General features: G+C 36.9%; 1 protein-coding gene across 4 annotated transcripts; it reads left to right on the forward strand.

Moving 5' to 3' along the window:
* Positions 1 to 23,236: 23,236 nt before the first annotated feature.
* On the forward strand, positions 23,237 to 45,137 carry LOC143673646 (cytochrome P450 1A1-like). Of its 4 annotated transcripts, XM_077148438.1 has the most exons (8): positions 23,237 to 23,380; positions 26,576 to 26,730; positions 26,982 to 27,819; positions 29,113 to 29,236; positions 32,353 to 32,442; positions 32,532 to 32,652; positions 40,793 to 40,879; positions 43,348 to 45,137. In XM_077148438.1, the coding sequence occupies exons 3-8, from the start codon at positions 26,989 to 26,991 to the stop codon at positions 43,646 to 43,648; spliced, it is 1,554 nt and encodes a 517-aa protein (XP_077004553.1). In that variant the 5' UTR covers positions 23,237 to 23,380; positions 26,576 to 26,730; positions 26,982 to 26,988; the 3' UTR covers positions 43,649 to 45,137. The 4 variants fall into 4 exon arrangements, with proteins under 4 accessions (XP_077004553.1, XP_077004551.1, XP_077004554.1 ...); XM_077148436.1 differs by lacking the exon at positions 26,576 to 26,730; XM_077148439.1 differs by lacking the exons at positions 23,237 to 23,380; positions 26,576 to 26,730 and adding an exon at positions 23,388 to 23,908.
* The last annotated feature ends 26,952 nt before the right edge of the window (positions 45,138 to 72,089 follow it).

Raw genomic sequence — 72,089 nt, forward strand, 5'->3', positions numbered from 1 at the left:
AGACCCTTCAGCATTACCCTAGTTGCAGAGGCTGAGGAACTGAGAGGCAGAAAGCTGGAACCTGGCATGGAGGTGTGGAACTAGGAAGTAAGCCAGGCCGCATTCCTTGGGCGTGCTACCCTAACCAATTCAGCCCTATGACTGGCGACTTACCCCACACCCCATGCACCTGAACCTTACCACCCACTCACATTCCCCGTGCTCCAGGCGCCCCCCACCCCACCAGCCCCCAGTGCACATACCTGTGCCACACCCAGACCCCAAATGTAGCACAACTCGCCTCTCCTGTACCCCTCCTGAGCACTACCTCCTCCTTCCTGATCCCTGCAGGCTGTTGCCAGCACATAAAGGCTGTGGGCACTAACCACCATACGTAGGTTCCCCCTGCCACCCTGTCCATAGTGTCGCACAGCCTCTCCCCCCTCCCTCATCCCCGAACTCTGTGCATCAGTTTACGGCACTCCTAGACCCACAAATGCTCACGGGCCCCCACTCACGTCATTCTGCTCTGAGAACCACACTTTACAGCAGTCCCAGAACCATGCATGTGTACAGCCCTCAGCCACACTTCCCAGCTCTGAGATAGTGCTGACCTATGCAGCCAGGTCACATCTGCCCCCAATCCACAAAGGCATAATTCCAACCTACTGCCACAGCTCTATGCATGCACACAAAGGGCCCCCTGCCTTAGACCAGCTCACACCAGGGTTATGCCCCCAGACCAGTGCATCCACATGGCTACATTCTCCCTGGCCGCTGGCACCCATGTTTACAAGCATCAGTATCACATCTCCAACCTGTACCTATACCTGCTCTGAAACAAATCACTGCACTGAGTGCCCCACCCTGAACCCTGCTCCCTGCTGTACAACCACAAAAGAAATCAATTCCCAAAGTAAATCAATCAAGATATTTACATGTCAGGAAGACATCAGACAATCACTAAGCATATCACAATGCAGACAGATATAGCCCTGCCTAATGACCAAATTAAAACACCAGAGAGACACAGACATTGGAACAACTAATCAAAGATGTTCACACAACTCTACTTGTGGGATAGCAAATGATATAAAGGAGATCAAGAAGACAGTAGGAAAGCATAAGGAGGAATTTGAAAGAATAAATAGAAAAATAGCAGATATCACAGAGATTAAAGACTCTGTTGACAAAATAAAGAACATTCTAGAGGCACACAACACCAGATTTGAAGAGATAGAAGAAAGAATAAGTAATATAGAGGACAGGATAACTGACTTCAAAGACTCTAAATAGCAAATGGTAAAAAAGATGGGAAAAATTGAATTGGATCTCAGGGAAATGATAGACAAAGCAAAGTGTACAAGCATAAGAATCATTGGTGTCCCAGAGGTAGAAGAGAGGAATAAAGGACTAGGAAGAGTAGTTGAGGATATAATGGGGAAAAACTTCCCAACCCTCATAAAGGACATAAATATACAAGTCAAAGAAGCCTGAAGAACTCCAAACAGAATAAATCCAAATAGGTCTTCCCCAAGGCACATACTAATCAGTCTGTCAAATGTGGAAGAGAAGCAGAAAATCTAGAAAGTGGCAAGAGAAAACAATCTGCTACATACAAGGGAAACCAAATAAGACTGAGTTCAGCCTAATCAACTAGCACCCTGGAGATGAGAAGGCAGTGGTATGATATATTCAACATCCTAAAAGAGAAAGACTTCCAGCCAAGAATTCTGTACCCAGCTAAACTGTCCTTCAAAACTGAGGGAGAGATTACAGTTTTCACAGACAAAGAAGTCCTGAAGAATTTGTCAACAAGAGGCTGGCCCTACAAGAAATACTAAAAGTAGTTCTGTCAGCTGAAAAAAAAAGACAGGAGAAGGAGGTCTGAAGGAGGGCACAGAATTGAAAAGTACCACTGAAGGTAATTTAAAAACTACAAAGAGGAAGAGGGAAAAGAATATATAGATCTGACAAATAAAATAAAAAAGATAAAATGGTGAATGTTAATGAACTAAATTTACCAATTAAAAGATGCAGACTGGCAGACTAGATTAAGAAACATAATCCAGCTATATGCTGCTTACAATAGACTCACCTTAGGCACAAGGATACAAGTAGATTGAAAATGAAAGGATGGAAAAAGATTTTCCATGCAAATTTTAACCAAAAGAAAGCAGGAGTAGCTATACTAATATCAGACAAAATAGACTCTAAATGTAAAGACATCATAAGAGACAAAAAAGGACACTATATACTAATTAAAGGGACTATTCACCTAGAAGATATAACAATCATAAATGTTTATGGTCCCAATCAAGGAGCTCCAAAGTACAAGAGACTGACAAAATTCAGTATCCTTTTCTGATAAAAACACTCCACAAGATAGGAATCAAAGGTAACTACCTCAATATGATAAAGGGAATATATAAGAAACCAATAGCCAGCATCGTACTCAATGGAGAGAGACTGAAAGCTTTCCCCCTAAGATCAGAAACAGGACAAAGATGCCCACTGTCACCACTGTTATTCAACACTGTGCTAGAAGTTCTAGCTAGAGCAATGAGGCAGGACAAAGAAATAAAGGCCTTTAAATCCAAAAATGAAGAAGTAAGACTGTGATTATTTGCAGATGATATGATACTATAGTTAGAAGATCCTGATAAATATACAGCAAAGTTACTTGTGCTAATAAACAAATTCAGCAAGGTGGCGGGACATAAAATTAATGTGCAAAAATCAGTAACATTTCTATACACAAGCAATGACCTAGCTGAGGAATCAGTTAAGGAAATAGCAACTAAAAGAATCAAGTACTTAGGAATGAGCTTAACTAGGGATGTGAGGGACTTGTACACAGAAAACTACATAACATTGCTAAAAGAAATCAAAGGAGATCTAAATAGTTGAAAAAACATTCCCTGCTCATGGAGAGGAAGGCTAAATGTAGTTAAGATATCAATTCTCCCCAAATTGATCTACAGATTCAATACAATACCAATCAAAATTTCAACAACCCACTTTGAAGATTTGGAAAAGTTAATCACCAAATTCATTGGGAAAGGAAAGAGCCCCTAAATAGCTAAAAGCATCCTAAAAAAGAAGAAGAAAGTGGGAGGATTAACTCTCCCTGACTTTAAAACCTATTATAAAGCCACAACAGTCAAAACAGCATGGTACTGGCACAAGGATAGAAGCATTGACTAATGGAATCGAATCAAGAGTGCAGAAATAGACCACCAAATCTATGGTCAACAGATTTTTGACAAGGCCCTCAAATCCTCTGAACTGGGACAAAATAGTTTTTCAGTAATTGAGCATGGAAGAACTGGACATCAATAGCCAAAAGAATGAAAGAGGACCCCTGTCTTACACCCTACACAAAAACTAACTCAAAGTGGATCAAACACTTAAATATGAGAACTAGCACCATAAAGATTCCAGAATAAAATGTAGGGAAACATCTTCAAGACCTGGTAATAGGAGGTAGTTTCCTAAACTTTACACCCAAAGCACAAGCAACAAAGAAAAAATAGATAAAAGGGAATCCCTCAAAATCAAATACATCTGCACCGCCAAAGATTTTGTCAAAAAGGTGAAGAGGCAGTTAATTCAATGGGAGAAAATATTTGGAAATCACATATCGAACAAAGGTTTGATTTCATGTATATTCAAAGAAATCATACAACTCAGCAAGAAAAGAACAAAAAACCCCATTATAAAATGGACTAAAGATATGAGTAGATACTTTTCTGAAGAGCAAATACAGATGGCTCGAAAGCACATGAACAGAGATACTCATTTTCATTGGCTATAAGGGGAATGTGATCAAGACTACAGTGAGATACCACTCACACTTATAAGAATGGCTGTTATTAAACAAACAGGAATCTATAAATGTTGGAGAGGATGTGGAGAAACTGGGACTCTAAAGCACTGCTGGTGGTAATGTATAATGGCGCAGCCTCTATGGAAGACTGTTCGGCAGTTCCTTAGGAAACTAAATAATGAGTTGCCCTGTGACCCAGCAATAGCACTACCTGGTATATACCCAGAAAAGCTGAAAGCAAAGACAAAACGGACATTTTCACACCGATGTTCATAGAAGAAGCATTATTCACAATCACCAAAAGATGGAAACAAACCAAATGTTCATCAGCAGACGAGTGGATCAATACGTTAGTTTTCACAAAAAAAAAAAAAAAAGAAGGGAAAGAAGTCGATTGAGATGATAAAGGAAAGATTTAAGCCCTCTAGCCTCCTTTATTCTGGAGTAGCTAGAAGGAAAAATCTGAGAGGATGGTATGGTAGCCCATGACAAACTCTGGGATCTGTCCTGTACTACTTGTTGAGGAGTGCTTTGAAAACTATTGCTTTTTTTATTTCTTTGCTTTGTATATATGTTATATTATGCAATAAAAAAATAAAAATAAATGACATGAGACCTGTTCGAAAGGTTGCCCTTGCCTGATTTACAGCTGTTTGAGCAACAACATGAATTGAAGCACCTTAAATCTATGAAAATCTAGGAATTTATAAGGATATTCTAGAAAGAGAAAACCAAATATAAACTCTTTTTTAATTTTTTACTATTTGAGATGATTACCAAACAGATCAATTGTCCTAAAAGGACAATTTAGAACTTTTTTAAGAGAAAAAAAAATTTATGAGAAAAAAATTCAGGATAACCCTTAGGGTTGTAGAAAAAAATCTATCTGACAGAAGTTTGCAAGTTATCAATGTAGAAATAATGATCAAATTTGAAGGATGTTCCTTTGCAGCTCTCAATGAAATTGTTAACTCAGGAGGGTAAATAATTGGTGTTAAAATCATTAAGGGTATAGTTGAGGAGAAATGGACTTACCATTGTGCCAGATTGTTTTTTAGCCCCAAATGGTTAACTTAGATGTATCAAGACTTTAGATCGAATTTCATGTTGATTAAAGTAGTAAGTTTTACAGAGCCTCAAGGAAGTAACCAAACAAATTCAGAATATGGGATATTTTACAGACACAGCTTCTGGTTTCTTCAATAGGCAATTGCCATGGAAAGAGGATAATATGTCTTTTTCTGGTGTGGGGGGGTGCATGGTCCGGGAATTAAACCTGGGTCTCCCGCATGGAAGGCAGGCTTCTAACCACTAAACTACCCATGTACCCCTGGAAAGAGGATAATATAGATTAAAAGAAATGCCAGGCCCTGCTAAGATCTGGGTTTGGATAACAAATCTGTAAAGCCCATCTTGGAGGAAAATTGAGAGAATTTGGTCACCAAGTATGTATTAGATAATACTACGGAATTGCTTTTAATTTTGTTAGATGTGAGAAACTTCTTTTGTGTGTAGGAAAAATTTATTTAAGGTGACTACTCAGGTACTTATATTTGGGATCTACGTTACCTAAACTACTTTAAAATATTTAAGCATATGAGAAAAAATAAGAATAAGAAGACATACCTAAACTTGTAGTGGGTCTTGAGCCACTTGATAGTACATTTATACTGTGTTACTTTAAAAAAAAAACTTTTTGTTAACACTACTCATTTGAGATAGAAAGTTGTGTCTTGCCAAGAAACACCAAACCTCAAACCTTGGCTTTATTCAGCTGGTGTGTAAAACTGCCACATTGTGTTCCTGTGTCCTTCAAATTACTCTTAAAGGAAATGTGAGTTTATGCCTATGTTTTTATGTTTTTTATGATGTCTTTTATGTCTAGTAGGATCTCAACTAACAAACAATACTCCACATTAAGCACTGCAGTAGGTTCTACCTCTAAAAGGACTGGTATATCTAGAAAAAGTTCTCTAATTTTTGTTTCTATTTTACAATTTTAATTTCAAGTTATGTATTTTGTTAGTCAATTAGCTTGTTAGGTTTGAAAGAAAGCATAATTTATCTTTATTCCAATAAATTTGGTTTATTTTGTTTGCTTCTTTTACCTGGGAAATCTTTATATCAATTAAAAAAAACATAGCCTTATTGGGTTGAACAACTTAATGAAATTTACACTGAATATTTCATGGTAAGAACAGCTGAGGACCCAGGATCCCTAATTTCCACTTTATTAGATTACCTTCTCTGGTAATCTGTATAGATACAAAGTTAAAGTTATTTTTCCCTCCTAAAATCAGAGAATCATTTGATTTCATAAGTAAAATAAAATGAAAACAATAATTTACACACTAATGCCTCTTATCTTATAGATAAGAGCTAATAGTAGACATCGAGAATCTGGTTCTAGAGAGTGAGTTACGCCCTGATGGAGCAAATTCTGGCTATTATAGAGAAGCATAAAATGACCACGGCCTTTTAGTCTGCTTCTCTCACATCTGCATAATTCATTCAGATCCTCAATATTCATTCATCCATTCCGCACATATTTATGGCTCGCCAAGGTTATTTAAGATGTTCTAGAATCTCGGTAAATAAGTGATGAGGTTTTCTTCTTTCAAACATTTTCTAGTCCAGTTGAATTTGCAGCCAAGAGGTAGGAGCAGAGGGTAGAGGTTGGGAGAAAAACAGATATCACTGGAGTATGGACCAAATCCTCCCAATATTCTAAAAATTGATCAATCTTCTGTTATTTGCTTCATTTTAACTGTTTTAGATTTTTAGATGTTTGCCTTAGCTTATTTCTCTTCTTCTGCAGTAGTTAGCAATTTATAACTACTAAGAGCTCTGGTCCATACAAAGCTTGAATGTACCATAATGATTTTCCATATGGGAAATCCTTTATCACTGTAATTCTTCTGAAACCTCAAAATGGCAATAAATTTTGTAATTTGGTCATTAGCTTTACTCTCTCAAGATATTAAATGTGATCCAATATCTAGTTTCCTTCTTTCAGAGTTATTGTTTTTATAACTTGCTCTTTTCATGGAATTTTCCTTGCTCTTCAATTCTCCCATGCTTCTCTTAGGTAATGATCCATTTCTTTATTTGATATGCTGTTTATTGGACGTTGCCTCAATACTGGTGCTATTCACTAATTCTTTGAGATGTGAAGTACCATGCATTTATCAGGTTTTAAAAATCTGAATCCTAAGTCCATATAACTAATAAAGAAAAGTCTTGAAATATTTGCTTCAGTTCTAGGATCTTTTAGCAAAAGAAAATTAAAAGATTCAGAGAAGAACAACTAAAATATTTAAAATATTTTTAAGATTTTCAGCTTGAAAAATAGATGATCGTAATTATTAATCCACACTGGGCAAAGATATAGCTTGAGAATGGATAAGATAGATGATCTATCACCACTGACTTTGTAAAGGGTCAACATAAACGAGTTTATAAGTTTTCAGATTTGGGCCATTGTAAAGTATTGTTTACAGAACTCTATAAAGGGAAAGACCCATCCATACTGCAATTGTGAGCATATTTATTTGGTTACTCTGGAACATTAACTAGAAACAAAACATGAATAGGGCTGGAATTGAATTAATTCCATTTAGAATATGAATGAATTCAGAAAGGTTCTTACAACATTCCTGTGGGAAAAAAAGGAAGAAAGAAAAGAAATATGCTGTGCTTTCTGAAAATTTGATTTCACTAAGTTTTTAATGTTCTGTTGAATAAGGCATGTTACATACAGGAAGCGGAGAGATATAAATGAATTTGGGGGGAGACTTGTGACTGCCCAGCCAAGGAACTATGGCAAAAGCGATACTTTATGTGACTTCCAAGGTTAGATCATTCTGGCTGTCTTTCTCTGGGTGCTTGCCTTTGAAACCCATTCCCCATGTTACGAGGAAGCCCAGATCATGTGGAGATGCCCCATGGAGGTGTTCCAGGTGACAGTCCTAGCTAATAATCTTAGATCCCAGCCATCGTCAACCTCCAGACGTGAATGAGCATGGAATAGTCTTCAGATGATTTCAGTCCCCAGCCTTCAAGTCTTTCAGATGTTGGCCCAGACATTGTGAGGGAGGGACAAGCCACCCCCACTGTGCCCTGCCTGACTTTCTGATAAACAGAACCCAAGAGAGATAATAAATGGTTGCTGTTATTTTAAGCCACTAAATTTTAGAGTAATTTTCTATGCAACCTGTAATACAGACTAGGATTGGGATATGAGTTGGTACATTACCTGGGTAAAAGAAATGTCCTAGTTATAATAGTGTCCCTGACAAGTGCCTTATCACAACTCCTCCAAATAGTCACCATTATTCTTGAGTTCTATAACTTATTTTCACTTAGCAAATATGCTCACCTTGAATTTCACTGAAAAAACAGAATAATCAGGGATGTCTACCCAGGTTACCTACCAACAAATGGATTTGCAACTAGAAACAATCAGCCTCACCAGGAAAAAAAAATTCCCTCTATCCATGATTAATGCTTCTACTGTGCTCAATGCTCCATGTCTCTGCATCTTCTCATGGAAACTTCTCTATCAATAATCAATCAATCTCATCTGTGACTGTGCATGAGGTAAAGGAAAAGTACCCTGGGCTGAGTTTTGGCTGTTCTTTCAAGGAATTATTTGTTGGGGAGACACAATATCTGCTTCTCATTTTCTCAAAACTAGTAAGGAATATTAATCTTGGGATGTATCACTTTTTATGAGGAAAGACTTGATCATGTGGTGTGTTGAAATAAAATAGCTAACAGAGAGGGAGAAAAGTTGAAGGTGAGGGAGAGGAAGAGAGAGAGAGATTGAGATTATTGATTTTTTTTAAAAAATCATTATTGCATAATATAACATATATAAAAAACGAAAGGAAGAAAAAAAGCAATAGTTTTCAAAGCATTCTTCAACAAGTAGTTACAGAACAGATCCCAGAGTTTCTCATGGGCTACCATTCCATCATCAGATGAGACTGATTGATTATTGATGGAAAAGTTTCCATGAAAAGATGCAAAGACATGGAGCATTGAGCATAATAGAAGCATTAAGCACGGACAGAGGGAATTTTTTTTTTTCCTGGTGAGGCTGATTGTTTCTAGTTGCAAATCTATTTGTTGGTAGGTAACCTGGGTAGACATCCCTGATTACTTTATTTTCTCAGAGAAATTCAAGGTGAGCATATTTGCTGAGTGAAAGTAAGTTATAGAACTCAAGAATAATGGTGAATATTTGGTGGAGTTGTGATAAGGCACTTGTCAGGGACAGGTAAAAGCTGTGCTAAAGGCTAGGGACCCCCTATTCTTACATTCTAAGGTCTTATTATTTTTCTTTTTGAAGGTCTTATTTTATACCCCTTTATTTTTGAGTATTTTTCTCTCAGAGCCCACATTTTCAGTGCTCCATTTTTCAGGTAACCATGTACATGCTAATGTTTACACATCTATAGGTTATTCTATGTAATTAAATTATTAATAATAATGACATTATTAAAATTTCATTTTATCTTTATGTGTTTTGAAGTTATAAAACTGTGTCAAATTCAATAGCACGTCCATCTCTCAGCCACAAAATTCTATGTCAAATCAATAGCTTAATATTTTGTTTCTCCTCAGTTTTGAACTGATATCCAATCAGTGCCTTTGCATAAGCTCAGAAAGGTCAACATTCTTTTTCCCAAAAAGTTTTCAAAAACTTGACCTTCACTGATCTTAGAGTAATTAGGTCAATCAGAGGCTTTTGTTCTTATGTGCCAGTGCACACTTATGCAACTTTGGTATTGCTGAATCATCTAACGTTAATAAGCAACCTCAAAGTCTGTGTACAGAATACACACCCTTCCTTGTTATGGTTTTCAGGCTGCACCTTATATTTGGCCTCTTCTCATAAATCCTTTTCACATACCAGGCCCAGGGGAGATGGCCATAGTCAATAATTGATGTTGGTGGATTGGCTATTTTCCAAAATCCAGTTGTTTGTCTTCTGTGTTGACAACATATACACATTCTTGGCAAAACTACCTAAGAAATTTTTTGAAAGCTAGATGTTTGGAAGAGATCATCAAGAGCTGTTGTGCTTTCAAATTCCTATGTGTGATTATAATAGTGAGTTCAGGCCAACAAATACTAAGCATTTTTTAAACAGTAAGGAATTTTTTTTATTTATCTAACTTCATAACATAATGTGACTTTTCAATAAGGATGAAATTTAAAAATCATAAAAGGATTCCACTTTTGAAACTCTTACGGGTTGGCCAAGTAAAAGTAGGCAGAGGGCCTTCACAGAGAGCCTTCATAGGGTCCTGGAGGGACCCATTGAAACGAGGAAATGCAGGTTCTGAAAATCAGGAGCTCCCTGTACTCTGCTAAGCCCTTGGGGTGGCTGGAAGCTGGCCTGCCACTCACAGCTGGGTCATGGCATTCTCCTGTTGAGCATAAACAATTTCTCAGAATGACAACTTGAGTAAAAAAAAACAAGAGTGTACTATAATCAAGTCTTAATGCAGACATAAACAAGAACACTGTTCAAATCTCTCACACAGACACAAAATGAATATTTCCCAAACTTGGTTAATATGAGCAGCCACTGCCTTTTTTTCTTTTTAAAAGCCAATTTTAGCTTTAGCTGTGCTCTATTCTTCCCACCTCCTAGACAATAATCATTAAGATACCCCTTCAAAAAATTTTTCTCACTTTATGATAACAGAAACCAATCCAGAGCAAAACTCTGCTTCCTTGAATGTTTTCCAAAATTACCTAAAGCTAATCTTTTTTACAACCTTCTGCTAGATGCCCCATAATTTCCCATAGTATATGGTCTCCCTCATTGCAACATGTTAATAAAAGCAGCTGGATTATACTAGAAGTGTGTTTCTAGTGGGTTTCATCTGGAAGCATTTGACACATCCATGGCATGAACATTTGGGGGGAAAAGAAAGTGAGAAGTACACTCAACAGAAAAGACAGACATGTACAAAGGGCAGAAAGACAAGTTGGCAGTAACAAAGATTCCTCCAAGCACACAGAAACAGGGATGGTGATATGGAGAGAAAGAGAGAGAAAAATATGGCTAGGAGCTATTTATGAAGAGAGGACTTGAGGAAGAAAACACAGGTCACAGTGGTATGTTGGATACTGGAGGCGGTGAGAATGGTAGTAATTCATCCATGTAGTCATTCATTTCTTCAGTCAATCAACAAAAATCTACTGGGTGCCAACCATTGGGAAGCCACTGGTTCCTGGGGATGCAGTGATAAAAAGAGATATTACTCCTGCCCTCATGAATCCTAACAGTTTAGTCATAAAAGGTGGAGGGAATGAACATTACTTAGTAAACTACAGAGATAGGAATTACCACTGTGATTGGTGCTTTGGGGGAATGGTTCATGAGTGTATGAGAGATAACATTAGGGCAAAAAGGTCACAGATGGCCTTCATGTATAAGTGGCTTTGGGATAAGATCTGAAAAAGGAATAAAAGTTAGCCAGGAGAAGAGATGATGCAAGAGCATCCCAGGTGACGAGGACATTTGTGAGGGCTTTGTGATGGGATAAGAATATGATTTGTACAAAAGCATGAAGTGCGATTGGAAAGGCAGTGGCAGTGGGGGTGCGCTGTAGAAAAGAGTGCAAAGATAAAAGGTGATTGCAATGGCTCTGATAAGAAGGGTTGGCAAACAATCCAGACCATGAGGTGAATTCGGTTCATTGCCTGCATTTGTGTGTAGACTTTTATTGGAACACCGCCATCTATTCGTTTACATATTGTCAATGGAAGATATTTTCACTATAAATGCAATGCAGAGTAGTTGCAACAGAAGCTGTATGGCTTGGAAAATGTAAAATAGTTACTGTGTGGCCCTTTAGAGAAAAAGTTTGTTCATCTCTTTTACAGGCTATGCCGAAGAGTTTTGTCTTTATTGATAGAGTAACAGGACACCATCAATGGTGTGGAAGAAATGTCTCTGGCCATGGCATGGAGAACCCATGGAACAGGGCCAGGGAAGATGTGTGTAGATCAATCATGAGGCAATGGCAGTGGTTCAGGTGGAGATGAAGGTGTTTTTGTTAGAATACAGTGGTGGTGGTGGTGGTGGAGATGGATAGAAGTGGCTGGTCTGAGATATGTTCAGGGGGTAAATTGATGGGATTTATGATGATTTGAACATGTGAAATGAAGGAGAGTGGTCGCTTCTGATTTCTGGCTTGCAAACTTGGAAATAACGTCATTCACTGAGGTAGTGGACCCCTAAGAGAGGACTGGTATTTTGCTTGTCTGTTTTTCCCTAGGGTAGAAGGTTATGACTTCAGTTTGGGAATGTTGATTTTGAGATACTCAAGAGAAGCTATGCAATAGACACTTGCATGTATGGTTCTGGAGCTTATAGAAGAATTCTAACTACAGGCCCATCCTTCTCTATAGCTTACAAATAATTTAGAACCAAGCCAAGAAGTCAAATGAGGATCAAACTTTGGAATCAGGATTTTTACTAAAAATATTGGATTTGAGTTCATAGGAGGGCCTTTTTTCACCGGGATTCAATCTCAAGGACCCAAGATAGAGAAGTACGAAATGGAAGAGGCTCCTTCCGGTCTCTACAGGTGGGTACCATGTGGGAACAGAAGAGCTGGAGGAGGAGAGCATGTTCCACCTGAGGACAGACCACTCCATGAAGGAAAGGACAACAGATAGAAAGAAGGCAGGGCCAACTACGGATGAAAACTTAAGATGAGAACTTAAGCATCATTCATCTCACCCAATAGAGAAACTTGGCACAGGTGAATACCAGACTCTCAGTGAACGCACCAAACAGATAAGCTATTCCTTCACCCAGGGCAGAAAAAGCCAGGTAAACAGAGGGTCTAAACTTTTTGTTCTTATTAGACCCTTTTTTTTTTGTTCTAATATTGTTCTCTGTTGGGGAGTGGAGTGCAAATAGCACTTCCTTTGTGGCAATATGAGGAGGGTATGTATGGGCAGTAGGAGGAAATAGGGGAAGTAACTCTTCCCTTTAAATAAAGGATACCAAAATCATATGAAACACAAGGAATAGATATTTAGGTTCATAATTATTTTGCTACTTTCTAATTTTAGGAAAGGAGAAATGATGGAGCTGAATATGTAAATCACTATGTAATTACATCTCAATAAGCAAAGCTGACCAGAGATTTATTACAGTTATAATAAATGCCTGTGAGAAGAGAAGACATAAGTCTTCTTTCTAGTACGAAGTGTAGAGAGGGCTGCCCATGTCTTCAAGAGAAGTCAGAAAGGCCTGGCTATTTTCATTGGCTGTGTCTGGAGTACACGTGGTCCTGACTTCACATGGGCGGTTAGAATGATCAGGAAAGGGTTGTTCGAAAGTGCAAACCTTCTGAGCCTGAACTCAATGAGCAGCAATTAAGCCTGGATGCCTTTACCTTTTGAAGACATTCACTCTGGGGAAGAGCAGAACCAGCTGCCAGGATATAATGTTCTGTGCACTAGAAAGTACCTCATGGGGATTCCCTTAACTGCTCCCGCAAAACAAGTTCCAACTTGGGAAGCCATGCTTCCATATGGAGCTACGATTAGGACTGAATTTTGAAATTTCATTATTATGCTGATTAATCACTGACTGATTATATTTTCAGTGGGAAACTAGTAATTCTTTGTTTCTGGCAATTTCAATGGCCTCTCATAAAAGTGACATTTTCTTCCCATAATAAAGCTGTGTGCTGCGTTTTATCATTTCAACGTTTGCCTTTTAATTGTTCACAAATTCAAAAGTTACACATGTTTCTTGTAAATAACACAAGTATTATGAAAGCAGACACAGCATAAAGTAAAAACTTGCCTGTAATGCACTTTTCTTGCTCCTTTCTCCTTTTTTCAGAGAATAACAGTTAATGGTTTTGACTATATACTCAGAGAACTTATCTATCATCTATCTATTTCTTTTCATATATTTTATTGCTATTATGCTTGCTGTCGCTATTATTTAACTTCCTTTCTTCACTCTAATTAAGCCTCCAAATAAGCACAGAAGAGGTCCACTTGATTATTTCTAGAAACTTCAGTGGGGTTCTTACAACTATGTGCAGATGTAAGGTTTTTTGTAGGCATAAGAGCCCAAAGCAACATGTTTATAATAATCCTTAGCACAACATTGGTGGACTTGTGAAAGGACCATTTTAGCTCTGGTTTTCAACTATGGGCTAGTCTTTGAATTAAGACCACAAGAAGGACCAGAGAGCTCCACAAAAAAGAGCATTGGATGAGAATGAGCCCTTGAGGCAACTCAGCTCATCATTTGACCTTTCTTACTCTTTTTTTCTTTTTTTTTTTACATGGGTAGGCACGGGGAATCGAACCCGGGTCCTCGGGTATGGCAGGAAAGCACTCTTACCTGCTGAGCCACTGTGGCCCACCCACCATTTGACCTTTCTGTCTTTATCTGTAATGTGAAACATTTTGGTCCAGATTATTTATAATGTTCCTGCTAGCTCTAGTATTTTATATGTGTACAATATTGGAAGTTTCAATTTCAGTCAAGAGGTTTCTTATTTGGCAAGTATTAAATACCTGTCAGGGCTTGATAATAGAGTCAAACTGGGGGACTAAAATATATGCTACCTCCTATGCCTACCAGATATTCATTGAAAAATCATTTCTGGTTTCCCCTTGAATTGTTATTCCCAACAATACATATTTTCCAAAAAGAACTGGTGCCATTTTAGAAATTCACTTGTTTAAAAACAGGAATTAAACTGAGTAGAAACGAAACCACTCAGTGGCTAGGGTAATGGAATCAAGCAAATAAAATAATATTTTATTTTTAAGGTGAAGGCAGAATTTTCCTTTAGTTGTGGAAAAGGTATATAGAAATAGAAACCTAAATAGAAATTTAAAAAAAACGCAGGGGGGAGAAGACTGGGGTGGCCACTGTAAGATAAAAAATTTGTGTCATGCTGGTTCCTAGGAAAGAACTGCTGCTCCCCCTTGTGGCCAGTGTAGAAGGCTGACATAAAATAAGCAAAAAGCATTTAAGGGGGAAATAAAAGACTTATGTGGACAATTTAAGCGATTATTTAACCTCAGGTTTAGCTGTATTTACACCAAGAGGAAAGGGCGGATTATTTGCATATATGGCAGAGCCACAAAAGCTGAATGTGGTGAACTCATCGAGCCTCATTGAACAAACACATCATCACACATGATTGGAAGTTACCGAGAAGAATGCAAAGTAATATATGAAAGCTGTCCTCCAAAAATGTGCCATCAACTGGGAATATAAATAGAACCACAAAGAGACAGCTTATTATAAGGGAGTAGATTCTGTGTCATACTGGACGAACTAGCATAGAGAAATCAGGATGAATAAAGAATTTCCAAAGAAGATGGTCAGTGTGCTTCAGCCAGAGGTGGAATGCAAATAGGCTAAAAAATCAGGATAAGCATAAAGGACAAGCAGTTAATCAGTATTGTTAAAGTTATGTGTTCATAGACTAAAGGGAAGAAAGAGTGATCGGGGACAGATTAAACAACTCTGAGCCAAGTTCTTTGGACTTTATCCCACAGGTTTTATAAGCGAATAGTTATTGAATGTGTTTGAACAGAGGAGTGGCATAATGGCAAAATGTTTCAGGAAGTTTAATCTGGCAAACTGTAGGCAATAAATTTCCCTTAAGTGCATATAAATTTATACTTTAAGAGAGTTGCAATTATTAAACAAAAATGTGCCTCTCTAATCCATCATTTTCTATCTTCTTACTCTGCTTTTTTTAATATAATTTATTACCACCTGAAATTATATTGTTACATGTGCATACGCTTGTTTATTTGATTCCCTCTCTGCTTACAAGTTCAATGAGGGTAGGAATTCTGTGGCTTTTGCTCATGGCTAACTCCTAAGACAGTGGGGACATTTGTTAAATATTTGTTGATATTATAAATAAATGAAGCAAAGGGAACAATTACGTGTCTTTCAAGGTGGTATAGTTTGACCTTGGGTAGAGGCAGAAGAAGAAGAAAAGAGAGACATTAGGCATTTTGAAGAATGAATGAATTAGAGATGATATGCAGAGTGTGGCTGGCAAGGACAGTGTGGCTGGCTAGGGCTTTGAGCGTGTGCCTGTTGGAAACTATTATGTACCCCAGAAAAGCCGGGTCCTTTAATCCTCACTCAATATTGCTGGATGGAATCTTTTTGATTGTTTCCATGGAGATGTGACCCACCCAGTTGTGGGTGGTAACTTCTGATTAGATGGTTTCCATGGAAATGTGTCTCCACCCATTCAAGGTGGGGTTGCTTACTGGAGCCCCTTAAGAGGGAACCATTTTGGAAAATGCTTCAGAACCATGAGAAGCCACGGGAGCCCAAGCTGCCGGAGACCTTTGGTGATGAAGAAGGAAAACACCCCCCCCGGGGAGCTTCATGAAGCAATAAGTGAGGAGAGAAAGCTGGGAGACATCGTCATGTTTGCCATGTGCCTTTTCAGTTGAGAAAGAAGCTCTGAACTTCATCGGCCTTTCTTGAGTAAGGTAAACGCTTGTTGGTGCCATAATTCGGACATTTTCATGGCCTTAGAGCTATAAACTTGCAACTTAATAAATTCCCTTTTTAAAAAGCTGTTCTGTTTCTGGTATATTGCAATCTGGCAGCAAGCAAACTAAAATGGAGTGTATGTGCAAAGGAGGATGATGGCAGCACTAAAAAGAAAATTGGACAGCCAGTTGGAAAGTATGTTTCAACCAGATAACAAGTTAAGCTTTGGCATGAAGAATATGAGTTGTTGGACAGTTAGAGATATCTGAATAGAACCCAGGAGAAAAGACAGGGTTAGAGATTTAGCTTTATGATAGAGATTGATAGCCAAAGCCATGAGTTTAGATAACAGTTCTGTAGAAACTCTGGGTGCAGTGAAGAAGAGGACAGAGAACTGAACTTAATAGTTATTTGAACTGTCTTCGAAGGTGACCTTAATTGCCCTGGGCCATTTGTAATTTATACTTTCATCTCACACATATCTGTTGAGTCCTGACCAATAAGATATGATGATTCTGGGGAGTTCGCAAACTAGTAGGGGAATCAGATAAAAATATATAGCCATGCTAAATGACTCAGCCACCACCCAGTTCCAGCATCTGGGGACCTGATGTTGTCAGATTTTATAATCTTTTAAGACAAGCTGAGTTTTTTTATATGAAAATGTCTAATACTTATATACAAAACATTAAATAAAATGCATGGGCCAAATAAAAGACTTTGCTAGCTAGATTTAATCTGCAGCCATTTTGTAATCTCAATAAAGAAGAGATCCCTCTATTTCCTCATCCTTTAAATAGTACAAATTCAGGGGATGATGCTTTCAGTCTTGAGAGAATGAGATTAAAGAATTGGTAGGGAAGGATGTCTTAGGACAGTCATGGTAGTGTTGGGAGGCAGGGCCAGTCTTGTTAGTCCATGCTGTACACATTCATTTATGCATTGAACAAATACTTTTGGGTCCCATACTATAGACTAGGAACCCAGTATACGATGGTGGGCAAATTATACAGATAGAGATTTTGTTCGAGCAAATTTCATCAGATAGGAAAAAAAATTAGGATCAAAATAGAAGGAAGAAGAACCCTAACAGCAAATAAAATAACTACCTGGCATGCTGGCTGAAACTGCTTTAACACTCACGATAAACTGAAAAATACACGATTCCTAGGCAAAGAGTTTATCTGTGTGTATTGGCATTTTATTTTTTTCACTTGGAGACTGCCTCTGTTGGGGGCTGACTCAAGTCCCCCACAGAAGGCCTGTTCAGGTTCCACCCCTGGTCCCGTGGGTGTGAACCAATTTGTAAGTAGGACCAGTGAAGATTGACTGCAAGCCAACATGGCTGAAGTCTTCAAAAGCAATGGAAATTCGACACAGAAGAAAAAGGGGAGCAGACAGAGCAGGAAGTCAATAGAACCCAGAGAAGGAAGAAGATGCCAGCCTGTGCATTGCCACGTGACTGGAAAGTTAAGGCCCGAGCTCACAGGGAACCAGCCCCAGACTGACACTGTCGTCAGAGAGAAAGCATCACCATGTAGATGCTTCAGCTTTGGACTTCTCCTAGCCTAAAAGCCACGAGCCAATAAATTTCTGTAGTTAAGCCAATTTTTGTATGGTGTTTGTTTCAGCAGTCAGGAAACTAAAACAATTAGCCTCCTTATCCTTTTCTGTCTTCATGCTCGAATTCAGGTTGACTTTCCTCTAAGTCTGCTATCTACTTATTATTTCAGAGCTTCACCACTATTCTTGGATTTTCTTCATTTTGCTCTTATGTTATTTCTAATTTCTTTCTTGGTTTAAATTTGCTCTCATTCTCCTAAAAAAAAAAAATGGTGCATGGAGTGTTGTGGTTTTTTTTTTTGAGACTTTCTGTGGGAACAATAAAACATGTATTTTTTCTATTAGTCTTCCAATTGATTGATTTAGAATTCGTCGTTAGAAATCTTTGAACACATAGCTATCCTGTCCTCTATTATTTGGTGACAATGCTGTTAAGAAGTCTGATGGCATTCTGATTTCCAGTTATTTGTGTGTGACCTAATATTCCTCCTTTAAAGCTTTTAGGATTTTCTCTTTTTTCATGGTAGGCCATAATGACATGATAATATTTCTTGGTGTAAATTGTTTTCATAAAATGTGTTGGGTTAACTGAGTCATTTCAATCTGAAAACTCAATTTCTTTAGAGCTAGTACATTTTTTCGTAGTTTTACTTTACTCATTAGCCCCCTTCTATTTTATCTCCTTCTAGAATGCGTAATAAATAGATGCTTGGTCATTTGAGTGGATCAGCCCATTTGTTTAGCTATTCTCTATTTTCTATCTTTATCTTTTTAGAAAATGTTGTTGACTGTGGTCCAAATCTTTTATTAATATAGTTCTCAATTTCTGAATCATGATTTAGAAATTCTTTTATCTCTAAACCTGATTTCCTATTGTTGTTTCATAGATTCAATTAATAATTGTTAATGTTCGAGGATCTTAACCACAATTTAAAAATTTGCCCTTTTTAAATTATTTTTGTTTCCTCTGAATCTCGCTTCCCATTTTGTTTGTTAATTTACCTCTGTCCTTTAGGTTACAGGCTTTCCTATTGCTAATTATTCTAAATTATGCATCACAAAATAGCTCTGTGTGTGAGCAAGTTACCCCAAACAATGGGCTCGATTTAAGAGAATACAGAAGGGACCCCATGTTCCATTGGGGCACACTCAGTGGCATTGGTAGGTTTTGTTCTCTCAAGTTTTGGAATTGAGTCCCCAAAATAGCAGGAGGTTAAACAAGATATTGGAGTTTGTTTTTTATCTCACGTAATATAAAATATGTAGGAGGAAGCCTCCGGCAGATATTGCGACTCTCATTAGGGACTTGGGGTGCTCCTGTCTCTCTGCTCCCCTTCCATAGTTCCTTGCTCTCTTCTCCAACATGGAAGCCACTAGAGCTAATTTCCTGGAGGGAAGAAGGAGAAGGAGTAAAGAGAAAAGGAGGTCATATCCCAGCTGTGTTGGTTCCCTTTAAAAAGTTTCTCTGGAAATGCCACTCAGTATTTTTTTACTTACTTCCTCTTGTCACTCACAACCGCAATGGAAGCTGGGAAATGTAGTTTTCAGTACAGCAACTTATCTGCAGCCCTCTAGCTCAGCCTCTGAGAGGATTCTGCTAGGATGGCAGTCTGCTGGCTGCCCAAATTAGGGAGGCTATACAGATCTAACAATACCATACACAGAATTTCAAATAATGCTTCCAATTCCAACATCATCCCATTATTGGATGAATAGATACTTGGTGTGTCTGATTCTGAAAATCTTGTCCTGACTCTGCAGCACGCATGGGCATTGTTCATTTGATAGGAATTAGGAATCAACTTTTACCCTTACAGAAAATTGGGATTCAGCTTTCTCCCTTCTGTTTAATCAGTTACTACTGCAACTATAAAGAAGTTACACCTGCAGGTCCTTTAACAGCCCAATGTCGGTCCTCAGCAAACGTTTCCATGCATGTTAGTTGAAAAGCCATGCTAAACTTTGTGTGCGTCTGGGTCTCATGCTTACTGACTATATTCAGAAATATTAGAGATATCAAAGTATTTCTTTTTTCCTTAATACTATTATTTAGTTGTTGAAAAGCATCTAATTTAAGGTGAAAGGACTATATGTGCATATTTTTCCCTTTCAGGCTCAGAGATGTTCAGCCCAGCTGTGTGTGGAAAACTCACACTGTGCAGCCACAGGTGCAGCATCAACTGGGCATGATTTAGATGTGGGTAATAACTTTTCAACCCTAGCACTGTGCACACCAATTGCTCATTTATTGAGCTACTAAACCAATGGAAGCAGCCACTTACCTTTACACATTTTGTTGTATGAGAAATAAACCCCATTTATTTTAACCATTTAAATCTTGTTGCTGTTTCTGGCTGCTGAATGCAGTCTTAACTACTATAGAAAACTGGTGAAATAATCCAGGAGAGATGTGATGGAGGCTAGAACGAGATAATGGCAATTGGGGATGGAGAGGCCAAGACGGTGAGACTCAGTAGGCAGTCAAATCCACAGGACCAAGTAAACTAGCAGTGGGTTAAAAGGGAGATTGAAGATCCAGGAATCATTCTGAAATTCTGGTTTAGATTTTTCCAGGCTCACTTCCTACCGCCTTATATCTTACTTCATTTCTTAATCATGTCAAGTTCTTTTAAACCTCCCTAACTTTTCAAATGCTTCTTCTCTGCTTAGCATCTCCTCATTCCTCTCTTCCATTAGTAAACTCTTATTTTTGCTTTAAATTTTCTTTCAGATATCTCTTTCTCCATAAAGCATCCCCTCTCTTTTAGCCCTAAGGTGTTTTTTAACAATACTCTTCTATGGCTCCTATAAAATATACTTTTCTTACTTAACTTTCATTTTCCTTTGCTTTATTTGACTTTGCTCCCCAAGGTCTGGTCCAGTGTCAAACATGGCAGAGCCTCTTTTTCTTCTTTCAAATGAGTGACTGCATACATCAAATACTTATTCTGAGGTCCCTTTCAGGCCACTACACTAATTAAGATTTAATTTACAGAAGATGAAAATTATCCATCTTTTTATACAGTAAAGTCACAGATCCTAAATACAGATCTGCAAAACTATTGTGCAAAAAAAAAAAAAATTAACCACGACAATACCCAAAATAACAGGATTCTGACGTTTTAGTTTTCTCCCTTAATATTGGAAAATAACAACAGAAAATACCATTTTTAAATTATCATGTGTCCGATATTAAATTTTTAATGATACTAAGTCTTCTTTATTCTTTTAACAACGCTCTGAGGATGGTACTGTCAACAGTCCTTATTTTACTGATAAGAATGTCTGAGGTAGAGAGAGATTTAATAACTTGCTCACATTCAGAAAGCTCTGAAATACAGAATTTGGATTTGAATCAAGAACTTCTGGCTCCAGGCCTTTGCTAAATTGATTCCCATAAAGAAAAAGAGGCAATAGTCTAAATGACTTTACTTCAATTCTCCAACCATGGGTGAAAGTAGTGATGGTCAAATCCCACCCCAGGCCATGGAGTGCAGAGGTAGAACCCCTAGTGGTCAACTTAATTTAGAGAAGCAGCCCCATGCATCTTGCATGGTCATTTCTCATACTGTGAAGTCACAGGAGTAAGGATGGCTATTGGTAGCAGGGGAAGCTTTCACTGGAAGGTGGTACAAGCAGAGGCTAAGAGCACAGGCTCCAGAGTAAGGTTACTTGGGCTCAAATATTTTTTCTATCACTTGCACGCTGCTAGCTTGAGGACATTTTGTAAACTTTCTGTGCGTCATGCTCAGTGCATGTAAAATAGGAAAAAGAATAGCAGTTCCTTTAGAGGTTGCCTATGAGAAATAAATAATACATAAAGTACTTTTAATTGCCTATTCATTGTAGGTACATAATCAGCGTTAGTTATCACAATTGTTATTCTGGATGGATTTCCCACTTAACCAATGAAAGTACAAGGGTGAGTCTCATGATCCTCTTCCAACAAACATTTCAAATACCTATGGTCGGGTGGGCGATGGTGGCACAGTGGCAGCGTTCTCACCTGCGGTGCCGGAAACCAAGGTTCGATTCCCGGTGCCCGCCCATGTTTTAAAAAAAAAAAGCCCATGGTCAAGCAATTATAATCAATTAGATAGTTGCATGAATGATTTGATATGGCTACACAGGATTTATAAATAAATTTTTCTGTTAGTTGCTGGTTTTCTATTTCATGAAATAAATTATGTCAGAGAAGGAGAAACTTCATGGAAAAACATTAGAAGTAAAAAAAAAATGTTTAAAAAAGGATGGTTTTCTTTTTGTTTTGCTTTTTTCAGTTTCTAAGTGTGACGCTGACTAAGTGCCAATAGGAAAGCTTTTACCAGTGGGTCAGGAAGTTCCTATGGCTTGTAAGCCCTTGCCAGAATTTTTGGATGTGTGACTTCTGAAATTTGGATATTCTTAACCATGATATTTTGTGAATTTGATATGTAGCAGAGTACCTACAGGTTACTCTTGAGGGAGTATGAAGTCAGCCTTAGCTTTTGGGGCTTCCTTTCTTCCCTATGTGAGAAAATATCAGCTACCAATCGACATTCTTAGATACTCTCATTAAACTCTTCACCTTGAAACCTTGAATATTTACAGGGCCAAAAACCATACTACAGAGCTTAAGAAAAAGTTCATTATGTAATAAGTTGTAGACATCCTGATAGGAAGATGCTCAAGAAAGGCAGTCATTTAACCAAAATAACAGATGGGAAAACTGGTATTCATCCTGGTTGGGAAAAATTGCCATGGCACAGACAGGCATTTTCTCAAACTAAAGCTGTGAATACCATTCTCTAGTTCTGGAAATACGATGTGTGCTTTTAGTGCAGACTCTTAAGGAATTTACCAAACCCACCTGAGAAAGGGAACTTACATTCTATTCACTTTTTATTTGCATCCAATCTCCCACTCCGATGCTTGCTGAGAGGCCTATGTGTGCTATGCAAAAGGGAGCGCTTTGCTGAGAGGGAATTTTAATTTTAAACTCACAGCCACTTGTATGGACCTCGCCTCTGTCTTTTTCCCTTGCTGCTCCTTGCATCCTTGCTACACATCTTTCAATCCTATTGTCACCAGTAATCTTAAAATGGTTTAGACTTTCTCTTCCTCCTTCTCCTGTTTTCCTGGATCAATTTCGATCCTACTCTGTCTTACTTATTCCCTGCTTCAGATGTGGCCTCTCTCCCTCCACTCACGGAGAAATTTCCCAGTTGGAAAATTGTCAGCAGAGCCTTTTCCATCCCTCCCTCCCCCTTCCAAAGGCTCTGATCCGGCTCCAAACTCCTCCCCCTGATCCTGGGCCCAAGGTCCAAATCTCAGCCTCTCTTCCTGGAGAGAGAACATCCCTTCTGGCCCTCCCCGGAAGGAAGGTCTCGCTGCTGCTCTGGCCAAGATTATGCCTATTTTTTTTTACTAGAAACATTCTTCAGATTCCTCTGGCAGATTCCTTGGACTGACCACAAGATTTCCAGGCACAGGTGAGCCTTCCAAGCTTCACTGTAATTTGACAAAGTGGGTTTGTTAAAGATGTTTGCTAATCACCCTGCCAGGCTGTTTTCCCCTAAAATGGTCCTCAAACCAGAAGGTCCTGCCCATGCATTGAAGAGCTTTTAAAAATGCATCCACCCCTAGAGATTTTGATTTAGTTAGTCTGTGTGGTTCTGAGCATTGTTATGGACAATGGGGAAATGGGAAGGGGAACTAATATTCAGAATTGGTGCAAAAACCTACGACGTACTTATGCTCTCCTCATCTCATTCCTTCTCTAAGGAGGTTAGGGTTTACTTTGAAGCCTTGATTTGTATGTAGCAGCCCACCCTTGGGGAGTCTTACTGTCAGCCCTAGTTCAACCCCAAAGCAACAGGAACAGAATGTGCCTTCGAAGCTTTCCAAGAAAGTTGCTAGGAAAGTTGGCAATGCATCTGCACCTGGTAAACTGCCAAAGGGAATTCAATACAAGAAACTAGAAGAACTCAGGCTGCAGAAGAGTCCAGGCTGATCAGACAGTAAGTTTGTCGATGAACTGGGAACTGCTCTGGAGACACTTGCAAAATAATATTTTGGTCAATTAACCCTGTACATCAGACTCAGGCTTCTACCCCATTTTCTCTTCTGCCTCTGATTATAGAAGGCTAGAATTTACAGGACACGTTGAAGTCTTCTAGTCTAATGTTTACAGATGGGGCAACAGAGGTCAAGAGCGATTGTAACTTAAAGCCCCACAGCTAAGTGGGGGTAGAGTGAGCAGTGAAACCCAGTCACCTCTCCTGAGAGTCCAGTGTTCTTCCAGCCACATCTTCTTACCTACTCCCTACTCTGCTTTGGAAATGCAACCAATTATTCCAAGCAGTTTTGGTCTATGCCCAAGAGGAATGTAATTTTCTACAGAAGCAAGTGATGGAAGTAAATAATTGGAGATTTGCCGTTAAGCTAAAAAAGAATGGGAAATAAATGGGGAAAATGCTTGTTTCTCTGAGCCTCTCCTAATGGGGAAATACATTACTTTACAGAGATATGAGTTTTAAAAGATGGTGCAGATTGAGTGCTTGGCACTGTTCTGGCACATGGTAAGAATGCAGTAAGTGTCAGTGGTCACAGCTATTGATGGGAGATGTTTTACAAAATTAGCGTGCTGCACAGCCTCAGACACAATGGAGTCCTTATCTGCTTGTTTTTTGAAGAGAATTGCAGCTGTTGCTTTGATTAGGGTTTTTTTGTTGTTGTTGTCATTGTTGTTTGTTTGTTTGTTTCTGGTTTAAATGCATAGTCAGTGTTGTTTTTTTCATAAAGAGAAGTTGAGCTCTCAATTTTAACTCCAAAGTTCAAAAAAACTTAGGACACAGTGCCAACCAAATTGGTCAGCCACGATTTATGTATGAATTTGGAAAGGTAAAAAAAAAAAAGTCAGATAAGACAGGTGGCAAGGCCTTTAGTTGCTTACTGAGAGTGACAGCCCTTTTTGCTGCATAAGAGCTTTAAGATAACTGTTCCTTTCAGTTTTATAGGACCCGTGCACGTTTTATAGGACATAAGTGTAATTGTTTTTACCATTCTACCACTCTCTTCTGATCTATAAGACAAATTCATTGCTGATTGCCAGAATGCTTTTCAGTTTATCAAAATACGTTTTTATAATGTTTAGAAGAAATCAAGTCTTTGTCTTTTCAAAAATCAAAAAGAACTACACATTTACACTGGCCAGTGAGTATATTGCCTACAAATATTAGTTTCTCAGTATAGGTAATTTGGGAAATGTGAACAGTTTAGTTGTATTTTCTTTTGTGGAGGGAGTTATTAAGTATGCCCTCTATAATTACAGGGCATACATGTAAAAATAAATGCATAAAATGTAAAATGTAACAGCTAACAAAAATATTATGCATGTCTGTGAAGGCTTTTTTGGTTAGGACCCTCCATGGTTGCAAGTAACAGAAACCAATTCTGGCTAGTTTAAGCTGGAAACAGTTCAACCCAAGGACAAAAATGTACGTAGGTCCCCAGAAGGCATTGTCAACAGTGAATGCAAAATCGTAAGACCCTTCTCTGTTGTTTATTTCTGTTCCTTTTCACTTCATTTTTAAAAAACTTTTTAAAATTGTATAATATAACATATATACAAAGCAAAGAAAGAAAAAGCAATAGTTTTCAAAGCACTCTTCAACAAGTAATTATGGGACAGATCCAAGAATTTGTCATGGGCTACCATACCATCATCTCAGATTTTTCCTCCTAGCTCAAGATCATTGGAGGCTAGAAGGAATATATATATATTTTAATCATCATAATCAACTTTTTGTCTTTTTTTGTGAAAAATAACATATATACAAAAAAAGCAATAAATTTCAAAGCACAGCACAACGATTAGCTGTACAATGGATTTCAGAGTTTGGTATGGGTTACAATTGCCCGATTTTAGATTTACCTCTAGATGCTCTACGATATTGGAGACTAAAAGAAATATCAATATAATGATTCAGCAAACATACTCGTTTGTTAAACCCTACTTTCTCTATGTAACTTCACCATCACCTTTGATATTTCTCTCACTCTTTAGGGGTATTTGGGCTATGTGCATTCTAATTTTTTCAGGTTAGAAGGATTGTCAGTAATATGGGGTAGAGAGGTGGAACTAACTGATATTTTGGAGAGGCTGGGCCCTCTAGGTTTCAGGACTTATCTGGTCCAGGGACCCATGGAAAGTTAGCTCCATTTTTTTTTCCTTTTTTCGTTTGTTTTTAAGAACTGTTTCATGGTTTCTCTGATCCGTCTAGTAAATAAAAGGTGCCCAAATTGTATCTCTAGAACTTACATTGTATGGATCCAGCTGCCCCAAAAGAGGATGATTTTTCTCAGTCTTAAATCTATGTGCCAAAGGAAGATTTGTCCTGGGCCAGAGGTGCATCCTGCTGCCAAGGATGCAAGGGCATGTCATGGGGCAGAAAGATGGCATCATAAAGTCACCCTGATAGGCGAGTTGGGATGCCCAAGGATTCGAGGACTAGGAAGACATCCAATTAGAAATCTGCTAAAGTGAATTTGTGTTATTATTTTTGTTGATCTAGTTTCCTCATTAATCCATGAAATTTTGCTTTGTATTTTCAATTCCTGACACTGAGGGCTACAGTGACAGTAAATATCTATAGAAAGAATGAGTGACTAATCTTGTGAGGTAGGATGCTTAGATGAGAAAACTGGCGTGCACTGAGGTCAAGTGACGTGATGAAGATGCCCCAGCCAATGATGATGGGATCAGTCTTTATAGCCTCAGCCCCTGTTTGAAACCACCTGGCTGCTTTCAACATCAAGATTCCCTCCTCTTTTGTCTATGGTAAGTGATTTATATGGCAGTATTTGAGATGAGTGGTTACAACAGCGAAAAGAATAGAAGTGGGATAAAGATCCAATGTGCTCTACAAGGATTTGCCTGCTCCAAGCATTAGTTAAGAATGGCCTTAAACTAACCACAAAGAGTTGTGACTTTTCTTCTGAATGTTTGGAGGAAGAAAGACTATTTAGTCTATGCTTATGACACCAAAATCAAGGCTTTCTTCTTCTTCTTTTTTTTTTTTTCTGTTTCAGAGACTTTATGCTGAAAATGATATTCAACATAACAGTTTCTCCTGGGGAGGTGATGATTTCTCTCGTAATTTTGGTGATGGGTTTTGTTTTTGTAAGAATGTCAGGGAGCAAGAGTAAAAAACAAGTGTCTCCTCCTGGCCCGTGGTCCTTCCCCATCATAGGAAATCTTCTCCAGCTTGGAGACCATCCTTACCTTACATTCATAGAGATGAGGAAGAAATATGGAGATATCTTCCTTATCAAACTTGGAATGGCACCTGTCCTGGTAGTGAATGGAATGGAAATGGCAAAGCAAGTACTGCTCAAAGATGGAGAGCATTTTGCAGGCAGACCTGACATGCACTCATTTTCTTTCCTGGCAGAAGGAAAGAGTCTTACATTTTCAGTAAATTATGGAGAAAGTTGGAAGCTTCATAAGAAAATTGCCTCTAATGCTTTAAGAACATTTACCAAAGCAGAAGCAAAATCCTCCACCTGCTCTTGCCTGCTTGAGGAGCATGTCATTGGGGAAGTTTCTGAGCTGGTGAAAGTCATCACAGAATTGACTGCCAAGGATGGCAGCCTAGAGCCCAGAAATGCGATCACCTGTGCAGTGGCCAATGTTGTCTGTGCCCTTTGCTTTGGCAAGAGATACGACCACAGTGACAAGGAGTTTCTCAGAATAGTTAAGACAAATGATGACTTACTGAAGGCCTCCAGTGTAGCCAACCCTGCTGATTTCATACCATGTTTCCGCTACCTTCCACTGAAGATTATAAATGCTCCCCGGAAGTTTTATCAGGCCCTAAATCAATTTATTGGGCTACATGTACAAGATCATCTTATTACATATGATAAGGTAAGGATTTTAGGGTTTTGTAATGGTGAGAGGAACATTGAGTACCCAGAAGATTGCATTCTTTCTTTGTTCTTTTAACTATAGTTTTGGCATAGTGAACTTTACCCAAACTATTGGTAAACTTGAGATCCATTCAGTGCAACTATACCATAGTGATACACAGTTCTCAAGTAGGGACCTTTGGGATTATTCTGAATTCTTTGAAACCTCAGAAATTTCCCCAGTTCCAGGGAACATTCTTGGGTTATAAATCTATAGTTAACTGATAAATGATAACCAACATGTAGGTGAGTTCCATGAGGAAATTAACCAATTATTTTGTGTTTCCATTTTATAACAGTAAGTAATAAAAAGTTTGAAACTGCGGTCTTGGACATGAAAGCACTGATATATATATTTAGAAAGTATTTGGAGTAATTGTTGAGAATAGTATATAGGAAGCTTCCAATTTATGCACATCTCCTACTTGAGTTCCTTTACAATGTGGAAATGAAGGTTGAGATCATAAAACGTGCAGTCAGCTTCTTAAGACAGAAGTAGATGTTTCTTGTAAGACCACTGAAAGATTATTTTGTCCAATTTGATGATTCCCAGAAGAGCAAATTTCCCTCTTGAGTCATGCATGTACCAGAAAGGATCCTAGTAATTCTTTGGTCCCAGTCTGCTGAGTTAAGGGCATAAGGAAAGATAAATAAATAGAACAAGAAAAGGTGGATGGCTGAATTGGATAATCAAGCAAATGAAGAGATAGAAGAAGTTAAGTTCCCTCAAGAGAAAAAGAGGAGGCAGAATACAAACGGTTCAGGTACTGGCCAGGAACTCTAGATCAAGTACAGTGTAAGAATTTGTAAGAGTTCATAACTTTTTTCCCATTCCCCAGTCTACACAATCCTCTCTTTCTCTGTGGTGATTAGAGTAAAATGCCTATGATAAGTTTGGAAACCTCTGATTGTATTCATTGCCTAGTAATTTCTCTTTAATAAGTTAGCCTCTATTTTTGCTATTTTTTAAGTGAGTTACAGATCAAGTTACTTATTTCTATTGATTGAAAGACACTTTTAAGGAAAAAAAATGAGATTGGTAACTTGATTTTCTAGTCTATATTCTTTAAAGATTAAGCAATATCTTTGACAAGCAAAAATTGTTGTAGGGTTTTAAATGACATATTTATATTTTAAAGCTTATTGTGTTCATTTCAATTTACATGAGGATATGCCTGTTCCCTCATGGGATCCATATATGATCTTAAATATAGGTAGGGATGAATAATCACTTTAAGGTTTGTCTCCCCAGGACCATATCCGAGACATTACTGATGCTCTGATTAATACATGTCACAATAAATATGCTGCTACCAAAACAGCCACCTTAAATGACGATGAAATCATAAGCACCGTGAGTGATCTTTTTGGAGCTGGTATGTGACAGTGTTTGTCAATATATAAGGCAAATCAAAATCAATTGCAAGTTTTTCATTATGCACTACTTAGAGTTTAAAGTGATCCCCTCTTTCTCTGTTGGCCATTTTGTGTAGTTGAGCTCATTCTGTGAATAACTTGGAATTCTACCTTCTTCCTATGTCATTCAGGAAACTTTATTTTGATCTCAAGTGCAAAGACCTGAGTTAAGTACAGTTCCCAGTACATGGTGCATTAACAGTCCTTCTTCCATTCCCCCAACTTCTATTTTTTTTTGGTGAATTAGGGAAGTCCTAGGTATAGAGAAAAATCATGCATAGAATATAGAGTTCCCATATACAACCCTACTATTAACACCATGCTTTAGTGTGGTGCATTTGTTACAATTCAAGAAAGAATATATTGTACTATTGACTATAGTCCTTTGTTTATAGTAGGTTTTACTGTGTTGTACAGTCCCTTGTTTCTTATTTCTAACTTTTTATTCTAGTAACATATATACAGCCTAAAATTTCTTCTTTTAACCACATTCAAATACATAATTCAGTGCTGTTAATTGCATTCAAAATGTTGAATCCTCCATCACCATCATTCAATTACCTTGACTTTTCCATCAGCCCAGTTAGGAGCTCTGTACAATTTAAGCACTTACAATTTAATTTAAACACTTACTCCCCCTTCCCTACCTCTACCTAGGATCCTGGTAACTTAAACCTACATGCTAGTTTATGACTCGATGAAATTGTTTATTCTAATTATTTCATATCAGTGATAGCATACAATATTTGTCAGTTTGTGTTGGGCTTATTTCACTCAACATGATGTCTTCAAAGTTCATCAAAGACATGATTTAATTTCTCCTTAGAATCATAATCCGGATCTCCAAAGCCATTGATCATGAACTCAATAATGTTTAGATACATGCCAAGATAGATAATAGTAGGTTGCTTAAGATTGATTTAAAAAGTCAAATTTATGGTGATCAAAATATGAATTGTGATATTTTCCCAGATGTCCTAGGTACTGAATCAATTATCCTTGGCTCTACAATGCCCAGAATCAGTGTGTTTCATCCAATATTCATAACCTGTTCTTTTATCTTCTGCTAGAATATAGAGTCAAGTATTCTGCATAAAAGTCTAATTTTCCCACCATACTGAACCATGCTGACCATACTGACCATAGTGATCGTGGTCAGCAACTTCATTTGGACAACTTACTTTTAGGATAATTTCTTGCAGTATTAAGTCATGTTAGAAATTTTTTAAGTTGGGAATTATGAAAGCTACTGACTAACAATGAGAGACTGCCCTCCTCAAAAGATGTGAAAACACAGGCTTTAGAAGATCATTTTGAGATGTTCACTATATATGCAGCTATATCTGAGGCTACTTCTTGTGCATTTTGAGTTTCAAGTTGTTTAGAGAAAAAATAAATGGTTAAGATCCCATGTCATGGAGCCACAGATTTGAGTTCAGATATTAGCTTTGTCCTTATATGACCTCGGTCAAATTATTTTGCCATTTCCAGGCTGCAATGTTTCTCATATCTAAAGTGAGAATAATTAAAGCCTCTCTCTCAGGGAGTTTTGGGTATTAAAAAACATGGTGCAATTAAACAGTCAGTATTTGGACACATATCTCATCATTATCAGTGTTATCATCCTCACGAAAACCTGGTAAAATATATTGATTTGAGAGCTCATTTTTGCCACTAGATTTCATAAAATTTACTGAAAAATATTCTTCTAAAATACTTTTAATTTTTCTATTAGGTCATCATAGAGGTGAGTTTAAATAAAAACAGTCTACTGTGTGAATGAATGCAATGAACACTGAAAAGTGTAGGCACGACTGCTATTGTGTTGAACAAGCAGGAAGAGTTCTATAATGGGCAATTTTAAAATTTTATTCTTCCAAGAATTGATAACATTCTTGGTATATGTCTCAGGGTTCTCCAGAAAACACATACACTCATGCACTCACAGAAAAAGAGGGAGAGAGAGATTTATAAGGAATTGGCTCACATGCCCATGAGGGCTGTCAAATCCAAACTCTGTGGGGCACACCACAAGCTGGAAACTCTGAGAAAGTGATGGAGTCCAGAGTCGGAATTTCCTGTAAGAATTCCCCAGCTGGATGACTGGACATTACAATAAGAGCCAATGCTGCAGTTGAGGCAAAATAATAATAATAATAATAATCTTCTGACCTCTGAAATCCATATTTCTGGCTTTTGACTGGATGAAGAGTCTACCCATATTGATGAGGCCAATTTCCTTTGTTGATTGTAGATGCAATCCACTGATTCTAGATGTAAATCCCATCTACAAAATACAGGCACAGTAGCAAGCAGCCCAGTGCTTGACTAAACAATTGGACAGCATAACCTAATCAAAGTGACACATAAAATTAGCAATCACAATGTAGTTTTACAATAACTTTTGAGAAAAGCTAAAGTTTTGTATGGACATTTTTGTATGGGGTTCCTCCTTTATTTTTTTCAATGATGAAGAACACTTATCCAATATATAGATAATCTCAGTAACAAAGATACTCTTTTAAAGGGTGAATTTTAAACCACAAAAATTGCACTAAAATTTTTTATTTAAAAAAATTAAATCTTTTCAAACCTGTATTATGTGCTCACACAGACTCCTGGTCTTTGGAGTCAGCTAAGTTCACATTTAAGTCCTGTTCACCCTAAATTGAGTTACCTTGAACAAGGGTCCTAAAGTCCCTGAGACATAGTTTTCCCTTCAATGAAATGAGCATAATCAAATATATCTTGCAAGTCTGTATTATGCTTTAGAGGAAAGCATATAAAGCCTGGAAAAGGGTAAGGGTATAATAATTATTACATATGTTTTAGCCATCATTTTTATTATTATAACAATAGTGTTTATTAGGTAATGCAGATATTCCCTATGTTTTCCTTTGTCTGATAAATAAAACCTATATTTTGAAATCAACCTTAATGCAACTATTTCACTTTGCGTCTATTAATTTACGGCTGTATTAAGACTCCTTTCCCCTAAGTCTTAGTACTTAAATATTAAGTAATTTGAGAATATCAGTTATGCTAATATATTTTTTCTGTCTCATTTCTTTTGCAGGGTTTGAAACAGTAGCAACATGTCTATATTGGAGCTTTCTTTATTTGATAAAGTATCCAGAAATTCAAGCCAAAATTCAAGATGAAATTGGTAAATGCTTTCTGTTGAAAAATACAATTAAACCATAATTTTTGAAAAAATAATTTTCTTATTAAATTTGGAAATTACTTTTCTTTCAGATGAAAAAATTGGACTGAAATCACCCAGATTTGAACACAGGAAAATTTTACACTATACTGAGGCTTTCATAAATGAAATATTCCGCCATGTTTCCTTTCTTCCTTTTACTATTCCACATTGGTAAGAATATGATTCTCCTTTTAAAAAAAAGTAATCTGTGGTATGGTGAGGGGGTAAGGTATCTTAGATATTGGATATCTTCAGTGCTTTAATATATGTGTTATATTATTTAATGCTATTTTAAATCTCATCTATTTTATTGTGAAACCCTGTAATGAAATTTTCTAGTAGAACAGAGGCACATTCTGTGATATTTTTCATAACCAAACTCTGATGCGATTAACTCTCATCTTATATGTACTAATTATGGGAAGAGAAAGACATGGAAAGTCCAAACAATGATATTCTAACCAAAATATAGACCTGGCTATAGAATGTCATACGAACACACCTAACCTCTTATATGGGCAGGATTAGCCTCCTCTTGATGTGGCTTCATTTTCAGAGCCTAGAATTTTTCCAGGCAATAGAATAATGAAGCCAAGATTCCCACAAATAGATTAAACACAGCATGCATTATAGATATTTTAAAGTTTACTGAACCTTATGCCAGAATCTTCAGCACACAAATCCACGTCAGTAGAGATAAAATAGACAGATTTCATTAAATATGTATGTGGAGAATCAAAGTTCTTGTAGTTTACAATTTCCATTTCACACAATTAAAATAGAGAATGGCGTTCTCAGTGCCTTTTCTCTTTCCACCTTTAAATAGTAGAGCAGCAGGAGTGTCTCTCTCTCCAGAAACCTGTTGTGGTCACTCAGGAGTGGACCACAGCAGTCTGTAGTGCCCTCTGCTGGGGCCAGCCAGAACCACGGCCAGGGAACGAGTGACACAGGCCCTGGTGCTGTGCCTCACACTGTTCTTATTGACACACGATGTTTATTTATTCATAGTGATCCCCTTCTTTCTACCTGCTGCGTCCAATCTTCTTCCTGCCTGCCTTTAACTTAAGTTAAAAAAAAAAAGGAGCAGCTTTCTGTCCCCTCAGCTTTCATGAGGGTATCTTGGATGCATTATAAGACAGTCTGACCTACAACTCCAAAAAGTAACCAGGAGCAGAGAGGCCCTGCCGACTCTATGTGTGGTATCTGATACGGGAGGGAATGTCCAGTTTGGGATCCTGAAAACACATCTGAGGAGCTCACTGATAAGAAGAAATGGATCTTAGAACATAGCTATTCCTTGTATTATTAAAAGCAGATAAATAAATGAGTATATACAATAAGAAGAGCAAATGCATTGGCCAATGACAGCCATGTGATAGAAACCAATAATTTTTTAAAAAATATTTTTATTGAGATATCTTCACACACATATACTCCAAAATCATACATATTATACAATCAATGACTCACGATATCACATAGTTGTGTGTTCATCACCATGATCATTTATAGAATATCTGCATCCCCCCAGAAAAAGAAATAACAAGGAAAAACAACAGAACTTATACATCCTATAACCTTTATCCCTTCCCATTAACCACCAGTATTTCAATAGACCCAATTTTTTTACCTTTTACCCCCTCATTATTTATTTATTATCTACCTTTGTTTTTTTTTTTACTCATCTGTCCATACCGTGGATAAAAGGAGCATCAGACATAAGGTTTTCACAATCACATGGTCATATTATAAAAGCTATATAGTTATACAGTCATCTTCAAGAATCAAGGCTATTGGAACACAGTTCCACAGTTCCAGGCAGTTCCCTCCAGCCACTCCAATAAACCATAAAGTAAAAAAGGGATAGCTATATAATGCATAAGAATAACTTCTAGGATAACATCTTGACTCTGTTTGAAATCTCTCAGCCACTGAAACTTTATCTTGTCTCATTTTTCTTTTCTCCCTTTTGGTCAAGAAGGCTGTCTCAGTTCCTTGAGGCCAGGTCCCAACTCATCCCAGGAATTCTGTCCTACATTGCTAAGGAGATTTACACCCTTGGGAGTCATGTCCACATCAAGGGGAGGTCAGTGAATTTACCTGCCGAGTGGCTTAGAGAGAGAGGCCACATCTGAGCAACAAAAGAGATTCTCTAGGGGTGATTCTTAGGCATAATTATATTATTAGTAGGCTGAGCCTTTCATTTATAGAAATAAGCTTCATAGGGGTGAGCCCCAAGATTGAAGGCTCAGCCTATTGAATTGTTTGTCCTTACTGTTTGTAAGAATATCAGAAATTCCCCAGATGGCAAAGCTTAATTTACACTTCCTCCTCTCTCCCCAGTCCCCAAGGGGACTTTGCAAGCACTCTTTTATTCTCTGCCCAAATTACTCTGGGATATATTGGAGCATCACACTAACCGGTACAAACCGACAAGATCTCACACCCTATTCAAGATTCCATGTACTTATAGTACACTGAACATACAAGTTAAATTAGATAATGTGCTACCCAAAATATAAATTTTGCACCAAATAAACATCTCTCTCCTTGGTCTTGCATAGAAGTTGAAGTTTGAAAAGACGGGTCATATCATCCTCTACCCAGGATTCTGATTTACCTTAGTCCTATCCAGATCAGCTCCATTCATACTGAAGTAGTAGAAACTCTGTTTTCCCAAGAAAGCATGTGAGCCTCTGAGAAGTGGCCAAAACTTTATTATTGGCAGTCTCAGAGGTCTCTTTGTCCAAAGTCTGAGCCCTGAGTATTCTTGGTTTCCAGATTATATAGGCTAGTAGGCAAGGTGGGAGTCACTATGGGAATGGGCAGTAAATACTGGAAAGGCACAGAATTTATTTTGTCTGAGATGGGCCACGCACAGAGGATCCCAGTTCTGTGGATGTAAATCGAGGCAGGGTCTGTGGATGTGACCAAGGGCAGACAGATGCCGCAGACATTTTGTTTTACTCCCTGCTTTTACATTCTTTAAGAATACACAATTTCATACATGAATTCATAAGGTGATATGCACGAATACACATAAATTCATAAAGTTATACAACAATAATATTGTGGTGATACATATGAATTTATAAAGTTATTCAAAAATACTGAGGTTAAACTTGTAAACTGCTCAATATCTCTAGTCTAAGTCTGATCACTTTTCCAGCTTTTTAAACAGTTTCTGAATGGGATTATGCTGACTTTCATAGCTTCAGTGATTTAACTCTGAGTCTCAGGTGTCACAAAAATACCTGAAGTTTCAATTAATGACCAGGTTATATACAAATAACTCAGCATCTCAGAATTTAGAATTAACAGTTACAACTCCTAAATATACATGATTGTTGTAAAAGTTTACAATCTAGGACCCTTTACAATAGGCCCCAACCTGATAACCCATGCTCTTAACTTCAGTTCTCCAAGTTTGCATATTATAGTTAGTCTGTATGAGTTAGGCATGATAACATTTGTCTTTTTGTTTCTGGCATTTCACTCTACATATTGTCCTTCAGGTTGATTCTTCTAGTTACATGCCTCAACTGCATTCCTTCCTGCAGCTACTCAGTAGTCCATTGTATGTAAACACCACAGTTTCTCCTTCTATTCCTCAGTCATTGTGCCCTTAGGCCACCTCCGTCCATTGGGAACTCTGCCACCATAAACACTAGTGTGAAAATGTCCATGTGTGTCCCCACTCTCAGAATTCTGCCACTGAGCCACCACTGCACTGCCCAATAATTCTTTCTTGAATGCTTGGTAGAATTCACATGTGAAGCCATCTGGTCCTGAACTTTTCTTTTTTGGAAGTTTTTTAATAACTGATTCAATCTCTTTGCTTGTGATTGGTTTGTTGAGGTCATCTGTTTCTTCTTGAGACAATGTTGGCAGTTCATGCCTTTCTAGGAAGTTGTCCATTTCATCTACATTATCTAGTTTATTAGCATATAATTGCTCATAGTATCCTTACCTCCTTTATTTCCATGGGGTCAGTTGTTATGTCCCCTCTTCCATTTTTTATTTTATTTATGTGTATCCTCTCTCTCTCTCTCTCCCTCTCTCTCTCTCTTTCTCTCTCTGTCTCTTTTTCTTGGTCAGCCTATGGAAGTGTCCATCTATCTTACTGATTTTCTCTAAGAACCAACTTCTAGTTTTGTTGATTTTCTCTCTTATTTTCATATTCTCCAATTCATTGATTTCTGCTCTAGTCTTTGTAATTTCTTTTCTTCTGTTTGCTTTGGGGTTGGTTTGTTCTTTCTCTAGTTCTTCCAGGTGAACAGTTAACTCCTTGATTTTTGATCTTTCTTCTTTTTTAATATAGACATTTAAGGCAAAAACTGTCCCTCTCAATACCATCTTTGCTGCATCCCATAACTTTTAATGTGTTCTGCTTTCATTTTCATTGCCTCAAGATATTTACTGATTTCTCTTATAATTTCTTCCTTGACCCATTGGTTGTTTTAAAGTGTGTTGTTAGCGTCCATATATTTGTAATTTTCTGGCCCTCTGCCTTTTATTGTTTCCCAACTTCATTCCATTATGGTCTGAGAGAGTGTCGTGTATAATTTTAATTTTTCAAAATTTATTGAAATTTTCTTTGTGACCCCTTTATATGGTCTATTCTTGAGAATGATCCATGAACACTTGAGAAAAATGTGTATCTTGCTCTTGTGGGGTGTAATGTTTCATAAATGTCTGTTAAGTCTAATTCATTTATTGTATTATTCAAAATTTCTGCCTCCTTATTGATCCTCTGTCTAGATGTTCTATCTATTGATAAGAGCAGAGAATTGAAGTCTCCAAGTATTCTGGTAGTGGTGTTTACTTCTCTCTTCAGTGTTTGTCATTGTTTGCTTCCTGTATTTTTGGAGCACACTGGCTCAGTGCATAAATATTTATGATTGTGATATCTTGTTGAATTGTTCCTTTTAATAATATATTGTGTCCTTCTTTGTCGCTTTTAATTATTTTACATTTGAAGTCTAATTTGTTAGATATTAGCATAGCTACTCTTGTTTTTTTCCGGTTGTTGTTTGCCTGAAATATCTTTTCCAACCTTCCTCTTACAACCAGTTTTTGTCCTTGGGTTTAACGTGAGTCTCCTGTAAACATCACATAGGTGGATCCTGTTTTTTTTAATCCATTCTGCCAATGTCTTTTAATTTATTGCCAAATTAAATCCATTTAATCCATTAACATTTAATGTTATTACTATAAAGGCAGTACTTTCTTCTGCCATTTTGTCTTTTGTATTTTATATGTCATATCTAATTCTTTTCCTCTTTTAACTTTACTGATAGTCTTCATTTCTACACTCTTTTCCAAACCTCTCTCTCCTGTCTTTTCCTATCTGCTAGTAGAGCTCCCTTTATTATTTCTTGTAGAGCAGGTCTCTTAATTTCCTTAATTCGTTTATTCTGCCTGTTGTTTTTTCTCTAGGGTTTTCTTGTTGGTTGGCTTTGTTCTCTATCTCTTCTTTGGCTTTCTGTTCAACTTAGCTAGGTTCTTTTTAACTGATCTGAGTTTTTCAGTTCTTGTTCTTCGGTTTCTTGCCCTGCCTATACGGAGCCATTTTTGTGAGGAGGGTCTCCTCAGCTATGATTGACCCCGGTGGGATTTTCCCAGACCAGACAGGCCCACGTCTCAGGAGGAGAGAGTTGCCCATATCAAGTTTCCTCGAGGATGAGCAGGTTGTCAGACTTCCCTATGAAACCTCTAGTCTCGGATTTTCCTATCCTTCCCAGCATGTTGCTTGCCTTTCCGCAGGTTCCCACCAGTGTAAAGTGACATAGTGCCTTTAATTTCAGCAGCTTCTTTCTGCCGGGGGTGTGGCTGAAACCAGTGCCCAGGTGGGCTTTGATTGCTTCTTCAGCATTTGTTGAGGCCAATCCTGAGGTGGGCTTCGACCGACCGCTTTTATTTTCCAGCCCCTGGAGCTTGAATTTCCTGAAGCAGGGCCCTCACTTAAGCTGGGCCCCACCCCCCTCCCTTGGGGAAGAGGAAACCTTTAGGAAATTGCCCTTTTCATATATTCACTTTGTCACAAACATGCTGTAATTTTGCCCTTGCCTGGGGCAATTCTGGAGCCTGAGAACGCTTGCAGTTGTATCTAATTAGCTGTTAAGATGTTAAAAGGAAAGAAGAAAAAAAAAAAGCAAAGCCTTTTCAGAGCCAGACCCAGGCTTCCCAGGTTTGCCATGAAACCTGAAGTTGGTACGTGTGTCTTTGGTCCTCAGGCCCTATGTGCCCCATTTTCTTGGGATCCAGCCTTTTCCAGTATTTTGTGCTGTCCAACTCAAAAAGCCTCTGGATTTTTATTTTTTATTTTTTTCCAACTTCCCCACCCCCTCTCTACTGGGGCAAAAATTCCTGGTTCCTTTGGTGCTTACTCCAGGTTTATCTGCACTTAGGACCAGTTTTCAGCTGTTGTAATTTGTTAATTAATTCCACAATTGGATCTTGGTTGAGCTAAGCCCTTGCTATTAGTCAAGTCTGTTTCCTTTCCCTTTGGGGAACCAACGTATCTGTGGGGGAGGGGCAGTGGCTCTGTGGCTTGGAGGACTTACAGTTCTGTATAGGATCTCAGGCATTCTGCGTGTTCCAGACCGGTGTACACTGTGTGTCCAGTCACTGATGTCCCCCCAGCCTAAACAAATAGTTTGTTAATGTACACAAACAGCACCTTGCATATGTTGTTTAGGACCGATTCTTTCTTCCACAACCAAAGTTTATTGCTTTCCATTTAAAAGAACAATGGATCAAAAAGCAGAAAATATATTCGAATGAAATAAATTAAAACAAGCTTGTTGGAATAATCTTAGCTAAAAGTTACAGAAGTTTTGCTACTATATATACCATATGCATACAAAAATCACTCATACACACACACTCAGACAAGACCAAACAGTACCCTAATAGATATTTATTGCATATATGTCCCTAAAACTTGTGTGGAAAGCCACTTTCATGCACAATTTCAGGAAAGTATATGTAGAGAGAGAAACCCTACCATTAATCCATTTATATATTAAATCCTCCTTTAGAATAAATACTAACTCTTATATAAGTGAGATAAAATTTCCCATGCTAGATTTCTAAAAAAAAAGGATATGTATCCTTTGATAAACTTTGAGCAGCTGAATCCACAGAGAAGGAATAGACAAGAATGCTTCAAAGTAAGTGACCCTTTCAAAAACTTAGTACATAATTTTTTACCTTCTCCCTTCTTGGATTTTGACAGCACCTAATAAATAATGTTTATGTTATTTGCCTAAGTTTAGTGCCTACTGTGAAATGGACATTGGTCAGATAGAGATTGAAATATTCATATTTTAAAAGCAAAAAAGAGGATCTGGCTTAGAGCTATTACTGCACACCTGAATTAGACATACTTCTCCACTCTGTCTGGCAAGGTTGGACAACTCCAGGGCTCCCTTAAAGGACAGAACCTGCTCCTCTAAGCTGGTCTCCTGGTTGATTGTGGATGAGATGTACCTTCCCGGCAGGCTGCCTGATCTAAGAGAAAAGTGAAGTGGCTAAACCAGGTGTGCCCAGAGCCTTCTCTCAAAGTCATAAAAACAAAATGGCATTGCTTCTCCTCAGGGGAGAAGTGAGGGGAAAGGCAACCTGTTGAGGTCAGGCGTATCACCTGGAAACAGTAACATGATCTAATATGATTTATGACTTAATAACTATAGAGATATAAAGGGGAAAGTTGTACAGGTGCAGATAGCAGACTAGAGAAATAGTGTATTAGTTCTATAGAAACTCATAGAAATCAACACAGTCAACACCTTCCTTTCACAGTTAAAAACAGGATTAGCTCAACATCTCACTGTGAGCAGTAGAGTTCACATTTCCTAATTCCAGTCCCGTTGCTCAATCTATAAAGTACTAGAAGATGCTGTGTTTTTTTTTTTTAATTTTCTAAATCTATTAAGAAAAGCCACAAGCACGTTGGATTCATGGAAGTGCTTAGCAATGCCTTATCCTTATGATGTAATTTGATTAACATACTATGGCCTGTTCTGTCATGGAAATATTGAGATAATTTTCTAAGGAGACATTTAACTCATAGCAATGCTCTGCATGAAACAAGCGCCCAATATGTTTGATAAGTACAAGAAAAGTAAGTTGTTAATTTGACAGTAGTTGGAAGATATGTTTCAATTAAAGGAAGAAGATTTATAAAGATGTCATATAATATAAAAAATATTAATAAAAGTAATCTATGAATTGTGTGTATGTGTGTGTTGGGGGGTGTTACTTGAATTTACAGAATATTATGTAATGCTGTATTTTGCTTTCCCAGTACTACAACAGATACTACACTGAATGGCTATTTCATTCCCAGAAAAACCTGCACCTTTATTAACATGTATCAAGTAAACCATGATGAGTAAGTCACAACACTTATTTCCTGGGATAAAATTTGCTTGATTGTTTGTTTATTTATAATCAATCTGGGAACAATTTACATTCTCACAATCCAGTGTCATTCCTTCTGCTTCTCTTGAAAGAAGTTCAAAAGAAGTTCAGTTTTCTCTCTTCACCTATAAAGGGAAGATTAATCTCTTTATACCATTTCATTCATGCCATCCAATTTGACAAGTGTGTTTCTTGGGGGAGGAGTCAGCCAGGGACATCATGGGCTCACCTCCTGCCTGTGTTTGGCCTGCTGGTGTTTGAAATGCAACCTGCAAAACTCACTGGAAAGTAAGCCATCAAAAAGGGTTGTTTATCTTTTTGTTTGTTTGCTTTCTTCTCTACTCCAATACCTAGATCCATGCTTGGCATAGCATAGATACCCAAGACATATTTGTTGAGAAAAATCCAGCCAGAAGCTTGCCCTTAATGGATGTGACAAGGAGGATTGAAGTGAAAGTATATCAGGCAGTGAAAGTGAGGATGATGATGGTGGTGATGGTGGTGGGAGCCTAAGATGATTACAGCTAATATCACAAAGCCTTTTACTGTGAATTGCAAATAGTACCAAAGGAAGCATTTCCTCTGAGCCTCAATAGCAATAACAGAAAAAACCAGTATGCGGTAGTGCCACCATGGTCTCCATTTTACAGATGAAGAAACTTTCACCCAGGTTTAAACAAATTGCCTAAGATCATGTGGTGAGCCAGTATCGGAGGCAGGATTCCAATCCAGGAGTGCAAATTATTTCCACTGGAAATCAGGTGCTCCATGCGCTCAGGGCTTAATATCTCCACTAACTCGCAGAGACTGTGCTTATTCATGGACACTATATGGACAGCACATGAAACAGTTTTTCCATCTTCAGCCAAGATCTTATCTGGCAGATGGCTCATGATCCACAATGTTAGGGAGGTGGGTGAGTATCCAGTGTACCAAGCAGACTTCACAGTCCCTGTAACCATCAACTTGGTAGAATATACAACTTAAGTGACCTTCTGTAAGTCTTACTGTCAGGGAAACTGACACTTTCTCCACACACAATGATCATCATGAATAAAAACTAAGCATTTTTAAATCAGCTATAAGAAGAAACACAATCAGTGTAAATTTAATGGCACTTGTTCTAAGCCAATGCAATCCTAAGCATTCCACATTATAAGAATTTGTGATTATATTGAATATTGAATCAACGGTCAAACAGCTAACACAGGTGCTCCTAGAGAAATACTGTGTGTATGGAGTCACTTGCTTGAGATAAATGAGTATGGTGGCTCACAGTCATGCTTTGAAAAGTAATTCATGCTTAATCCAGAACAGAGGTCACAAAATCAAACACCTACTAGGTCATGGAAAATATAAAACATGAGGGTATCAAACTCATTGAAGATGTGGGGAATGATCCTCTGCACCACTTAACTCAGCCCAGTTAAACCATCCATAAGTAGAGCATTGTCCCAATGTTGTCCACTCCACTAGTTACACACAGAACTTGGTTTTCATGTGAAAAATTCTGACTTTGAAATTTTAGCAATAATTAATTATTTTCTAAAGTTAGAGAGGGAGAAACAAAATATATCTAAGGACTGGAGTTTACATGTAGGCCACCACATCTTTGACCTCTGATGCATTGAGAACTTTTTTTTTTTTCCTAGAAGGAGGGTAACATAAAGAGGCTTAATTTTTTGTGAAGTCAGCTAAGTTCCTTAAGTATGGCTTAGGATGAGTTAGGAAACAAAACAAGCTAGTATTTGTACAACCCAAACATGGAACCTGTAACAAAAGGCAGAGGGAGATTTAAAGTGATCTGGACAATCCTCTCAATGAGAGCTGCTTCCTCAAAATCTGGCTCCTTTCTCTGATGATGTGTGAAGGCTATTTCCCAAACATATTTGTAGCAGAGCAAAAGAGGTGGCTCAAAACAGTCTCATCATTTCATTCATTTTGTTTAAAGCAAAGGAGATGGAATGTTCAATAATCTACATTCGATGTAAACACCACAATTTCGGAATATTCTTATAAGAACTTTGTGGATTCTTAATTTAAAATAATTCGAAATTAAATAATTTTCAGGTTTTTTATTCACTAAGCAATTAGAAGTTGCATCAGTGAAAACTAAAAGCATCAGTTGTACCAAATCCTTGCAATAACTAAACTGGTCAATTATTTTAAATATTGTTTTTTAATATTTAAAGAATGGCATATAGACATATATATATATATATATATATATATATATATATATATATATGTGAATATATGTAATTTATCTCCATAATAATTATATGCACACTTATGGACACATACGTTAAAAATGGTAATCCAAAATAGAACAAAACAATGCGACATTAAAAAAAAGTCATTATGGGGAAGTTGGTAACAACGGCTAAACTCATAAAATGATTTCTTTTTTAAAATGCTACTCTTGCCTATTTTATACAGAACCATATGGGATAATCCCAATTTATTTAGACCTGAGCGATTTCTAAATGAAAATGGAGAACTGAATAAAAGTCTTGCGGAGAAAGTTTTGATATTTGGAATGGGAATCCGGAAGTGTCTGGGAGAAGACGTTGCGCGAAATGAAGTCTTCGTTTTCATCGCAACCGTTCTGCAACATCTTACGCTGCAGAAAAGCCCAGGAGACCAGCTCGACCTGAAGCCCACCTATGGGTTAACCATGAAGCCGGCGCCGTACCAGCTCTCCGCCCAGCCTCGCTCTTCAGCTAGTTCGTCTGCCTAGATGCTCAGATTGGGGAGGGGGAAGCTTTCTTGTTTAATTCAGAAAAAGTGTGTGGTTTAAATTTGTTTACCAGGAAATTTTAAGTTCTCACCACTGGAAACTTAATCCAATACCCTATCAATCATCCTAATGGAGACATTTTAGAAAGCAAAAGTCAGAGCCTTGGTTTTAAAGGATGTGAAGGGATATTTAAGGTAACAATAAGTCTATGCCTCAATGGTGGTGTCTCCGGCTCCAGTGCAAGAGTGGGAGGGAGGGAAAAATGGCGGGTGAATTGAAAGAGGGAAAGCCAAGGGGCTCTGTCTACTTTCTCTTTGGGTCATCTTCAAATGATTTGTTTTGATTCTGTATAAAACTCAAAATAATAGCTAAGTTCTGTTGTTAAAAACATTTAACGTGGCCTAGGAAACTGGTGGTCAAGAGGGCTAGGAAAGGGCATCCAAGCTCATTTGGAACACCAGAGAACATTCCACAGCTGTAATGGTTGAGCTGGATGAGATTTAGAGGTAGAGAAAAGAGATGAAGACTTTTTCCACAAGCCACTTTTTATACTGGCTTTTATGATTTCCATATTCTGCATGTTAAATCCAGAGCAAATTGGCTGTTTTGGGGACATTACTAATTTCTTTTGGTACTTATTAAATATTCACGTTAAGAGAAAAAAAAATTCATATTATCTTTATATATTTTAACACAGTACCCAGTACTAAGTATGTGCTTCTTTAATTGCATCTGATAATGAGCCAAGGCACATGAATGAACATGAAATGGATGGTGCAGAAATCTGATTTTCAGATGGTAGCTGTAAGGGATATTTGCATAATAAAGAACTTGGGAGCTGAGAGGTACAAGTGCATCTGGGATCTAACTCAGTCAGGAAGAGCAGACAGGGATGTGTGCTCTTCAGATAATGACAATCCTGAGGAGGATGTGGCAATGAAACTAGAGAAGTTACACAGTTCAGAGATACTGCGAATTAAGTCAGGATTTATTCTTTTTTCCAAATATCGGCAAATTCAGTATTATCCTGGTGAGTAAACAACTTGAGTTGCTTGTGTTTTCTTGTAAAAGTTTTAAAGTTATTTATATTATCCCAGTGACATTGTGTCAAAATGAAACTATTCTTACATTTGTGCCAGACAAAACTGTCAAATATTCTGCATAATCAACGGTAAAAGGGATTATTAGAAACCTTGGTATCTGTTTATCTGCAGTTTTCTTTAAAGAATTGTATTTTTCTAATGTTGTTTTCTTCTTTTAACAGTAAGCAAAGATATTTCTATACTTTTATTTTAACACATATTGCAAAATGCTGATTTTCACTTTTACTGTGCTCTTAAGGTATAATTAAGTAGTATACCACTAAGCTTTTGTATAATTCATAAATTTGCATCTTTTATATTTTTGGAAGCACGGTGGGATTAAGACAGGGAAGAGAAAATGTAAAAGCAAAATAAGAATAAATTTTCTTTGTTATTTAATATGTAAAGATGAATTGCTTTTAATTATGTATATTTACTTATCCTAAAGTAACAATTTATTTAATGAACTATAAGCAGAAGCAATACAGTGTTCCAAATATTATATATAAATAACATTAATATAAGTACTTAAAGTAATCATTTGAAAAACATACACAACTTATTAGAACCGTAGAGTCATTTATAGAATGTGGACATCTGTGTCCATGATAATCCAAGACAAGTGAGGTCCTTAAAGTTATTATGTATCAAGAAAATGACAGGTCTGTAAGAATTAGAAATCCTCTACACACAAGATATATATACAGATATTCGTAACTCCCTGCCCTCCAGGTACCCTGCAATTCCTTGAAGCTCTTGGTAACATCATGGAGATAAAAATCTGTCTAGAGACATTATCCACTCCATGAAGCCAGTAGGTGTTGCTCAGAGAAACTCACACCAAAATTTAGAAAACCTGGATCTTTCTCCACATTGCAATTCTCTAATTTCTTCTCTGTAAGTGTTCTAAGGAGCCTACAGTCTTTGATTACGTTGTGCCAACTTGGCCTCTTTTATATGATTTCCCAGCATTCAGCACTCCCGGCTCCTTGCTGGGCTTCAGCAAGTGGTGCACTATGGGGTCTGGTGTTTGGACCTTCACTTCTCTGACTAGCATTGCTGAAGGGTTTGACCATCTCCGAATAGGGGAGAGCAGGACAGTTTAGAAATCTAGCCTGTTGGACAGAGAGTTTAATACTTTGAAAGGCAGAATTTCACTTATATTTCAGTACAGTGTCTTGAATGGAACGGCATTTGACATGTATTCAGATGATTCATTGCCATGCAAAGCATTTATTGGCAATTCCACTTCATTAGGCCTTTGCGGGCCATGGAATAGTATTGCTTTTCAACGTTAAAATTGCTGTGAGTGGTGAAGTGGTTTATGAGATTTCTCTTTGGTTAACAACATTCTTACTCTACATATTTCAGAGAATTGGAAAATGGAGCCAAGTGAATGAAAACTGTTCTTTGGAGCAGGATTAATAAAAGCCTTTGATTTTGAGAGGAGTTGTTTTTCCCAGGCAATTGGGCAAGATAACTATTAAGCCAATTATTTTATAAATGGAAAATTGCTGTTTGCTTTTTAGTTGAAGAGATTTTATAAACCGCTTTTATAAACTTTCTTAAAGAAAAGTTAACTTGCACATTTTCACTCCCCCTGCTTCTTGATCTATACTGAAAACACATTCGTTGGAGAACTTTTCACTGAAATACAGTACTCATGCAGAAAAGTATACAGAGCATACATCTAGCTTGATGAATTTTCACAAACTGAACACCACCAGCATCTCAAAGCTCCCTGCCTCATGACCCAACTATATACTGAATAGAAGAAATTTATCTTAAATTCAAAGACAAAAGTGGATTGAAGTGAAAGGATGGAAAAAAAAAGTATACTATGCAAGCAGTAATCAAAAGAGAGCTGGGATAGCTGTACCAATATTGGATAAAATAGACTTTAGGTAAAAAAATGTTATGAGAGACATAGAAGGTCACTATATCTTAATAAAAAGGTCAATTCAGCAAATCATAACAATTATTACTATATATGTACTAAAATATTAACAGATTTAAAGGGAGAAATAGACAGTTCTTCACAAATAGGAGACTTCAATATACCACTTTCAATAATGGATAGAGATCTAGATAGATGATCAATCAAGAAATAAAAGACTTGATTTATACTATAAACTAACTGGAGTCTATCTGTATATCTATACATACATATATATATATATATATATATATATATGTGTGTGTGTGTGTGTGTGTATAAGTATCTGTGTGTCAATTTGCAAGCTGCTGGAATGTGATATACCAGAACTGGAATGGCTTTTAAAAAGGGGAATATAATAAATTACAAGTTTACAGTTTTAGCCTGTAAAAAATGTATTGAGGGAAAGATACCTTAAGCCAAGAAAGGCCGATGGGTCAGGAACACCTCTGTCAGTTGGGTACTAGTGTGGTTGGCATATGGTGTTCCCTAGGTCCTGGGCTCCATTGTTTCAGCCTCAGTTCTTGTAGGGGTTCCTCACTTTGTTTCTCTGGGGCTGGCTTTCATCTCTTGGCTTCCCTTGTCTCTCACCAGGTTCTGGCTTGCTTAACGTATCATGGTGACATCTGCTGGGCTCCAAACATCCATGTTTCTGTTGTCACAGTGTCAGCCTCTTTGTCAGCTCTGCTCTGAAGTATCTGTCAGCTCTGTTGTTTCTGGCATTTTTGTCTCTCCCAAAATGTTTCCTCTTTTAAAGGATTCCAGTACACTAATCAAGATTCCCCTGAATGGGTTGAGTCACATCTCCATCTAATGGGGATAATCTAATCAGAAGTTTCCAACCTACAGTATTGAATTAGGATTAAAAGAAATGATTGCTCTCTCAAAGATTAGGATTAAAATTTGGCTTTTCTGGGGGAAAATAATACTTTCAGTTAGACCAGAATAATACATATATATATCACTCCACCCAATGGCAGCAAAATACACATTCTTCTATAGTGCATATGAATCAACTACCAAGATAGAACATATGTTAGTTCACAGAACAAGTCTCAATAATAAAAAAAAAAGTTGAATATTGAAATCATACAATATTTCTTCTCCTGCCACAATGGAATGAAGCTAGAAATAAATAACAGAAGGAGAACAAGAAAATTCACAAATATTTGGAAATTAAACATATGGGTCAAAGAAAAAAATCACAAGGGACATTAAGAAATATCTTTTGGTGAATTAAAACGAGAATACAGCACACCAACATGTATGAGATTCAGCGAAGGTCATCCTAGGTGGGAAATTTAGGGCCCTAGAAGCTTCTATTATAAAAGACAAAAGATCTCAAATCAGAGACTTAAACTCCAAGCTGGAGGATCTAGAAAAAGAAGAACAAACTAAGGCGAGAGAGAGAAGAAGAAAAGAAACAGCAAAAATTAGAGAAGATATATGAAATAGATAATAAAAAAAATAGAATCAATGAAACTAAAAGTTAGTTCTTTGAGAAGGTCAATAAAGTTGACAAACTTTTAGCTCAACTAGCAAAGAAAAAAGATGCAAATAACTAAAATTAGAAATGAAAAGTGGGGCATTACTACCAACCACAGAGGAAAAAAAGAATATAAAATGATACCATGAACAACTGTAGCCAACAAATGAGATACCTAGATGAAGTGGACAGATTCCTAGAAACTCAAACCACATACATAGATTCAAGAAGAAAGGGAAGATCTCAATAAACCAATAATTGGTAAAGAGACAGAATCAGTAATTAAAAACCTCCATAAAAGCTTAAGAGATGGCTTCACAGGAAATTTCACCAAACATTCCAAGAAGAATTAACACTAATTCCGCTCAGTCTCGTCCAAAAAATTGAAGATGAGAGAACACTTTCTACCTCACTCTATGATGTCTTTGCTTCTAATAGCAAAGTCAGTTAAAGATACTACAAGAAATGAAAATTAAGACCCAAATCCCTTAAGAATATAAATGCAAAAATCCTTTAAAATATTAGCAAACCAAATTCAACAGCATATTAAAAGAATTGTATACCATGATCAAATGGGATTTATCCCATGTATTCAAGGATGGTTCAATATAAGAAAATCAATAAATGTAATACACCACACTAACAGAACAAATGAAAAAAGTGGCCATCTCAATTGATGCAGAAAAGGAGGCATTTGACAAAATCTAGCATCCCTTCTATTATTACATTCTTAAAAGTAATAATAGAAGGAAACGTCCTCAACATGATGAACACATATAAAAAAACCCAGTTAACAACATACTTATTGATGAAAGACTGAAAACTTTCTAAGATCAGGGCCAAGACAAAGATGCCCACCATCACCACTATTATTCAACATTGCATTGGAAGTTCTAGCCAAAGCAATTAGGCAATAAAAATAAAATACAAGTGTGCTGGTCTGAATCTGCGGTGGACCCCAGAAAAGCCATGCCCTTTGATCCTCATTCAATACTGCTCGGTGGGAGCATTTTGATTGTTCCCATGAAGATGTGACCCACCCAATTGCGGGTGGTAACTTCTGATTAGATGATTTCCATGGAGGTGTGTCTCCACCCACTGAAGGTGGAGTTGCTTGCTGGAATCCTTTAAAAGAGGAAACATTTTGGAGAGAGTTGCCTTTTTGGTAGAGCCACGAAAAAGCCAGCAGACGCCGCCATGTTCGCCATGTGCCCTTCCAGCTGAGAGAGAAACGTTGAACGTCATCGGCCTTCTTGAACCAAGGTATCCTTCTCCAGATGCCTTTGATTGGGCATTTCTATAGATTTGCTGTAATCGGGACATTTTCTCAGCCTTGGAACTGTAAACTAGCAACTCATTAAACTCCCCCTTTTAAAAGCCATTCCATTTCTGGTATATTGCATTCCAGCAGCTAGCACACTAAAACAACAAGGCATCGATTTCAGAAAGAAAGAAGTAAAACTTCCCTATTTTCAGATGACATGATCCTCTATATAGAAAATCCTGATAAATCTACAGCAAAGTTACTAGAATTAATAAATGAATTCAGCAAAAGTGGTGGGGAGGGAATCTTCCTCAACATGATGGAGAGCATATATAAAAGACCCCAGTTAGCATCATACTTACTATGAAAGACTGGAAACTTCTTTCTAAGAGCAAGACCAAGACAAAGATGCCCACTGCAACAATATTGTTCAACATTGTACTGGAAGTTCTAGCAGAAGCAATTAGGCAAAGAGAAATAAAATAAAAGGCATCCATTTCAGAAAGAAAGAACTAAAACTTCCCTATTTTCAGATGACATGATCCTATATATATAGAAAATCCTGATAAGTCTACAACAAAGTTACTAGAATTAATAAATGAATTCAGCAAAGGTGGCGGGGAGGGTACAGGAGAAACATATAAAAATCAGTAGTATCTCTATACACTAGTAATGAAAAATCTGAATAGATAATTAAGAAAAATATTCCCTTTATGATAGCCACTAAAACAATCAGACACCTAGGAATAACCAAGGCTATAAAGGACTTGTACATGGAAAACTACAAATATTGTTGACAGAAATCAGTGAAAACCTAAATAAAGGGTAGGCTATTCTATGATCATGGATTTGAAGGTGAAATATTGATAAAAAGTTAATCTAATCAGAGCTATTTACAGATGCAATACAGTCCCAATCAATTCCAATAGCTTTCTTTGTAGAAATGGAGATGTTAATTATCAGACTTATTTGGAAAGGTAGGGGTCAGAAATAGCCAAAATCATCGTGAAAAAGAAGCGTAAAGCTGATGGCATGCTTTCTCATTTTTAAACGTATTACAAAGCTACAGTAATCGAAACAGCTTAGTACTGGCCACAGAAAGTAAATGCTAGTTAAAAGTTCCACAGAAAGTTAATATAGAGCTACTATAACCCCCAGAAATCCAACTTCTAGGTATATGGCCACAAGAATTGAAAGCAGGGACTTGAACAGATGTTTGCCCACTGATGCTCATAACATTATTCACAATTGTCAAAAGACAGAAGCCACTCAAGTGTGCATCAGCCAATGAGTAGATAAACAAAATGTGGTATATTCATACAATAGAATGTTATTACTCAACTGTAAGAAAAAAGAATGAAATTTGGATACCTATAACAACATGGATGAACCATGAAAACATCGTGTTGAATGAAATAAGCCAGACACAAAAGGACAAATATTATATGATCTCACTGATTTGAAATAATTGCAACAAGCAAATTCATAGATTCAGTAACACAGATTGCGAGGGGCCAGTGTGGAAGTAGAGAATAGGGAGTTAGTGTACAAACAGTACAAAATTTATATTTGGTGTGATGGAAAAGTTTTAGTAATAAAGGCTGTGATGGTAGTGTAATATTATGATTACAGTTAACCCCACTGAATTATATGTTTGAATGTGGTTAAAGGGGAAAATTCCAGTTTGTATATTTGTTACTAGAATAAAAACTTACAATTAAACTATAGGCCTGTCAAGGCAATGAACCCTAATGTAAATTATGGGCTATAGTTAATAGTAAGTGTGGAGTTAGATTCCGGTGTCAACTTGGCCAGGTGAAGGCACCTGGTTCTGTTGCTGCGGACATGAGCCAATGATACATGAACCTCATCCATTGCTGATTACATCTGCAGTCAGCTAGGAGGCGTGCCTGCTGCAATGAGTGATGCTTGATTTAACTGGCTGGTGCTTAAATGGGAGAGCTCAACGTAGCACAGCCCAAGCAGCTCAGCATACCTCATCTCAGCACTCGCAGCTCAGCCCAGGCCTTTGGAGATGTAGAAAGAAATCACCCCAGGGAAAATTGTTGGAACCCAGGGGCCTGGAGGGAAGACCAGCAGGGACCATCCTGTGCCTTCCACATAAGAAAGAAACTCAGTGGAAGCTTAGCTGCCTTTCCTCTGAAGAACTAACAAAATAAATCCCTTTTATTAAAAGCCAATCTGTCTCTGGTGTGTTGCATTCTGGCAGCTAGCAAAATAGAACAATAAGATTATAAAAATATTGTGTCATCAATTGTAACAAAGATAGCACAGTAATGCAAAGGGTTAATTATAGGTTAAATATAACTGTGCATGCAAAGGAAGATATATGAGAACTCAATATTTTCAACATGGTTTTTTTTGTAGTTCTACAAGTTTCCTAAAAATACATATATTAAAAAGTGAATGATCTTGTCCCACCCCTTACACACACACACATGAACCCTCTCCTCAAAATTATCTTAGTTCTCGATTACCTGAGCCAATTGGTTTGCCCAGATTTTCCTTTTGTAATTTTTTGGGGGGGTGCAGAGATGCTATCAGTAGACTTTTCCCCATTAATCAGAACAAGTTCTGCCTTTAAAATATATTTTAGGAAAAATATATATATATATATATTAGTTTACTACAAAGTCTATATTTTGTTCATGATTTACAGGTATTCTGGAAGAAGTGGTTATTTGTATGTTTATATTGTGGCATGCATCTTTGATATTTTTCATAATTCTATTTTTCATTGCAAGATTGAAAAGCAAAGTGTTCTCTCTATTAAATTAGATTTCTAGAATTCTTTCATGCTCAAAAGTGCATGTCTGTTGACCATTCCAGGATTTTGTCTTTCTGATTAAAAAAAGAAATCCAAGAGGACACGTTCTGGTATCTTCGTTATTTTCCATTGTCTTTGTGTTTCCTTTGCCATGTTGCACTCTATGTATTTTCAACCTAATGTCATTCTGCTTATTAGTTACTTATTTTAAAACAAAGAATAGGGTCAATTTTTCATTTTTTCTAGAAATATCATTTCATTAGATAGGTATTTCTAGGTAATAAAAACTTGTGTTAACTGTGAAATTCTTATAAAAGTTTGAAAAAGTTTGAGATGTTTGTTTCTGCTTTGCATACAGTTAGATGAGACTATGAATCCCAAAGCTTGATTTTACACACAGTGATCCTTCAATAACTAATCTCTAACAAAAACAGAACCATTTGGTTTGTGGTATCTTTTACCATGGAAAAATCTGTAATATAAAAATAGCAAAATATATCCAGCTTTTCCTTAATGGCTTTTGAGTTTCCTATTTACACTTAGATCTTCTCCATACCAAATTTATAAAAGACTTCTATATTTTCTTCTAATATTTTCCTTAAAATTAGAAGTAAGTAGGAATCCAACTTTGTTTCCTTCTAGATGGATAATCAATCATAGCACCATTTATCAATTTAGCCACTGATTTTCTCTCTTATATTAAATCCCATTAAATACTGGATCTTTTTGCCAATGCTCAACCATGTACAACTAATATATTTATACATTCCTATGCCAATACCATATTTTCTTCTTAAAAAAATTCATTTTTATTTCCAACTAATTTCAAACTTACAGGACAATTACAAAAATAATACAAAACTCATACCAAGAGCACCAACATTCTTTTCACTCAAATAGCCAGATCTACAATTTTAACATTTTTGTCAAATGTGCCACTTCATATTCTTGCTCTCTCTCTCGCTTTGTCTCTCATCTCTTAGCTATTTTCTAAACATTAAAATTAAAAAATATTTTATTGAAACATCTTTACACACATACAGTCTATCCAAAGTATACAATCAATGGCTCACAGTATCATCACATAATTGTGTATTCATCACCATGATCATTTCTAGAACTTTTGCATCACTTCAGAAAAAGAAATAAAAAGGACAAAGAAAAACTCATACATCCTGAACCATTTACCCCTCCCTCTCATTGGCCACTAGTATTTCAATCAACCCAACTTTTTTTTACCTCTTATCCCCCGTATTATTTATTTATTTGTTATCCTTACTTCTACTCATCTTTCCATATTCTAGATAAAAGGAGCATCAGACACAAGGTTTTCACAATCACATGATCATATTGTAAAGCTATATAATTATATAGTCATCTTCAAGAATCAAGGCTACTGGAACATAGTTCAACAGTTTCAGGTACTTCCCTCCACCCACTCTAATACACTCTAAACTAAGAAGGGATATCTATATAAGACATAAGAATAACCTTCAGGATAACCACTCGACTCTGTTTGAAATCTCTCAGCCACTATACTTTGTCTCATTTCTCTTTTCCCTCTTTTGGTGAAGAAAGCATTCTCAATCCCATGATGCTGGGTCTCAGCATCCCAGGAGTCCTGACCCACATTGCCAGGGAGATTTACACCCCTGGGAGTCATGTCCCACATAGAGGAAAGGACAGTAAGTTCACCTGCTGTGATAGCTCAGAGAAAGAGACCACATATGAGCAACAGAAGAGGTGTGACTCTTGGGCATAATTATCAGTGGGCTTAGCTTCTCCTTTGCAGGAATAAGTTTCATAGGGGCGAACCCCAAGATCGAGGGCTCAGCCTATTGAATTGGTTGACCCCTCTGCTTGCGAGAATATCAGGAATCCCCCAGATGGGGATGCTGAATTTTTCTTCCTTTCTCCCTAGTTTCCCAAGGGGCATTACTCTGGGATAAATCAGGGCATCCCACCACCTGTACAAACCAACAAGATCTCATGCTCTAATCAAGATTCCATGTAGTTATGTTGTTCGAATAAACTGACTGTACAAGTTAAATTAGATAATGTGCTACCTAAAATATAAATTTGCACCAAACAAACATCTCTCACAGAGGTTGAAGTTTGAAGATATGGGCCATATCATCCTTTACTCAGTATTCTGACACTTAAGTCCTATCCAGGTCAGCTAGTTGAATTCTGATCACTTTTCCAGCTTTTCAAACAGTTGCTGTATGGGGAAATGCTGACTTTCACAGCTTCAGTGCCATCCTGGCTTCTGGTGGTGGCCGGTGAGCCACGGCATTCCTTGGTTTGTAGTGCCATAACTCAATCTCTTCCTCCCTCACATGCCCATTTCTCATTGCCTGTCTATCTCTGTCCAAATTTCCCTCCTTATAATGACATCAGTCACATTGTATTAGGGTCCACCCTAATTTCATTTGGCTTCACCTTAACTAATAACAATAATTCAATCTGAATCATCATTGGGGCTCTCTCACACACATCCATCTTGTGAAAAACATGGCGTCTGGGGGAGGTCCCTAGTGATTTACCATCAGGGGCATCACTGAGCTCACATGAGTGGCTGCTATCTGACAGCAGTGGGTTTCTCTTCCACTGGGAAGCCCAGCAAACTCTGCTAAGGCTGTGAACCCAAGTCCATATCTAGCCCCTCAGGTGTACCACACAGCCATCCCCTTCCTAAAACTCTTCTCACCTCCTGGAACGACGGGAGGGAACAAGTTGTTGGTCACAGTTGTAAGTGTGAACTTCACGTCTTCCTTCCCACCCTCCACTTCTGAACACACCCATCCTCTGTTCTCTTTACCACAAAAGGCTCGTCTCTCTTTCCCCTTCCTGGCATGAATCTTTCAAGGAATGCCAGGAAGACAGATCGTCTGCCAGTCAATTATCCTTTCTGCTCTACAGGACAAACATCCTGCAATGCAAGAGAGCAGAAAGTCGCTGCACTCGTATTGGAGTGGTTGTGGATGGGAAAAAAATGAATCAGGGCAAAATACGAATTAATATTTCAATCAATTATCCTGTCTCTGAACCTTTATCACAGCACCCTCCCCTCATAACCTGAGCTATCTGATAAAGGAGAAAAGGGCTATTACTAATTTACTGTCCATTTGTGGATCAGGGACTATCCCCAAAACTCCATCAGTGGCCTAGCCTTTATAATCTTATAACTTGAAGCTTGAAGGAGGGAAGAAATTTAAATTGCATGAATGGTCGTTCATTTGCTTTAAAATGATCTCTTCTTTATATTCATATTCTTCATTTTATTTTGTGATCCTTCTAAACCCTTTACACTAGCTGTATCTTTTAGGAAGTCAAAGAAATGAAATCATCTCTCCTCTCCCAAGGATGGGATCAGAGTGAGATGGGAAGATTTGGCTTGAATAATAGGCAAATAAATATTGCTTTTGATAAGTAACCAGCGAAGAAATGCCTAGAGTTTTGAAAACAATGTCTTCTCAGTTAATTTATAATTAAATTAAAGATACTATTTTACTGAAAATGACAAGTGACATTCCCACACACACTGGAACGTATCTCAGTGCATCCAATGGACACACCAGTCTTCACTTTAATAAGCACGTGTTTATTGGGAGAGTTGGCCCCATCGAGGATGGAATGGTTCTTTGCCTGTCAGGTCTTAATTTTCCTGTGTATATAAAACTCAGTATTATTTGGTTAAGAAATTGAAAGTTGTTTTTATTTTCCCGTCAGTATTTTCTTAACCATAATCATGTTATATTGGAATTATATTTTTCTCATTTTTAATTTCAATCTCAGAAAACTTTTGGGAAACTTTTAACATGTTTTTACATTAATTTACACTTTTACACTGAATTTACCATGTGGATCTAGGGATCGCTAAAACTCTTCTTCCTTTGTACTTTCTAAGTGGCCATGGAGAAATCTCTTATGGGCACTGAAAAAAAAAAAACTCCTGAGTGAAAAAGTACAGAATAAAGGATTTCAATGCACGTTGGCAATATGAGAGTTCCTTACCACATTTCAAATAGTCTCCCTTTTCATACGATGGGACAAGTATAATTTATTTTAAAACTGTCACCATTAACAACTAATCATTCACTCAATTCTCAGTATTTGATGAGTTGCGGGGCTTTTGTTTTGTTTTTGCATTTGGGGAAAGGGACCATACCAGCCTTTCTGGATTGGAATTTATACTCTAGCGCCACCTACTGGGAAGCGGTTTACAGTGCCCCCCAAAAACCCAAACCTAAAATCTTTTGATCCTGTCTCCTCAAATTTTTCAGTCATCGTCCTGTTCCTTTTTCCTCTCTCCTCCTATTTCCTATTATATCTCTGTTCATTTTTCTTTATCTCCTTTTCCTTAGAAGTATTCTGGCTTTCTTCATATAATTTTCATACACAACTCTCTAAAACATCTATTTTAAGGACACATGGACTGACTGAGATGAGATAAAACGAAGTTCGCGTTAGGTCAATAGTCTTTATCTTAAAAAAAATGATGGTTCATTGATAATTCGATTTATAACGATAATTCGATTTAGAACCATTTAGAGCTATGGTATTTAATATTTCCAGCCTGGAATTCGTTGAATCTTAAGTCATCTACTAACTATTTATGTGGCTGCTTCACTTCCTAAACATTTATTTTCTTACTTGAAAAAAAGTGGTGCTAATTAAAACGTAACTCACCCGAATAAGGTGAGAATTGAATGATATATAATGCGTGTAAACTATTCAGAAGAGCACGTTTCAGGCAGTAAATGTGCAATGAACATTTTCCATTGTTATTAGCCCACTGAGGACAAAAAAGTGGGTGTTTTCATTCACCTCTGTAGCCTTAGGGTGCATAGCAGAGAATTCATATATGGCAGGAACTTGAGAAATGCCTTTTTTGAATTAAGTATTTGGAAACTACAAGCTGGTATGTAAATGAACAATGTTACTGTTCCCATTCTTGAAATTTAAAAAATATCTTGGAAGCATTCAATAGATATTCCTTATAGTAATACATATCAGAAAATATAAGTATAGTGCAGTAGAAACATTGCTACCATGGCCAAGAGTCAGTCAGTCCGCTAATCAGTTCATAGATACTATTTCATTCATTAGACAGAAGGTCCAGAATCTCCATGTCGGTTCTCAGTTTTATGACTACCTTTCTAGGTAAAATGTGAGTACTGCTTCCTAGAGCTTAGTTTCCTTAAGCGAGGTTTGGACAACCATCTCTGAAGTTTCTTCCAGCTCTGTCATCCTTACTATGATTCTGCCAACCTTGTGATGTCTTGAAGTGGTATAATCTAGGCATTCATACAGCTGATGATCTGTTTCTCTCCCCTTGAAAATGAAAGGAACAAATGGCTTTATAGATGATTAGAACAATGAGATGTGTCAGAGGTCAGCTAGTTGACCTTCCACTTACATCTAATTCTTAAAAAAAAAGGACAGAGAGAAGTGAAATATTCTATCCAAGGTCACAGCAATAATAAAGGCAGCAAAATTAAAAGTTTAATCCAGAAGGTTGGGGAGAGGTGACAGATACAGCCTTTGCAGACTTTAGCCTCTCCATAACAGGAACGGGGGAGAATGCAGAGTAGGGGTAGAGCTGAGTAAATCTAAGAAGGTTGAGATCATCCAGATTTTCAGAAATGTACTGATGTACACCACACTGGGGAGGTTTCTGAAAGAGGAAATCCTCTTTCTTTTTTATTTAAATTCATATTTAAATTATAATGTGGGAAGTTTAGAAAAAATGCAATAAAGTCACCCATAATTACTTTCATCTTCTAAAATATTGCTTATTTTTGTTCATATTTTATATATCCTTACAATCAAAATATGTATAAAGCAGTTCTATTATTTTATTGTACTTTTTCATATGTTGTTACATGGTCTCCACAGGTATCAAATGCTTGCAAATTGATCCAGTAAAATGATCACGTAATAATTTATGTAAACATTCTTCCATATTGCTAAACATTGTTTTTTTTTTTTCTTTTGGAATCTCAACTAATACATTGCATATATGGCTTTCTTTTTGTTTTGGATTCCTTCTATCAAATAAACTACCAGATATGGCTGTCAAATTATCAAATTGGCTTCCAGCAAAGTGTATAACATTTCACAATGTTATCTGTAATATAAAATTGTACATGTTTTGCTATATTGGCAGATGTAACAGGCAAGAACATTTATTCTCATCACTAATATATTTGGATTTATTTGTCATTTTTTGGTATATTGTTCTTTGCTTTCTCTGTTTGGTTTGTAAGTGATACAGTCTATGTGGGGGCTAACTAACAAAATTAAATGTACATCTATACTTTAAGAATATAAATTAATTAATTCCTTTGCTATCTTCCAAAACAGTACAAAAACCTTAGTATTTTAACCCCAGTCAGTCACTGCCTGACTTATAAATTAATATCTTGTATATTTTAATTCCCTTATGGCTTTTCAATCTCAGTTATTTATTATTATTTTTGTATATTCGGTGCTTGCTTAGACCTATGCACAGGTTTACCGATTTCTTTGTTCGATGTTCCTTCTTGAAACAGTTCCTCCTTTGGGGTTCAAATTTCTTTTGCCTGAGGTATATCCTTTAGGAGTTTTACAGTTGAGGTTTTGCTGTGTAAGCTCATTTAAGCTTCATTTTCCAAAGTTATCTTTATTATGTCTTTATTTATGACACTTGTTACATTGTTTATTTGTTGCTAATCTTCTCTCCTTTTCAGTCTTAAAAATTTGTTTTAGTCTTTGAAATGCTGCGGTTTGATTATGATCTCTCTTATGTATTATGTGATATAAACATATATTTTCAATGTATACTACACTATACGTATGTATTTATAAACAAAATTGAAATGTAGAGATCGAGGAATTAGCTACATATATAATAATATCTATAGGTAAATATCTTTACATATATTGTTTCGGGTTTTCCTTATGTATGAATATGAGTTTGTTTGTTTGTTTTTCATAAATTCTGGCAATTGCCAAGTCATTATCTCTGTCAATAAATTCCCTGACTTATTCTCTATGTTCTTTTAGACATTCCTTGGAATTCTATTCTCCTCTACCCTACGTATCCTCCCCTGTCCTATTCTATTCTCTTCTAGTTTCCATGTCTGTTAACTTCTCTCTTATGCTTTCTACCTCATTATGTCCCCTTACTATACTCTGGATAGTTTCTTCAGCTCTACCTTCAAGTATTCTGACTCCCCTCAGTCATGTCTAATCCAATTAGTTTTTGTTTTTTGTTTTTCTCATGGGCAGGCACAGGGAATCAAAGCCAGGTCTCTGGCACAGCAGGGGAGAATTCTGTCACTGAGACACCGTCACACTGCCCCCAATTAGTTTTTATTTAGGGAGACAACATTTTTTCGTTTCTAGAAGTTCTATTTGGTTCTTCTTCACATCTTCCTAACTTTTGTGTATAATGGTTTATCCCTCTTCATGTTTTTTTCTGACTCCTTCATTTCTTTTATTAAACATATCGATTATGATTATTTTATATGATATTATAATAATTCCAATATCTGAATTCCCTACAAAGCCTAATGCTATTTCATTTTTCTGCCATCTCATTCATTACAGTTTCTTCCCTCATGTGTCTACTGGAATATTAGATACACATGTATGTATACACACACATATAAATAGAGTCACATGTGGACACACCACACACACACACGACAAAGGCTGTGCTGCTGTTGGGTGAGAACTTTTGAGAGACCCTGAGAGAATGAATCCTAATGAGATCAGATTGAAGATGGAAACCATAGCTCAAAACAACTACAGGAGAACCTGTTGCAAAAGCTGAACTACCTGACTACCTTTACAGGTGGGTAATTGATTACACAATTGTGAAGGTAGAGAGTGTCAGGCTGTTCGGAGACTCCTTTTCACATTAGTCCTTTTCTGTATTGCCCAAGCAGTGTGTAGCAGAGCGTTTGTGGTAACAGTGAGTGATGGCACCTGGGTGAAAGGGAGACAGGTCCCACCCCTAATGGCTACTATCTCCTCAGAGAAAAGGGATTCCTATCCCAGGAAAACTTTCTCCTGTCACACCCTGCAAAAGAGTATGACTTTCCTCACTTCCGTTATCTTAGTTTGAATATAATAATATGATCTTATCTTTTTCAAACTTCCAAAATTTATGAAGTGTATTTATTTATTTATTTTGCATGGGCAGGCACCAGGAATCAAACTCAGGTCTCCGGCATGGCAGGCGAGAACTCTGCCTGCTGAGCCACTGTGGCCTGCCCTATCTTTTAAATTGTAAGTTTAAAGTGATGCCTGAGTTTTCCTTTCTTTCTTTTTTTTTTTTAAATAAAGTTGCAATTAGAAATATAATCTCTTGAACTGGTTAAGAAAGAAAATAAAGGGACCGGACATATGTTTCTAAACTCTCAAAACATGTTAAAAGTCAACGTTTGACAATTTCGGAATATTTTTAATCAGTTCCAAATTTGTGTTTAAGGAAAAATGTTAATAGTTTAAATATGTCAGGACATGTTCCCAACCAGGAAATTCCTTAAGATCCTTCCATATATTGTTTTATAACAGTCCTGTGATGTACATACACTTAGAGAGGTTAATTAATTCATTCATACAGGTCATTCAAAGTTACACAATTAGTAAGTGTTAAACCTAATTTTCAAACTTAAATTTTAGTTTGTATGTGGAATCTTTAACCTTGGCTAAGTTGTTTTGGTTAACTTTTCAGAGGCAGACATATTCATGGTCCTCTAATGTTTTTTCTCACATGGGCAGGCTCCATCAGGGAATCAGACTCGGGTCTCTGGCATGGCAGGCAAGAATTCTGCCACGAGCACCAATGCACCACCTTCCAATGTTACTTTAATTGGGGTTTTTTAACCAAGGAGATTGGATTTTGGCAGTGTAATTTAAAAATGTTTTACATTTAATTTTTGGTCATTATTATACTGGAAATACAAAACAGAGTCTAAAATAAAATATAAATCATTTCTTGATTAAATATTCCATTCAATAATTTGCATAGTTCTTTGTTTAATAATGTAAATAATATAGAATTTTCTAGAATCTATTTATTTGAATTTTTGACCTTTTTTGTGCCCCTTGGGGTCCATCTTCCTATGATGAAATGTTTTCCAATAGAATGGAAAAAGAAATTGGCACTCTTTGCCCTTTGTTCTAGTTTGCTAGCTGTTGGAATGCAATATACCAGAAATGGAATGACTTTTAAAAAGGGGAATTTAATAAGTTGCTAGTTTACAGTTGTAAGGCCGAGAAAATATCCCAATTAAAGCAAGTCTATAGAAATGTCCAATCAAAGACATCCAGGGAAAGGCCAGTGAAGTTCAGGGTTTCTCTCTCAAGTGAGAAGGCACATGGCGAACACAGTCAGGGTTTCTCCCTCAGCTGAAAAGGCACATGGCGAACACAGTGTCATCTGCTAGCTTTCTCTCCTGGCTTCCTGTTTCATGAAGCTCCCCGGAAGGCATTTTCCTTCATCTCCAATGCACTGGCTGATGGACTCTCTGCTTTGTGGTGCTGCAGCATTCTCTGCTCTCTCTGAATCTCTCATTCTCCAAAGTGTTTCCTCTTTTATAGGACTCCAATAAACCGATCAAGACCCACCCAAATGGGTGGAGACATGTTGTCACCTAATCCGGTTTAACAACCACTCTTGATTAAATCACATCTCCAGGGAGATGATCTGATCACAGTTTCAAACATACAGTATTGCATAGGGATTATTCTGCCTGTATGAAATGGGATTAGGATTAAAACATGGCTTTTCTAGGGGACATACATCCTTTCAAACCAGCACACCATACATTTAGCATCCACACACAAAAATTATAAAATAGAATATATTTTATTTTTGAGGAATTTGAAAATTTTCAATTTTTTTAAAAAAGTACTGCACCTGAAACATACTTTGTAAGCCTTTGTTATCAAATTGGGTTTCTCAATTCATCATAAGATTTTGAATTTTTAACATTTGTGGTGAAATGGGTAGTTCTTCTTTCCTTTTACCCCATTCCATGCCCTCATCACCTTCCAATATACGATAGTTTTTAGTAATAAAGATCAGATTGCTTTTAATAACATAATAAGTCATGAGAGTTATGCCAGCAAGAAATTACTAATTAGAGTAAAAAGGGTCTATTATTTTTTCCTGAAATTCTACCTTGATGTCGGATAGCATTAAAAGCTCATATCCCTTTCTGACCTCTGCAAAAAGAGTTGGAAGCCAATCCCGTAACCAGGACCAGAGACAGATGTGACGGTGACCTAGTAGAGTGGTTGTTATGGTACAAAATCTAAAATTAAGACCTAGCAGAGAGTTTATAATTAGTTGAATAGATTAGAGAAGCCATTTTCAAATCTCTGCAGAAGTATATAATTTGCTTGTGATAGATGGTATCTCTTGAATCTGATGTGGCCCAAATAGACATTTTTGGGGGGCTCTACATATGTCTAACCAGGTGATGTTGAGGCTTTTCTACGGACTATATAATATCACCCCATTCCAAATTAAGAGACGTTTGCCCTGGTTTACATTAAATACTGAGCAAGAGGGAGATTTCTTTATTGGTTCATCCTTCTGAGCTTCTTCTAGCTCCTTAGCTATCTCCTCTGCAGCCTTAGGCATCATCCAGAGTAGGTGATGTCTCCTGATAGTTGCCCCATTCTAAAGGAGCATAGTGTTACAAATGCAGGAGGTGCAAAGAGTGACTTTAAACTCATTCTGATTCCATTCAGTTGACAACACAAAACAAATCTCCCATATCAAAGAAATATAAACCACTGTTGTCCTAGCCAGAAAATTATTCAGAAAAAAAAAAAAAAACCACCAAAATCAAAACCTGTCTTTTCCTTAAGGAGAGTGGCTTGGAATGGTTAAAATAGACATTCTATAATTGGAACAAGAATACATGCCATATGACCATTCAGAGCAACGCAAGGTCAAGCCTTTCCTTTGTGTGGCAAAATTACCAATCTATTTTGGTCAGTTCAGAAAAGCAACCACTCAAATTAAGAGAAAGAGTGAAGAAAGTCAAGTGTATAACTTGAATAAATTCAGTGTAGTGCCTTGAGTGGTAGGCAAAACTCTTAGATAACTGAACCATGGTATACATATACAATCTCTTCTGCTTAAGAGTTGGCTGGTCCATGAATATGATAGGCTACCACACCCATAATTCTGTTACATTTTATGGCAAAAAAGAAATTTTCAAATTTAATTAAGATCTCTAATCAGTTGACTTCGGGTTAATTATAAAAGAGATTATCCTGGGTGAGGGGGAACTGACCTAATCAGGCGAGCCCTTAAAAGAGGGCCAGTGACCCTCCTAGAGCTCACAGAGACTCTCATACTGGCCTTGAGTGTGTAAGCTGCCATGTCATTAGAGGGCATTTGAGAAGGCCATGTGGCAAGGACCTGTGAGTGCCCTCTTTTAGGTGAGCTTGGTCCCTTGCTGTCTGCCAGCAAGGAAATGGGGGCTTCAGCACTACAACCACAAACAATTAATTTCTGACAACAGTTGCATGAATTTGGAAGAGGACCCTGAGTTCCAGGAAGGAGCACAGGCTGCCAAACACCTTGGTTGCAGACTTGTGAGATCCTGAGCAGCGGACCAAGTTAAGTTGTGCCTAAACTCATGACTCATGGAAACTGAGCCATTAAATGTATGCTGTTTTAAGCTAGGAAGTTTGTGGTAATTTATTATGAAGTAGGAAAAATCACCACATCTTATGTATCAGTTCAATTGTTAAAAAAGTAAATGCTAAAAAAACATAAAAAAATAAAAAAAGTAAATGCTATGCTGAGATAGCCTCATTTTTTATTACTTAGATATTATATATGTTGAGTGTGTTTATATGTGGCTAGGCATACATTTATATATACACATACACACATAGTTATAAAAAACACAGTATTATTTTTTAATGTAAATCAACTAAGCTTGCATGTAAATTTAAGATGGCAGAAATATTGGCTTTATTTTTCACTATTGTACTTTTGGAGTTTAAAATGGTGTTTGGAATTTTAACGCACATGCTTATCATATGAGCCAGCAGTTCCACTTCTAAGTATTTCCACAAGAGAAGTAAAAAAAAACATGTCTATACAAACATATTCACTCTGTTCATAATAGCCTAAAACTGGAATCAGGCAAAAGCTCCTAACAACAGACAAATAGGGAAACAAATTGTGGTCTCCATAAAATAGATGACTCAGCCACAGAAAGGAATGAATGACTGAAATTCAAAAATAGGAAGGAGTCTCAAAGCATTATGCCAAGTAAAAAAAAAAAAAAAAAACAGAAATAAAATAGTAAATAATGCATAAATTTACGTATGTGAAATTCTAGAAAAGGCAACATTAATGTATGACATAAAGTAAAAAAATGGTTGCCTGGAAGGGATGGGTGTGGGTGAAGGAATGTTCAGGGTGATTAATGAGGTATGTCTTGGTGGTGTGTGATTACACAAGTATGTATATTGGTCCAGATGCTTTGAACTGTACATTTAAACAGGATTCATCTTAGTGGATGCAAATTATAAGTCAATAAAGCTGATTAACAAACACAGTACCCGGTAAATAGTAAAGCATTCAATACACACTTGACATCAGATTTATTCTTTAAATGATTTGCAATTTTAGGAAAAATTTATTTACTATATGGGCAGATACATAAATAAAGAATCATAGAATGCACATGACTGATTTTGAAAGTGCAAAACGAATGTCACAAATTGTTTATCTCACTTGTCTGTGATGGTGGGCTACCTGCAATAATTAATTTGGGGAGTTTGCCACTCACGATACACTCCAGTGCTATGATCGCTAAGTCTTGATGATTCAAATGAGTCTTGGTCTTCACAGGATTTCTGAGAAGATTCACCAAAAATTGGTCCACAGCACAGTTTAGAAAACCATGAAGACATTAGGAATTATAGCAGCACATTTTCATATCGGAGTTAATACATTCCGAGTCACAGGTAAACATATTCTATCAAGTAAAATGAAGATTTTTTTTGTTCCCATGATTCTTCAGGAAATAACATTTTAGTGTCTTTACATATATAAGGATAAGGTGATTCTCTTACTACTAATAAATTGTCTGATTTTTAAAAATAAATTCATGAAACAAAGAGAGTTAATATCTACATAGAATTAAAACTAAATATATTATGCTATTTTGCAGGAAATTTGGCGATGCATTTTAAGAGGCAGAAAAATGTAACTCAGGTCCTAGACCAATATTCTTCTCCTCACTTTGTTTTCAGATGTTTCTTTAGATCTTTTTCAAGCAAATATTGAATAAGGTGGGATCAGTTAAAAGTTAGGGGTTCGCATTGAAAACTACCCTTTTATTTGTTCATGATGGACCATAAAAGCAACATACAAAGACCCTGTCCCATCCAACTCATAATTCTTTCAAGATCGTCCAGTGCTTCCTTATAGAATGCTTTGTGAGACGAGGTGTTTGCCTGTAGGCCACTATCTGCTTTCTCCTGTTCAGACTTCTCAGCTTTGTTTTCTGTGAGCAGGTGATGGATTCTTTGCTGTGCAGCTGGAGTATCACAGTATATAACATGGACCTGATAAAAATGAAGATTAAATAATTGTCCTGACAGAACTTTTGAACCTTCCACTTATCACTATTCGCCTACTTCACTGCTGGAGGTATTTGGATAAGATAAATGGCCTCTAGGCTGGAAGTTGTGGGAAGGGTTCAAGAATCAGCAAAGTCATTGATTAGATGTCATTGAAGTTCACTATGTCACTTAGACTCTATGATTCTGAGACTTTTTGGAAAGCCTTTTTATTCTCTCTAATCCAATGTGTATATAACTCTGACTGATTGTATTTTATATTTACATAACACTTAAATATTGATTTGTAAATTTTTTAATAAATTCAAACAGGTTAGCTGTGACCCTGTTTATTTTATCCTACCCACTGGCTTTTGCATCTCTGGGCTATAGAAACCCCACACTCTTGTGTAACTCTCACCCCAGGTGACTTTGAAGGAACCGCTGTGTTTTATTCTTGGTTATGCACTGTTATATAATTTTTATTTTTCTCCTTTTTAGGTTGGTTAAACACGTTGCATTTGGTACTAAAACTGTTCAGCATTTTCTGTTAACATGCTGCATAATATGTGAAAATACTTATAGAAACACTATGATTCAACAATTAATATATAATTCAAACATTTTATTTTAAGATGTGCCTATTGTGCAGATTTTCCAAATAAATGCCCCTTTTGTCCACAGATGTCTTCTAAGCTCCAACTATTTAAATTATTCAGGCCCCAGACTTCACCACTCCTGTAGTTAAGCAATTAACGCCATAAATTCTATGAGAACAAACCTTAACATTAATCAACCTGGCATTAGCCACGCCAAAATGGAAGTATTACCCAAAAAAGAGGCATAAAAATTGCAACAGGATCATGACATTTAAATGTTTAATAATGGTATTTATAGTACCAGTGGGATATTTTGTAAATACTTTATACATACATTTTACAGAGGCCGTCTTAATTGCAACATCTGTTTTTAGCTGGCTTTCAGGATTTGTTACCAATCCATCAAAGTGTTTTGCCTTTAACATTTGAATGATGATTAGTTGCTTTAATTAATGAAGGGATTTATGCTATAAGGCCCGCCCGGAAAGCAAACCTATGCTTATCCTAGTTTCTAATCCTCAACACTCGAGACAAAAACTGTGGTCTTAATGATGTTGAAAGTTATTACACAAATTCTTTATTTAAATATCACCATGCCACTGATTATTTTTCAAATAAATACATTACTGTATTTACAATGTTCTCCTCCTAAAAAAAAAACACACAATAAAGAAACACGTATGCTTGATTCGTTTTCTCATTATCAGTTGAATTCGGGTTTGGAAAAACAAATATAAGGCCAGCTGTACATCAATTAAAATTTTCACTGCAATATTCTGAAGAGATAGTAAGATGTACTCGAAAAACATCAGACGGAAAATTCGGCGGCAAGGATTCAAATTCTAGCTCACCATACACGAGCTGACTTGGGGCAATGCCACTTAACCTCTTTGTTTTCTCCAGAATAAAATGAGAAGCTTGCATCAGATGAGTGTTTTGCAAAATGGCCTCTTAGAAGGCTTAAATTTCCTCGGGGTTTCATGAGCATTTGACCCCTCCAGAGTCCCAGTTACTTTATCCTGGCTTCCACTAAATCATCTTTGTTTTCGGTTATTATTTTTGTTTTTATATTGTGGGTTTTAGGATTAGGATTCGTTTTTGAAGGAATAAATCTCCAGTTTAATAGAGATTTGAAAACCACCTGTCTAATTTAGCACCAGCTCTCTGTCCAGCTCTCAAGGTGTGTGCTGTTTGACTTTGATTCAATTCGTCATTTGCCCCAGCACATTCGTGACAGCACCCGGCATAAAAAACAAATGAAGGGATTAAAACCCCTGATTGTGTTCTTAGTTACCAAAGTGTGATTTGGAATATCTCACCAATATTTACCATGTTTACTAAAATTTTCAATACTCTATTGATTGTTTCTTGAGGCTCACTTAAATTCCTAGGCTCGTTTACACTTTGCAAAATCTCTTTAATCTCTCTTTCTGTTTGGATAAGGCCTGTTGCATTTTTTCTAGCGTGACAAAGCCCCACCCAAATGTGTTGCTCTAACAGCATATTCTATTCCTCCACTGTGGTGAGAGACTGCAGGAAAAGAATACCAAGATAGTTTCAATTTTCAGCTTAATAATGTTTTGACCATTGAATCTGCAAGCTAAAAGGAGCAATAACATGTACTTAAAAAAAAAAAAAAAGCAAAATAGCATGCATGTAAAACCAAATATTTTCAATTCTGAGACTTGTGTCTTGAAAATATTTTTTAAAAATGCTCCAGAAATGTTGCAGGAAATGGTTGGAAACTATCAATTTCGGAATTTATTGCTGTTGCAGTTTACCCTTTCAAGTAGCTGAATGCATGTCTGAGGAGGAAAAAAGTTTTAAGACTTTCTTTATAAAACATAAGACGAAGACTTTTAAAGGATATTTGAGTCTTTTAAGGAAATATTCTACCTCTACTCTAAATTGGCATAAAGCAAAATGGGATAAATGTGAAAAGAACATGTTAGTAACTAAAGTATCTTAAAGAAATAAGTGAACATTCATGGAAGGTATGGATGAGCACTTCCATCTAGTTTTTTTTTAATTTTGGAAACGGCTTTGAAGACTTTGCGTTTTCAGCCACAATTTTTCTTCTCTTTCTTTTTTTTTTCGCATGGGCAGGCCACCAGGAATCAAACCCAGGTCTCCCGCATGGCAGGTGAGAACTCAACCTGATGAGCCACCGTGGCCGCCCTTTAGTCATAATTTTAAGACACTAATCACTGTATTTTTCCCTGGATCTTGGCTTCCCACTAGTATAATGAAAACAGAATTTATACTAAATCTACCACTGAATTATTAATTTGTATTCTTAAAAAAAATTTATTTTCCCATAAAAAACTAACTCTTTAAATTAATGGTCTAGAAGTTGGAGGGTTATCACTGACATCACCATAAATTTTAGTTGCATAGACTATTAAAATTCTATGGTGGTAAGATTTTTAAAAATTAATACTCTAGTCAATGGGGAATTATATTTTTTCGATTTCCTCTAAGTCATAATTTTACATCTGTAGGCAGGTATTTTGTTATAAATAAGTTCAAATGATTTTAGCCAACTATTCTCATATTTAACTTACTTTGATGCTATGAAATGTAAGTACTCTAAAGAATTGTGGAACAAAAATATGGGTGGGAGAGTTAAAAGTAAGTTGAATTAAAATGCATATTCATAATTGTATACTTGTTTAATTTAATTTTTGTCTATAAAATTAATTCTTTTCCAACGTTTTAAAAGTTGTGTCTCTTAGGAAATAATATTTTCATAGATTACTCAATGCACTATATTTTTCTTGTGGTTTGAACCTGGCTTATTAACCCATAGTTTCTATGTCATCTTGAAATATTTCCTTGGAATCCATTGTGATTTATCAGATATTATAAGAGTTTAAAGCACATAAATATTTAATTCATTGCAGGACATATTTGTAGGGCAAATACTATTCAATTAAAATGTGATCAGTTTTATAATACTTTATACCTATGTCCTCATGTGCTCTACTGTATCAAAAATAGATGTCTTTACTCTGTTTGCCTTTCTATGATAGAAAACATTGCTTCTTCATCATATCTCCTGCAGGCTCAATCCTTATTCATTTACTACTGTACTAGGTCTTGGGAGTCATTTACTACTGTACTAGGTCTTGGGAGTAGAGTAGTTGAGGTTGTAATTAGGACACTGGCTACAGCAGTGGATCTAGAGATATGTCAGAAAGCAAAGACATTAAATCTGAAAAGATCATGTTAGGAAGGGCACAATTAATATTCATTATACTGAGATGAATTTCAGGGAATTAATGGCAAATGGTAAGAGACAACTAATTGTTACCTTTTACATCTAAACATCAAATGAGTAAGTTAATAAATGATGATCAATTCCATTCCGGGGGGGCAAAAGCATCTGATGGAGAAGAAAATGCAACTAAAATGTCTTCCCAGTTTTTCTGGACCCTTAAATAATATTCTTGATTAAAGCGGTAACTGCCGCTGACGTGGCAAGCTCTGTACTGATCTTATCCAGTCCAACTGGGAAGCAAAATAATTGCATGTGCATGTTTTTATTTTTTCTTTCTAAGGCAGTGTTCTGTTTTTGATCACAGCATTTTATTAAAATATTAGGGGGCTTATTTGTTTGCATTTAATACTAAGAATATCTGTTTGAGGAGATATCGCCTTACTAACCTGTAAATTTCACCCCAAATTTTCCAGTTAAAGAAAGGTAGGAGGGGGCGGTGCACTGGTGGCTCAGTGGCAGAATTCTCGCCTGCTGTGCCAGAGACCCGGGTTCAATTCCCGGAGCCTGCCCATGCCAAAAATAAAGTAGGAGAAAATATCTCCAATGTGAAGTTAGGTAGAGATGTGTTGATGCTTCGTGGTAGGGCCTTTCCTAGATAAAGGGAGATGCTGAGTACCTGGGTATGGAGCCTGATTGAAAATCAAGTGGAGGAACAATAATCAATGAGTAACATGTGAGCAGGGATGATCCTATGTAATCCTTGTGTTTGGATTTTGCCATTCAAGGCCAGTTATGCCTTATATACAACATGGTATGGAATGGGTCAGCCCCTTACAAAATCAGAAACAGTAGGTAATGTATAATTTAAGAATGCATATGTATAAAAAGGCAGTGGTTGAAGGGAAATTTTCTAAAAAGTAATGTGTTTCTTAATGCATATATATATGTATTTACTTATTTTAGGTTCTAGAGATTTTGCTTTTAAAAATACAATGCAAAGTCCTAATGAAAATTATGATGGTGATTTTGTTTTCTTTTAATGTGTTATACCTACATTCAATCATTATCACCCAAGGTAATATTTTGTCTTAGTTATAACCAATGATTTGGTAGCATTCTAAATTGGAAGACACGTGTATGTCTATTTCACCCAAAAGTCAAAGAGAATAGGTCTTTCAATAGGACCTATGGTTTTGAAGATTCCCAAGCTATGGCCCAATATAAACCTATGAATCATTTACCTGGAGAATGCGCCTTACCTGAAAGCCAGCATCTGTATCTCAACACAGATTTGTTACGTGATTTTAAGGGTCTTTTTGAGACCCTTGAAAAAAAAGTAGACCTGTAAAATAAAATGGTATAAACCCATCTGGGTATCTATGAAATAATTGTCTTCAATATATTCCTTGTGAATGTCAAGTAACATGGTGGTTTCAGTTTTGTTATGCACTGCTTTGAATTACAACCTCTAATATCAGCAGGATGTTTGTCTGAAGGGCAACCAAATTAATGTCTTTAAAATTTTAAAGCCATGAGAAAGAATTACACTTCTGACCTTGTTTTCACTCTCTGGCTGTGCTTTTATATCCAAATCCCATGATATTATCTTCCCTGGGGACACTGTTTCATTTAGATGGCCATGTGCAAGTTTTTAAATTTCCTGGACTTTTTCCAGCTCCCCTCTGATTTCTTGCAGTTCTTGTACAGTTAAAATAAGAAGAAAAATAGGGAAATTATTACAAGAAATTGTCACTGCAGATATTTCATTAATGAAAACTTCTGGAACTTAAGTGCATAAATAGCATTGAACAAATGTATATTTTTTTCAGTTTTTATTCATTGTTACAATGTCATTAAATGTTTATTGAAAATTTATTATATGATAATCATTAGTTAGAGAAAAAACTGCAACAATCAACCAGACATTCATGGAGTATCTGATAGAGCTTGTCTTCCAGGGACTGAGAAGAGGAGCAAACAACTAAATACATGCATGAGCATAATTAAAGAGTGTAATGAATGTGGGGAAAGAAGTAAATAGGGTGCTCTGTAGTGAGTAATTGGGGAGGCCTGATTAGATAAGCTGTTTGGAAGGTTTGTCAGAGGAGGTAAATCTTGAAGAAGGAAAAAAGCTGACCAGGCTGAAAACAGGAAGAAAAGTGTGAAGGAAAAAGGTTCAAACAAAAGAGCAGAAAGCTAAAAGGCGCTGAAGGGAGAAAGATCTTGGTTCTAACTCAGAACTAATAGGATCCAATAAGTCAAGATCTCAGTGAGTAAGGGAAAGAATGGTCTAAGACAGTATGACAGGGCTTGAGTCGGGTCATCCAGAGCCTTGTAGGAAATGGTAAAGTGGTAAGGAGTAGGGAATTTATTCTTTGACTTTGAAGGTCATTATTTTTTAAGGGTAAGCAGATTGAAAACACATGTGAAAGGACATGGGGACACTCTTACAAAGACACAGGTGAGAAAG

This window comes from Tamandua tetradactyla, chromosome 2, assembly GCF_023851605.1.
Source record: "Tamandua tetradactyla isolate mTamTet1 chromosome 2, mTamTet1.pri, whole genome shotgun sequence".
NCBI classification, from domain to species: Eukaryota; Metazoa; Chordata; class Mammalia; order Pilosa; family Myrmecophagidae; genus Tamandua; species Tamandua tetradactyla.

Excerpts from the sequence above, each read along its gene's own strand:
- LOC143673646 (XM_077148438.1), top strand. The coding sequence starts at position 26,989 with ATGCTGAAAATGATATTCAACATAACAGTTTCTCCTGGGGAGGTGATG. Across the intron at positions 27,820-29,112 it reads ATCTTATTACATATGATAAG|GACCATATCCGAGACATTAC; the intron begins GTAAGGATTTTA and ends TTGTCTCCCCAG. Across the intron at positions 32,653-40,792 it reads CCTTTTACTATTCCACATTG|TACTACAACAGATACTACAC; the intron begins GTAAGAATATGA and ends TTGCTTTCCCAG.